Below are 71,540 nucleotides of genomic sequence, written 5' to 3'. Positions count from 1 at the left end.
AATAATTCATTGAGTGTCAGTCATTTGATATCTCTCCCGTGTTGAACGTGAGATCGGACCATAACCTTCTCCCGTAGTCGGGGCATGGTCGCCCGACCGCCCGATGATATCTAAGCATTGATCACCTTGACTTTGACCTCCACTGTGACAACTATCTTTCGTAGGGTGGGGATCCTCATCATCACCGCATCATTTGTCTCCCCCTCAAGTCTAGTCGAAAAGAGGTTGCAAGTCCGACTGACTGGACAATTGTCTGTGAAGCGTTCCATCAGATCGGCTTTGTCACTCCTTGACTTATGATCGGGCTAACGTAGCACAACGGTCGGCTGTGTGACCGCTTTCTGCCAGTCAACTTGTTGAAGCTTGTCGTTTGGTTGTAGGTATGCTCCCTTAAGCCGATTGGAACAACGAGCTGTTGGTGCGGGAAGCATCAGACGATCGAACTCGTGTTTTGATAACGGCAAAGAATTCAAAGTTAAGATGTTTTTTAGTCTAACAAGTCTACTTGAGGATTTCAGGAAAGTCCTAGCTGCGGTTAGGCAAAGGGAAAACCCTAGGGGGTGGTAACCCTATGCGTAAAGTCTTGGCAGGTTGATGGCTTCAGGCAAAAGTCCTAGGGGGTGGTAACCCTAGGTGAAAAGTCCTGGTGTCGCGAACCAGGTGAAAGACTGGACTAGCCGGGGAAGCGGATGTCCAGCAGAAAGTCCGGAAGCATCGAGTGCTGAGCAAAAGTCCAGTCGATCTGGAGGATCGACTGGCAACAGGTAAATCTCCTGAGTGGAGTAGGTGAGGACGTGTTCCCCGAAGAGGGAACAGTAGGCGTCGGGTCGACCTAGGGCTTCCGGCTGGAAATCCAAAGTCAGACTTATTACATACTGTGTTTTATCAGATTCTAACATTGTCTTGCAGGGTATTTTGCTCGGACTAACCTTTGTTTGCAGGTGAGGAACCTGCTGGAAAAAGGCTGTCCGGGCGCCCGGGACCAAATTCTATCCCCTGCGCGACTTCGCCACGTGGAGCATCCTGGTTGGTTGGCCACGTCACACTCCAGGCGCCCGGAACCGCATATAAAAGGAGGGTTGAGGTGCAACTTCAAAAGACAACGAATTCTAAGTGATCTTTCATCTACACGCTGCTCCAAAAGACGCTCCGAAGTGCTACTACAAGTGCCCGACGACCCGAAGCTTCAGAATTAGCATTTCTTGTTGTCGGTATAATTTTTGATAGCTTTTATTTGTACTCATAATTGTAATCTTTTAACGAGCTTATAGTTGTTGCCCACCGGAAGCGATCAAGGATCGCGGGCCTTCGAGTAGGAGTCGACTTAGGCTCCGAACGAAGTAAAATCGACCTGTCTCTTTGTGTTGTCTCTTTATTTTATTTCCGCTTATTCCGCTGCACGTTTTAACTCCGATAGTTTTCCGATAATTGAACGAAATAGCCACGAGCGCTATTCAGACCCCCCCTCTAGCGCTTCTCGATCCAACACGAGCATTCATACTTGCCAATCTTTTCTGGGGCTCCCTCAACGCCACTTCCATGTTGGTCGGTCAGAAGTATGACATTCACAAATTGTTATTGGAGGGTGTCCTCTACATCTTCGGCCTGATTCCAATCCTCACCCCGACTTCCGTCCAGCCTAGGTATGCAACTTCTTCAATCCTTCTTTTGATTCTAATTGATTTTTCTTCATCTTTTACAGTCAAAGGCATGCTACGTGCACGTCTGGCTGGCAAGGCGAATCTTGCGGATGTCGCGATCAATGTGACTACTATGGAAGAATTGGAGAGCCGCGGCTTGCAGCCAGTCGGCTCACAAGAAAAGCCGTAAGATGAGAGCGAATCGACTCCCATCTTGGAAAGTGGTGGAGTGATTAGTGTTAGGATCGATGTACTCGGCTAGAGAGGGGGGTGTGAATAGCCGCCCCAAATTTTTCGCGTTTCTTCCTACGATTAGGGTTAGCGCAGCGGAAATGAAACCGTAGAAACGAAAAGGAAGAAGGCAAACCTCAAACTCGATGGATGTAACGAGGTTCGGAGATGATACTCCTATTCCTCGGCGTGTCCGTAAGGTGGACGAGCCCTATCAATCCGTCGGTGGATGAGTCCCCGGAGAATCGGCTAATAAGTACTCCTTGTGGGTGGAGAAACCTCGCCACAATAACTTGCAACAGCAATATGGAAATACAAAGAAGAGCAAGAACAAAATACACAATGAATGTACAAATACTCGCTTGCCTTCTCGTCGACTGAAGTCCCGGATGAAGCACCAACTTCACGGACGAATGCCAACAAGCAACTCAGTCGAAGAAGCTCACCCGAAGCTTCGGAGCTCAGCAAAGCTCAAGAGCACAGCAGTGAAGAAGTAGAAGATTCGGACCAGACGAAGAGTGAGAGAGTTTCCGCACTGTAGAAGCCCTCAGCCCTCTTATACCTGCATCCACCTGCGAAGAAGAAGCCAGAAGACAGAAGACCGTTGGCTCACAACGGATAGTTCTGGACCGATCAGGCTTCATCCTGATCGGTCCACAGAGCTCCTGATCGGTCATGGGGACCGATCAGGCTAAGCCTTCTGTGCTTAGGTCTGGACCGATCAGGCATGCTCCTGATCGGTCCAGCTTCATCCTGATCGGTCCTGGGGACCAATCAGATCTTTCTCTAATCGGTCCAGGGACCGATCCTCTTCTTTTCTCCCGAGCTTCTTGTCTTCTGATCGTTGTTTCCTGATCGGTCTGCAGACCGATCAGATAACACTCAGTAGGCTACTGTTTGGTTACTGATCAGTCACCAGACCGATCCAGATACCCAGTGTATCACTGGATCGATCCACTGATCGATCCAGAGCTTGGTTTTTGCCCAAACCAAGTCCCAAGCATTCCAAACCAATATCCGGTCAACCTTGACCTATTGGTATCTCATGCTTAGCATCTGGTCACTCCCTTGACCTGCTAAGACTCCCTACCAAGTGTCCGGTCAATCCCTTTGATTCACTTGGTCTTTCCAACACCAGATGTCCGATCATCCTTGATCCATCTGGATTTTTCCCTTACCCAGCTTCACTCACCAGGACTTTCACCTAGCTTCACTCACTAGGACTTTTACCTGGCTTCACTCACCAGGGTTTTCCATCTGCCCGGCTTCACTCACCAGGACTTCCAAACTGCCTAGCTTCACTCACTAGGTCTTTCCCCTGCCTGGCTTCACTCACCAGGTCTTTCTCCAACTGCCTGGCTTCACTCACCAGGACTTTCACTTTCACCTAGCTTCACTCACTAGGATTTTCTATCTGCCTTCCTGGTCTAGAAAACGAGCTACCGAGCCCTCTCTGACCTAGTCCGGAGAACGAGCTACCGAGCCCTCTCCGATTTCGTCCGGTCCAGAGAACGAGCTACCAAGCCCTCTCTGACCTAGTCCGGAGAACGAGCTACCGAGCCCTCTCCGACTTCCACATCCGGTCCAGAGAACGAGCTACCGAGCCCTCTCTGACCTAGTCCGGAGAACGAGCTACCGAGCCCTCTCTGACCTAGTCCGGAGAACGAGCTGCCGAGCCCTCTCCGACTTCCACATGCCAAGCTTCCATACTTGGACTTCTCCGTGCCAAGTCCCTGCTTGGACTTTTCCCATGCCAAGCTCCCTGCTTGGACCTTTCCGTGCCAAGTCTCCATACTTGGACTTTTCCCGTGCCAAGCTCCCTGGTTGGACTTTTCCGTGCCAAGTCTCCATACTTGGACTTTTCCCGTGCCAAGCTCCCTGCTTGGACTTCTCGAAATAGATCAACTCAAGTCGGGTCAACCAGGTCAACCTTGACCAAGGGTTGCACCCACAACCTCCCAAGTTTCTGTTCTTGTTGTTGGTTGCTACTCGGAAAACCTAGAGGTTCCACTGTACAAAAATTTTGTACAAAGGTCTGAACCTTTTCCTAGCTACCATGTGTTCTTTTAAATTAAATTTTGGATCGCCTGCGGAACTTAACACGTTTGATCCAAAACTTAATCTATTCGTTCTTTTAGGTTTTGACTTGGGTCTCCTGCGGAACTTAACACGTTCGACCCAAATCACCTTAAGTTATTAATTCCATTAAATATTAATTTCCATAATTGGTTCCCAGTACTGACGTGGCGAGGCACATGACCTTCTTGGATACGGGAGCAACCACCACCGACTAGACAAAACCTTTTATGGAAAGCTAATATTTAATTTCCTAAAATAACTTTAGGTTAACCGAAAAGAACAATCAAATCACAAAGGAAAAAAAACAAAAGAACACTATATCGAAAACAAATTCGAAACTCTAGAATCGTATGCCTCTTGTATTTAGTATTATTTCCAAAAATAACTAGTATGATGCGGAAACAAAAATTACTAGTTATACCTTTTAGAAAGACCTCTTGATCTTCTACCGTATTCCTCTTCTAACCTCGGACGTTGTGTGGGCAACGATCTTCCGATATGAGAACCACCAAGCACCTTCTTCTTCCTTACAAGTTTCGGCCATCAAAACTTCTCCTAGAATGAAGAGGTTCGGCCACCACCACCATGCTCCAAGGGATGCTAGAAAAGAGGCTTCTCCTTCTTCTCCTTCTTAGATCCGCCACCAAAGCTATCTCCACCATGAGAAGGTTTCGCCACACAAAGGAGAGGAGAGGAAAGAAAGGGCCGGCCACACCCAAGGAGAAAAGAGAGGAAAAATAGAATAGAGTCGTTAGCATTGAAGCCTCCTCTACCCCTCTTTTATAATCCTTGATCTTGGTAAATAAGGAAAATTTAATAAAACTTCCTTAATTCTTTTGCCATTGAAAAGGAAAATTTATTTAATTAAAATAATTTTCTCTTTCAAATTATAATGGCCGCCACTCTTCTCCCCAAAACAAGGAGAGTTTTAATTAAAACAAAATTAAAACTTCCTAATTTGTTTCTAGAAATTTATAAAAATTTCTTCAATAATTTTAATCCTTCATGATTGGTTAATAAAAAGAAATTTTATAAATTAAAATCTTTCTTTTAAACATGTGGATAATTTCCAAAAGGAAAGTTATCTCTAAAATTAAAATCTCCTTTCAATCTACAAATAAGGAAAGATATTAAATCTTTTCTTAATCTTTTAGAAACTAATAAAAGAGAATTTTTAATTTTAAACTTTCTTTAAATCATGAATATAATTAAAAGGAAAGTTTTTACCAAAATTAAAATCAACCTTTTAATCTACAAATAAGGAAAGAGATTTTAACTCTTCTCTTAATCTTTTGTAGAATCTTATAAAAGGAAGGATTTAAATTTTTAAACTATCTTTTAAATTATATTATCCACATAAGAAAAATTTTAAAATTAAAATTCCTTTTTATTTTAATAGGGCCGGCCACATGAATTCACCCATGAACATACCCATGGCCGGCCCTAGCTTGGTCTCCAAGCTAGCTTGGCCAGCCCCTATAGGATGGGTAAGAAGGTGGGTATAGATGGGTATAGTACTCTATAATTAAGAGGCTACGATAGGGACCGAGAGGAGGAATTGGTTTTGGTCTCCCGATGAAATTAAGCATCCCGTGTTCGCCCCGAACACACAACTTAATTTCATCAATAATAATTCATTCCACTAAAGAACTATTATTGAACTACCGCACCAATCCCAAATTACATTTTGGGCTCCTTCTTATTATGAGTGTGTTAGTCTCCCTGTGTTTAAGATAACAAATGTCCACTAATTAAGTAAGTTACTGACAACTCACTTAATTAATATCTAGCTCCAAGAGTAGTACCACTCAACTTTATCGTCATGTCGGACTAAGTCCACCTGCAGGGTTTAACATGACAATCCTTATGAGCTCCTCTTGGGGACATTCTCAACCTAGATCACTAGGACACAGTTTCTTCTATAATCAACAACACACACTATAAGTGATATCATTTCCCAACTTATCGGGCTTATTGATTCATCGAACTAAATCTCACCCATTGATAAATTAAAGAAATAAATATCAAATATATGTGCTTGTTATTATATTAGGATTAAGAGCACACACTTCCATAATAACTGAGGTCTTTGTTCCTTCATAAAGTCAGTATAAAAGGAACGACCTCAAATGGTCCTACTCAATACACTCTAAGTGTACTAGTGTAATTATATAGTTAAGATAAACTAATACCTAATTACACTACGACCTTCCAATGGTTTGTTCCTTTCCATCTTGGTCGTGAGCTACTGTTTATAATTTATAAGGAACCGATAACATGATCTTCTGTGTGTGACACCACACACCATGTTATCTACAATATAAATTAATTGAACAACTACATTTATCATAAATGTAGACATTTGACCAATGTGATTCTTATTTCTAGATAAATGTTTATACCAAAAGCTAGGCTTTTAGTATACATCCTAACACTTGTCAAACATCAAGATACAACTTGAGTCAGGTCAACCAGGTCCACCTTGACCTAATGTTGCACCAATAATCTCCCATCAAAGTACAACTCTTCTGTTCTCGTCAAACATCAAAATACAACTCGAGTCAGGTCAACTCGAGTCGGGTCAACCAGGTCAACCTTGACCTAAGGTTGCACCAACAATTGGTGGCTCATAACCTCCTTCCGAACGGCTTCCGGTCGTTCAAGTTGAGGAGGTTTTGAGCTCAGCCGCCTTAGGTGAGCCACTGATCAGGGCATCAGGCGCAAGAGGCGGCGAGCGAAGCCTTCATCACGCTCCGCATCCTCCTTGGAAATGTCGACCCCCGCTCCAGTCCAAGAGATGGCAGCTTATACGTCATCTGATCAGACTCCCTCCCTATCTGGTTTGTCACAAGGAACCGTCTGCGCATCGCTAGTGGCCTTCATGCCACCAAAATCGAAGGCCAAGAAGTCTGGCATCCATTCACCGTCTTCGTCTCAGGCTCTCAGGCGAACAACCGCTGCCCAATCTGCCTCAAGCGGCCAGCGTCATATAACAGCGGTGTTGCATCTGCCGACCGAGGAGTGGCACGAGTCTAGCGCTGAATCTCGAGGTCCTGAGCACTAAATAATCATCCAAGGGTCGCTCGCCCAAATATGAGTTGATGCCTGGGGCTGTGCAGTGATGATGCCTCCAGGGGCATTTGCGGACAACCATACCCAGATGTCTACTGGGGTAAGTTTTGCATTTTCATAGTTTATTTTCGATCGATGCATATATTCTCTTTGTTGCTTGCAGTACTGGGTGGAGAGTCTGGTCATGTGTCAAAGACTCGTATTTTTGGAGGAGAAAGTGAAGAGAACTGAAAGTGTCGAGCAGCTAGTCATCCTCCTCTTAGCAGCAGACGAATGCTACAATGGCTAAGCTGAGGACTGACCTGGAGAAGAACAACCAGTTGCTAGAAGCCGAGCGAGGAAAAGGTGCAGAGCAGGCCACTCTGCTGGCTCGACTCAACAAACAGGTCAGCACCTTTGACAACAAGATCGAGTTGGCTAATGCGAGGAAGCTTTGAGCCATCGAAGACCTCGAACTGAAGAATAAGGAGGTCCGGGCTCTCGCCAAGAAACTCAAGGATGCTGAGGATTTTTTTGTCGTTGAGTGGATCAGCTAGTCGGCCATAGAAGCTGCCCTTTGCGGCCAATTCTCCGCCAAAGATAATGTGCTGGCCACCACGAAGGATGAGCTGGAGGCCTCCCGAGTGGCTTTAAAGACTTACCAAGATGTCGAGGCTGGCCGATTCGAGACTATGAAGTAAAACTACATCCACTCGGACGCTTTCAATGACAAAGTTGTCGGCCGGACACTTCGCCTGTTCGATCTAATGATCAACGAGACAATCGTCCAGCTCAAAGAGGGAGGCTATTTGTCGGCAGCTCTGACCAATAACATCATTAGCCGAGACAAGCTTACTGCGTCGCTGCCTGATGACGCCCTAGATTACCTTAAGTGAGGTTGCGAGCTCTTGTAAAAATTTTGAAGTTTTAATGAATGATTGTCCGTCTGGCCAAGCTTTATCTTCTTGTATTTATTTTTTCAACTCATCTTTTGAGCATTGCAAGAACTCGTGGCCTCGTGACTCCTCCGATCGTCCACGATTAGTCTATCCAGCCAATCGATTTTTTTTCTTCAGAGTTCCATTATGATTATGCGACCTTCCGATCGGCCCTGGGATTATTTTGAAGAATAGTCCAGAGCGGTCATTGTATTCTATAGACTTCGAGCTTTTGAGTAGCCCGGGTTTAAGGTCGCTCAATCGTTGGGGAAGATGAGGGTTTAAGATCGCCGCTTGACCGTTAGTGAAGACAAGGGTTTAAGGTCGTCGCTCAACTGTTGAGGAAGATGAGGGTTTAAGGTCGCTGCTCGACCGTTGGTGAAGACAAAGGTTTAAGGTTGTCGCTCGATCGTTGATGTGGTCCCGGGTTTAAGGTCACCACTCGACCGTTGATGTAGACTCGACTTTAATGTTGTCACTCGATCGTTGGGGAAGACGAGGGTTTAAGGTCGTCGCTCAACCGTTGGTGAAGATAAGGGTTTAAGGTCGCCACTCGACTGTTGAGGAAGACAAGGGTTTAAGGTCGTCGCTCGACCGTTGGTGAAGACAAGAGTTTAAGGTCGCCACTCGACCGTTGACGTAGACCCGGGTTTAAGGTCGTCGCTCGACGGCTGGGGAAGACGAGGGTTTAAGGTCGTCGCTCGACCGTTAAGGAAGACAAGGGTTTAAGGTCGTCGCTCAACCGTTGGTGAAGACAATAGTTTAAGGTCGCTGCTCAACCATTGACGTAGACCCGAGTTTAAGGTCGCCGCTCGACCGTTGGGGAAGACAAGGGTTTAAGGTCGTCGCTCGACCGTCGACGAAGACTAGAGTTTAAGGTCGTCGCTTGACCGTTGACGGAGACTAGAGTTTAAGGTCGCAGCTCGACCGTTGACGGAGATTAGAGTTTAAGATCGTCGCTCGACCGTTGACGGAGACGCATCTCAAGAGGCCTTCGCTTTTTATTCATATTTTGCCTTGCGTTCGGGATAAAAATACATGTATTCATTCGGGCACCTCTCATCCGTCCCTGTAGGGTTGGAGATGATTCGCGCTCCATGACCTCTCGAGCTGCCTTCCATCTTCATCCTTCAAGTAGTATATGCTCGAATGAAGCTTTTGCACGATCTTGAAAGGTCCTGTCCATGGGGCTTCGAGCTTGGTGACGTAGTCGACCGACTTCACTTTCTTCTAAACGAGATCGTCAACCTGGAAGGATCGTGGCATCACCCTCCGGTTGTAGTTCTATTTCATCCGTTGTCGGTACGTCGTTAGCCGAACAGCTGCTTTTGCCCGCGTTTCGTCCACTAAGTCGAGCTCCATGAGCCTCCGTTCAATGTTCCCTTCATCGTAGAACTGCACCAATCAGATTCTACTATGACCTTCACGGGGATGACTGCTTCACCACCGTATACCAAGTGGAAGGGGGTTATGTCGGTTGCCTCCTTCGGGGTCGTGCGAAGGGCCCACAATACACTGGGGAGCTCGTCGACCCAGCTGCCTCCAACATGGTCGAGCAGAGCGCATAAAACTCTGAAGATCTCTCGATTGACAACTTTGATTTGTCTACTGCCTTGGGGGTAGGCCACCAATGTGAAGGTCTGTTGAATGTCATGACCCTTGCACCACTTTCTGAGCCCCTGACCAGCGAATTGCCTCCCATTGTCTGATACGAGTCGGCGTGGGATGCTGAACTGACATATGATATTCTACAAAACGAACTTAATGATAATCTGCTCGGTTATTCTTACAAGCGGCTCGACTTCCAACCACTTCGAGAAGTAGTCCGCTACGACGAGCAAAAATTTCTACTGACCAGTCGCCATGAGGAATGTCCCAACGATATCCATGCCCCATTGGTCGAACGGGCAAGATACCATGGATGCCTTCATTTCTTCAGTCGGTCAGTGCGAAAGATTATGATACTTTTGACAAGACAAGCAGGTGGCCACCGTCCGAGCGGCGTCTTCTTGGAGGGTCATCCAAAAATATCCGGCCAAGAGTATCTTTCGAGCTAACCCACGGCCACCCGGGCGACCTCCACATGAACCTTGGTGCACCTCCCGCTAAATGTATTCAATATCTTCCGATCCGACACAATTGAGCAGGGGCCTAGAGAAGGCTCTCTTATAGAGCTGGTCCTCAATCAAGGTGAACTGTCTGATCCTCTTTTTCAGCAAGCGAGCTTCTTCTGGATCGACAGATACGGCTCCCGACCATAAGAACTCTAGCAAGGTCGTTCTCCAATCATTGGGGAAGGTTATTCCTTCCATTCGGTCAATATGCGCTATGAGCGAGACATGTTTGATTGGTTGTCCTATGATGATCGACGTCAATGAGCTAGCCAATTTTGCTAACTCATCTGTTGCCTGGTTCTCCGATCGAGAGATTTTTTGTATAATGACCTTCTGAAAGTTGGATTTCAGTTTCTCGAAGGTCTCCGTATAGAGCCCGAGTCGGACATTGTTTATCTCGAACGTCCTGGATAATTGTTGAGCGGCCAACTGAGAGTCTCAACATACATACAGATGAGCAATATGTCAATTCCGTTGCCTTGCCGAGGGGACGAGCCGTCAAAATATATCTTCCATGTTGCCTCCGGCTCGATATTCCGGACCTCTATGATAAAATCTGTAAGGCATGAGCCTTGATTGCCGCTCGGGGTTGATATTGTATATCAAATTTGCTTAGCTCGGTTGTCCATTTGATTAGACTTCCTGATGCCTCAGGGTTGAGAAGCACTTGTCCCAAGGCGCTGTTAGTTAGCACAATGATTGTGTGCGCTAGGAAGTACGAACGAAGCCTCCGAGCGGCGAGAATCAAAACATAAGCTAATTTTTGAAGACCGATGTAGCGAGATTCTGCATCTTTCAATATATGGCTTAAAAAGTATACATGTTGTTGCTTTTGGTCGTTCTGCCTAACCAGAGCTGACCCCGACCGCATGCTCGTTGGATGATAAATAGATCCAGAGTGGCTCACCAACAATTGACTTGGCTAATACAGGCAAAGAGTTAAGATATTCCTTAAGCTCTTCCAATGCCCGATCGCACTCGGCGTCCTACTGGAATGTTGTAGCTTGGCTAAACACTTTGAAGAATGGCAGACTCTGGTCGAATGACTTGGATATGAATCTGGACAGTGTCGTGATCCGACTAGTCAGCCGTTGAGCTTCCTTTTAGGTCTGAGGTGGCGGCATGTCTTGCAACGCTTTGAACTTGCTTGGATTGACTTTAATGCTCCGCTCGGTGACGATGTAACCTAGGAAGCGGCCACTTTTCACGCCGAACAGATACTTGTTTGGGTTTAACTTTATGTCATAAGCCCTCAGCGTTCGGCAGGTCTCCTCAATATCTGCGCAGAGGTCAGTAGCTCCGAGGGATTTTATTGATATGTCATCGATATATACCTCCATATTAAGACCGATTTGTCGTCGAAACACCTTGTTCATCAGCTTCTGGTAAGTGGCTCCAACATTCTTGAGTCCAAACGGAATAACATTGTAGCAGTACGTTCTGTCGGCCGTAATGAAGCTTACCTTCTCCTGGTCTTCACGGACGAGCGACACTTGGTGATACCCTTGGTATGCATCGAGCATGTAGATCAACTCACAACCCACTGTTGAGTCCACCATCTGGTCTATCCTCGATAATGGATAGAAGTCTTTTGGGCATGTCTTGTTCAAATCACGGAAGTCGATGCAGACTTGTCATTTATTGCCCGACTTGGAGATCAACATGACATTGGCTAGCCAGCTCGAGAATTGAACTTCCCTAATATGACCGGCCTCCAGCAACTTCTCTATCTTCGCCCGGATGATCAAATTTTTTTCTCCGCTGAAGTCTCTCTTTCTTTGTTTCACCGGCCGAGCGTCCGGTCGGACATAAAGCTCATGTTGAGCCACACTCGGGGAGATACCGAGAAGCTCGTGTGTCAACCATGCGAATCCATCATGATTTCGTCTAAGGCAGGCGATCAACTCTGCCTTCTTCTCCATCTCCGAGTCGGCGATAATAAAGGTGGTCACTTCTACTCGTCTAGGGTGGATTGAACCTCCTATTTTTTCTTTGTAACCTACTCGGCTAGGGCGAACACATCATGATTTGTAGGAGATTTCTCGGTGATTGCGTTCACTTCTAAGCATAGATTCTTTCGAGCGCTTCTTGCTTCGAACTTGACCATCTCGATATAGTATCATCGAGCGGCCAGCTGATCGCCTTTGACCTCGCCCACTTGGTCACCCACCGGGAACTTGATCTTTTGGAAATAGGTATATACCACCGCCCGGAATTTGTTGAGGGGCGGTCGACGATGATGTTGTAGGCCGACGGTGCATCCACCACGATGAAGTTTGTGGTCCTTGTTCTCCTTAGTGGTTCTTCTCCGAGCGAGATGACTAATCGGGTCTGTCCAAGCGGCATACTTCATTGCTCGTGAAACCGTACAGAGGGGTCGTCATAGGCAGTAACTCATTTCGATCAATTTGTAATTGATCGAATGCTTTCTTGAAGATGATATTCACCAAACTCCCTGTATCAATAAAAGTTTGGTAAATAGTGTAATTAGCGATTACCGCCTAAATGATCAGCGCGTCGTGGTGAGGGATCTCCACTCCCTCCAAATCGTTGGGGCCGAAGCTGGTCTCAGACCCTTCGACCTTCTCCTTGCTACCGCGTGGATCTCCGTCCGTCGATTATATGACTTCCTAGCCCTGTTGGAGTCACCGCCGGTCGGCCCTCCGGCGATCATGCCTATTTCTCCTTAGGACGCATTGCTTATGTTTTCTTCTATCTAAGCGGAGGGTCTATTTCACTCGGTTAGAACTTAGGAGGGGTCGGTGTCATCCCGCCGCTGATATTGATGGTCCCGCTCGGGCGCCCTTCGTTTGTCCTCTCACCACCCAATAGAGTGATGTCTTTGTCGTCGATCGAGAGAAGGAGATCGACGACGGTATCCTCTTGGAGCAGGTCAGCTGACGATTGGTGTTAGACCACGACAATCACGCATGTTGTGGGTCGCCAACTGGTGGAAAGAATAGAACATCGGTGTCCACACCTTGCCTTTTGTCGCATTCTACCGACCGGAAGTCACATGTTGCACGACATGTGTCCTGGTCTCCTGGTGCGGCCACACTCCTTCGGCTCTTGGCCCTTTGGACAGCTGATAGCTGCTTGACTGTCGGCACTCGGTCGTCGTCAAGGGTTCGGTTGGCGCCTCTTTTCTTCTTGTCACTTGAGCCTCTTCCACATTTATATATTCGTTGGCCTTCTTGAGCATGTGGTCGAAGTCTCTGGGCGGCTTCCTGATGAACGATCGGAAGAAGTCTCCCTCGACGAGCCCCTGAGTAAAGGCGTTCATCATTATCTTGGATGAGACCGAGGGGATGCCCATGACTATTTGATTGAATCGTTATATGTAGGCTCGGAGTATTTCTTTTGATCCTTGCTTCAAGGAGAAGAGGTTGACGCTCGTCTTTTGATAGTGATCCGGCAGTAGACCCAGGGTAGGCTAACTAAGCGAGCCGAGCAGCTGGGGTAGGTCCGAGCGGAGCTAGAGTTAACCCATCCAAGGGCTTGGGTTTCCGACGTCAAGGCTGGGAGATCGAAGGGCCGAGCGGTAGTCCGCTCGGCAGAAGCATAAGGGCCGAGCGGGAGTTCGCTCGGCAGAAATATGGGCGAGGGTAAAAGGTAGCCGAGCGGCTCATCCGCTCGGCCCTGGATCTAGGATGTTAGCAGGAGCATGTCTGATGATTAGGCCGTACACAAAATCGCACGATGGAGGATCTCGCCGTCACATCGTGAAATGGTCGGTACAGTAGCAGTATGGTCTCATGAACATCTTCCTGATAGATCCATATTTGGGCATGGCCCTTCTGACAGACCCATACTTGAGCATGGTCAAAGGCATGTTGTTGATTTGACCGGGGCATTCGGGTCTCCTCCAAAGGTCTATATAAGGCCTCCATTTCTTCACCGGAGGTATGAAAAATCTTGATTTGGGAACCACCTTTTTGTTATTCCTCGCCTGACTTGAGCGTCGGAGGGCCGTCGCCGGGACACCCCTCCCGGCCCGGTTTTGTTGCAGGTTCACCGGAGCATTCGAGGATTCCGCAGGAAACGCCACGTGCCCAGCGTCCCTTGACTCCTGATTCGGACAGGATCAAATTGGCGCCGTCTGTGGGAACGCTCCTGCTTCCGATCGGAAACAATGGACGAGGCTGGACGACAGCACACGGTGACGCTTTCAAGGGAGGAACTCGACGCTCTGGTCGAGATAAGGGCCGCCAAACTCGTGGAGCAAAAACAAAAAGCATCCGCCGAGCGAGCGGAACAACAAGCGACATCTGCGTCTGGTGGCCGAGCGGAAGCACCTCAAGCCACCATCGCATTCCATCGGGCCCTATTTCGCACCCCTGAAGCAGCACCAGCTCGAAGAGATAGAGGCTCTTCCTCAGACGAAATGCCAAGACGGGATGACAGAAAAGGGAAAGCCCCCCGGACGGACTCATCTCCCGAGCGGACCAACCGCCAATTTTCGGAAGCCATTCTGCGAGATCCTTTGCCCAAGCACTACGTGCCCCCTACGATCGGCGAGTATAATGGAACAACGGACCCGGATGATCATTTGGGTAAGTTTGATAATACCGCCACGCTCCACCAATACACTGATGGAGTGAAGTGCCGAGTCTTCCTTACCACGCTCTCGGGATCGGCTGGTTCCGGAGGTTGACGGACGGATCCATCACAAGCTTCAAGGACTTCCGAACGCCTTCCTCCACCACTTCGCCAAAGCATCGCTATCGTAAAACAAGCGTCAGCTTGTTCGCCATCAAACAAGAGCCAAAGGAATCGCTTCAACTTACATCCAATGATTCAACCAAGTGGCGATGGACATCCCAATGACCACATCGGAAACGATGATGAACGCCTTCACACAAGGCCTTGTTGATGGGGACTTCTTCAGATCGCTCATCCGAAAGCCGCCCCGCGACTATGATCACATGCTACATCGGGCTAACGAATACATAAACGTGGAAGAAGCGCAAGCCGCTCGGAAAAAAGAAGCTCCAACCGAGCGTGCACTTATTCATGCCGAGCGGAAGCAGCACTCCGCTCACCAAGAGGACCAAGGGTGAAGCAACGATCTCCCCACACCAGATCGCATGTACAAGAAGTGGATGCCGCTCGGCCCAAACCAAAGAAGAGGTGGACTCCTATGTTCTGCTCCTTCCACCAGTCAGATACGCACAACACGAGAGATTGCCGGAGTCTTCCCTTCGTGACTAATCCCGTTCCCAGGAGGGCTGAACGCCGGTCTCCCCCCCGTGACAGGAGGCAAAGGGCTCAGGAAGCCGACCGGACCCGCATGGAGAGGCAACATCACCGCACGCCCGACGGCACCGATCACCCGCATAAGAGAATCGCGCCTAGGAACGGTCCCGACCATCCACCGGGAGGAAGAAAACAGAGCAATATTTCCGGGCGAAATCAACGTTATTGTCAAGGGCCGACCGAGGAGACTCCAACCGAGCAAGAAAGGCGCGTCCGGCACCGCAGATCCACGCGGTCATCAGAGCCAAGAAGGGCGACCTGACCGTAAATCACTTCGCCCGGATTTAGAAGGAGTAGAAGTACCCCATGACGACGCTGCTCATTAAAGCGGTAATAGCAAATTACACCATTCATCGCGATATTTGTTGACACAGGAGCTCGGCCAACATCATATTCAAGAAGGCGTTGATCAGTTGCAAATTGATCGAACCGAGTCAGCCGCCATGATAACCCCGCCTACGGGTTTACGGCAATGAAGTTCACCGGACAGATTCTACCGCCATCTCACTCGAGAAGAACCGCTCCGGAGGACCAGGACAATAAACTTCGTGGTGGTCGACTCTCCATCATCTTACAATGTCATTCTGGGACGACCGGCGCTCGGCGAATTCCGAGCGGTTGTCTCAACCTTCCACCAGAAGATAAAGTTCCCCGTGGAGGACAAAGTTGGAGAAGTGCGGGGAGATCAACTAGCAGCTCGGCGTTGCTATATAGAGATGATCCGAGCAGAAGCTTCTTCCGCTCGGAAGGTCCCCCGAATTGAGGTGCACGCCATAACTGAGAAACCCCCTGCTTTAATTTATGATGAAAAGGAGGAAGTTCAGATCCATCCGACCCGATCGGAAGCCACCACTTTCATCGCTGCGGATCTGGGGGAAAAACAGAAGGAGAGGCTGATCCAATGCCTCCAGCAAAATCATGATGTCTTTGTCTGGTCGACACATGAGTTGCCCGGCATTTCGCCAAGCCTGATGCTGCATGAATTGCATGTCCGACCGGACGCTCGGCCAGTGAAACAGAGAAAAAGGGACTTCAGCGCCGAGCAGAATACCATTATCCGGGCGGAAGTAGAAAAACTTCTAAGGGCCGGCCACATACGCGAGGTACAGTTCCCGAGCTGGCTGGCCAACGTAGTCTTGGTCTCCAAGCCGGGCGGCAAGTGGAGGGTCTGCATCGACTTTCGAGACCTGAACAAAGCATGCCCCAAGGATTTTTATCCTCTGCCCCGGATAGATCAGCTGGTGGACTCTACGGCCGGCTGCGAATTAATTTGCATGCTTGATGCCTACCAAGGGTATCATCAAGTGCCGCTCGCCCGGGAAGATCAAGAAAAAGTAAGCTTTGTAACGAATGACGGCACATATTGCTACAACGTGATGCCGTTCGGATTAAAGAATGCCGGGGCCACTTATCAACGCCTGATGAACAAGGTGTTCAAGGAGCAGATCGGGCGGAATCTAGAAGTTTATGTGGACGACATCCTTATCAAATCCGTCCGAGCGGCTGATCTTTTCAAAGATATGGAAGAAACCTTCCAAACACTGCGCAAATATGGAGTCAAGCTAAATCCCCAAAAATGCCTGTTCGGAGCTAAAGGAGGGCGTTTCTTGGGGTATATAGTGACTGAGCGGGGAATCGAAGCAAATCCCAACAAGGTGAAAGCCCTGCAAGACATGCCGCCCCCAAGAAATACAAGAGAAGTGCAAAGGTTGACCGGTCGGATAATTGCTTTATCCAGATTCATCTCTAGAACCTCCGATCGGAGCCTGCCCTTCTTCAAGATCCTGCGAAAAGCTACAAAGTTCCAGTGGGATGAGGAGTGTGACCGAGCATTTGAAGAGTTGAAGACATACCTAAATTCCCTGCCTATACTTGCCAAGCCGATCGGCGGGGAATCACTGTATATGTATCTGTCATCAACTGAGCATGCTGTAGGCTCGGCACTTGTGAGGGCAAGTGATGAAGAGCAGCCGGTGTATTTTCTGAGCCATATTTTGAAAGATGCTGAACCTCGCTACATTGCTCTGGTTCTAGCCGCTCGGCGCCTTCGACCGTATTTCTTAGCCCACACAATCATTGTCCGGACGAACAGTCCACTCGGAAGAGTCCTGTTGAATCCAGAAGCGTCCGGACGACTTATCAAGTGGACAACAGAGTTAAGCGAATTTGATATCCAGTACCAGCCCCGCCCGGCGATTAAAGCCCAATCCTTGGCTGATTTTGTGACCGAGGTACAGAGGCCAGAATTGGAAGCTCTATGGAGGATATATGTGGATGGGTCTTCCACTCGGCTCGGAAGTGGGATTGGGATATTGCTCATCTCACCGCAAGAAGAAAAGATGCACCTATCAGTCCGGCTGGACTACAAGGCCACCAACAATGAAGCAGAGTACGAGGCCATTATAGCCGGATTACAGGCAGCACGGCATGTGGGTGCCGGTCGGGTGATCCTCTATTCCGATTCACAGTTGGCCGCTCAACAACTTTCTGGCACCTTTGAAATCAATAGCGTTCGGCTTAAGCTCTACGCTGAAGCCTTTGAAAAACTCAAGGCTACTTTTCGAGAAGTGCTTATTCAGAAGATTCCCCGAACGGAGAACCAGGCGGCCGATGAATTAGCCAAACTTGCGAGCTCAATAACACCGATCGCCATTCAACAGCCGATTGAAAAAACGCTGCTGGTGGCGCACGTCGATCGGATGGAGGGGCTCTCATTTCCAGACGACTGGAGGACATCCATCATAGAGTTCCTCCGCTCGGGAAAAACACCTGCCGATCGGGATGAAGCCCAACTTCTCAGGAGGAGGGCCGGTCGGTTTACACTCATCGGAGATCAACTGTACAAGAAAGCTTTCTCGCGCCCTTTGTTGAAATGTGTGAGCTCAGAAGACTCGGCGTACATCCTTCAGGAAGTACACCAAGGATCATGTGGCGGTCATCCGGGCGGGCGCTCGTTAGCCAAGAAGATCCTCTTGGCCGGGTACTTTTGGCCAACCTTACAAGCAGACGCCGCTCGGACAGTATCTACCTGCCTTTCATGCCAGAAGTATCACAACTTCTCCCACCGACCGGCAGAGGAGATGAAGGCATCAACCATCTCATGTCCGTTCGATCAGTGGGGAATGGATATTGTAGGTCCATTGCCGATGGCGACCGGGCAGAGGAAATTTTTACTAGTGGCGGTAGATTACTTCTCCAAGTGGGTGGAGGCCGAGCCGCTCGCAAAGATTACGGAACAAATGGTGAAAAAATTCATCTGGCAACACATCATTTGTCGGTTCGGCATCCCCCGCCGACTAGTGTCTGACAACGGGCGGCAGTTCACAGGGAAAATGTTAGAAGATTGGTGCAATAGCTACGGCATTGAGCAACATTTCACATCCGTGGCCTATCCTCAGAGCAATGGTCAAGCTGAAGTCGCCAACCGGGAAATCCTTCGTATTCTGCGCGCTCGGCTCGATCATTTGGGAGGAAGTTGGCCAGATGAAGTGCCGAGCGTCTTGTGGGCCATCCGGACGACGCCGAAAGAAGGGACGGGAGTCACACCGTTCCATTTGGTATATGGCGGTGAGGCCGTCATCCCGGTTGAAGTCGGCGTTGAATCCGCTCGGATACAATGCTACGATGAGGGCAACGCCGAGCGGAGAAACATGGAGCTAGATTTGGTCGAAGAGGAAAGGGCAAAGGCGTCAGTTCGGCTGATGGCATATCGTCAGCGGATGAAACAAAACTACAACCGACGCGTCATTCCCAGAGCATTCCAAGTCGGCGATCTTGTCTGGAAAAAGGCCAAGCCGGTCGGCGACGTCGGTAAGCTGGAGGCTCCATGGGCAGGTCCTTTCAAAATCATCGAAAAGCTCCGCTCGGGCGCGTATTATCTGGAAGATGAGGGCGGTCGACAACTAGATAGGCCGTGGAGCGCGAACCACCTCCAGCCTTACCGGGCGGGGTGAAAGGGGTATCACTGTAAACCACTACGTGTACATTTTTCGACTGATTATTGAAAATGCAGAAATGAAAAATCCGAGGAGCAGAAATAAGACCAGATCATCAGCACTAGAAGACCCCAGGCCGCTCGGCCGGGCTGCGTATAGAACATAAGCATCGTCGCCTAGAAGACCCCAGGCCGCTCGGCCGGGCTGCATACTATTATGGCAGGATGGGAAACTAAAACCCTGCGCTGTTCAGGGTGATAGAGGGAGGTTATTGCCTAGGAGCGAATGCCCGAGCCGCTCGGCCAGGTACATTATAGCCGAGACTACCTCAGGGAGGATTATATACGAGCCAAGCGCTCGATGTGAAGGCCCGAGCCGTTCGGCCGGGTATATAGTCTCACTTGAAGACCGACGAGCACCATCGTTAAAAATCGAGAGTCGGACCGGCGACTATAAACCGCCGGGCGACCGACCAAGAGTCGGGACGCACCGGCGACTATAAATCACGGGCGATCACCAAGAGTCGGACGCAATGGACCGCGACTATAAACCGCCGCGACCGACCAAGAGTCGGACGCAATGGACCGGCGACTATAAATCACGGGCGATCGACCAAGAGTCGGGACGCAGTCGGACCGGCGACAATCCCGGGCGACCGACCAAGAGTCGGGACGCAATCGGACCGGCGACTATAAATCACGGACCGACCAAGAGTCGGACGCAATGGAACGGCGACTATAAACCGCCGGGCGACCGACCAAGAGTCGGGACGCAGTCGGACCGGCGACTATAAACCGCCGGGCGACCGACCAAGAGTCGGGACGCAGTCGGAACGGCGACTATAAACCGCCGGGCGACCGACCAAGAGTCGGGACGCAGTCGGACCGGCGACTATAAACCGCCGGGCGACCGACCAAGAGTTGGGACGCAGTCGGACCGGCGAGGTCGCGTTCGAGGTCCAGCATATCATATATTCTCTCCCCCGTTCGAGGTCGCGTTATCACCGAAGGCCCTCGAGCCGTTCGGCCGGGAGGATTATGTCCGAGCCACGGGCTCGATGCCGAAGACCCTCGAGCCGATCGGCCGGGAGGATTATGTCCGAGCCACGGGCTCGATGCCGAAGACCCCCGAGCCGATCGGCCGGGAGGATTATGTCCGAGCCACGGGCTCGATGCCGAAGACCCCCGAGCTGTTCGGCCGGGAGGATGTGGACCGAGCCAAACGCTCGATGGGAAGACCCCGTGCCGTCGGGAGTGTAGTCTCGAGACCGACAAACTGTCGTTAGACATCGAGAGCCTCACCGACCGGTTTTCAGTTTGCCAACACTTGGCATTTGCTGAATACAAGCAGTGTGAATCCTCTAAGCGATTTAAACGAATAGAGCTTAACTGACTCTACGAACGAGCACCAAGAATACAAAGGCAATGAAGGGTAAACAATTTTAACAAAGGCCGTTGCGCCGAGCGGCAATTACAAAAATTTAACATCCGCCCAGCGGATGAAATACAAAGAGTGCTTAAATGACGCACATCACTCCGGGTCCTCGAAATTAAAGAAAGCATCGGGGATATCATCAAGCAGGGCCGTCAGGTCGGAGGCGGGAATATGCATGCCTTCAGGAAGGTGGCCGCTCTTCTTCAGATACGCCACGGTGACCTTAACCGCCTCGGCGAAAGTAGAAGAGATGTGGCCCCCAAACTTTACGCCGAACCTCTCTGACTGAAGGTATTCTTGGCGCGCTGCAGCCAGGCGACTCGGTTCTTCCTCCTTATATTTTTTGAGGACCGCCCGGGAGCCAGTTAAAGAATCTTGGAGGGCCTTCAAGTTTGCTTCAGCCTTTGTGCGTTCGGCCGAACGGGCCTCCTGTTCGGCGTTCAGCTGGGCCTCCAGATCCTTGGATTGTTGACCTAGCGCACGGACCTCCACTTTCATTTTGTCCAGGTCAGCGATCGCCTGCCTCTTCCGGCTACCAGCGCGCTTCACCTCTTTGTCGCGCTTCTTCACCAAGGCCTCTAGCCTGGCCACCTCATTAGCCAGGTCGGCAGCCTTTTTCTGTTCGGCCTCGAGGATTCGTTTCTCCCGCTCGGCCGTGGAACCTTCCGACACTTGAAGTTTTTCCAGAAGGCCCTCTAACTCGGCCAGCCGACGGCTAGTGGCAATTTGTTCAGCCCAGCGCTGTAAGGGAAATAATAATATCAGGAATCAAACAATAGCATGACACGGGAATGAAGATGGGTTTACCTGCGTCGCCTGCTGCATATTATTATCGCCGAGCTGCTTGGGCGTCATCAGGGCCGCCTGAATCTGGGCGTCCTCGAAGAGCTTGGCGAGCGGACCCGTCAAGGTTATTTCTCCTCCGATGGGAATCGGAGGGTGGTCTTGATGGTTGGATGGCCGGACGCCGCTTCGGCAGCTGCGGTAGCCTGGCCCGAAGACTCCCCTATAGTGGAAGTTTCGCCGAACCGTCGCAGGCGACGACGAGTCCGGGGAGGAGAACCAGAAGGCTGTGCCGGTGGCGACGCCATAGGGGTCCCGATCTGTGATGGCGTGCGGTCGGGCGAAGTCACGCCGATCGGCGCTTGTAGTCCCTCCTCCTGGGTCGGCGGAGGGTTCAGGTCTCTTCGACGTTTCCGCCGCATCTCCAATGGGGGATCCTCGACATGCGGAACGCCCAACTCGGCGGGAGCCGAGGAAACAGGATCGATTTCCGCCTCAACCGCCGCAGAATCGGAAGAGGCAGCTTCTGTTTCAGGGGCGGACTGTGCCCCTCCCTCTCCTGTACCTGCCGGGCGGCTAGGGATAAGACCCCGCTCGGCGAGCTCCTTTTTGGTGGCCGCTTCAATCTCATTGGACTTCAGTTTCAAATGAGCAGTAGCCTTAGAGCGCCACATGACTTCAGCTGCAGGGGAAAAAATTAAAATCAGTTAGACAAAAAAAGCGAAGGGAATGAAGAATCCTTACCCATGCGGTATGGGAGATTGGCCCGAACGGGAGACAACCCAAAAATGTACAAGACCCCTTTGAGCAGCAGCTGGTCAATTTTGTACCGCTGACCAGATAACCAGTTGGCCGCATGAAGGTAGGCCGGGTTGCTTCTGAATTTGCCGAGCTCCGGCTGGGTCGGCACAGCAGTTTGCCATTTAGTTCGGAATGCTGGCCGATCGGGGAGTCGAATGTAAAAGAAGAACTCCTTCCAATGCTTGTTGGAGGTCGGCATGTTATCAAAAAACTTGAAGCCTATTCTGCTTTGGAAGATAAAAGTGCCCGGTTCTGATTGTTTGGGGTAGAAGAAGAAATGGAATATCTTAGGGTCGAGAGGAATGCTGTGCAACTTAAAGAGGACGACCATCCCGCTCAGCAACCTAAAGGAATTCGGCACAAGCTGGCCGAGCGGGATGCGGAAGTAGTTGCAAACTTCCAAAATAAAAGAATGAGTGGGAAATCTGAGGCCGCCCTGGAATTGGTCTAAAAAGAGACAAATAGAGCCGGTCGGCGGGTCATGTGGCCGATCGGTCGCGTCGGCTAGGATTATTTCGTGGTCATCAGGAAGCTCATATGTCCGGATGAGGCGCCGGGCGTGCTCCTCATCGAATCGGCTCTCCATGGTCAAGTACCAAGGGCCCAGAGCGCTACCAGCGGGTGCGGAGGAGCTTGCCATCTCAGAAAAGCGGAAGAATGGCGAGAAATTGAAGAAAGGGGAAGGAAAGGGGCGAAAGGAGCAGGAAAAACCTAATAAGTGAAGGCAGAGGACTCACGGGGAAGGAAAGAGGTCGGAAGAATCACCGATGAGGGGATCGCCGCCTAAACCCAGACACTAGATCGCCGGAGGCCGCAGCAATGGAATGGAACAGAAGGCAACACGCAAACAAGCGTGCGGCGAAGGAAGGAGAGGAAGACTTTATACTGCAGAGGCAGGTCAGCCTCCACCGTCCGATCCAGGGCACGAGAAACAAGGACGCCATCGGGCCGTCCATTTCAAACGGGCGCATCCCCTCGTAAGTGACGTCGCCGCCACACCAGGATCGACACGTGGCGCTCTGTCACCGAGTGCAATTAATGCGCGTCATACCGCGCATGCTGTGATTTAATGAGAAAGATTTTGCGCGATTTTCGGGAAATGCAGGCGAATAAACATTTATCTGGAACGACAAGGCATCCCAATTGAATAGCCGAACGGCCTAACCTGATGTAAGGACCGAACGGCTCAAAGAATATTATAGGCGACGACTACCCGCTCGGACACGCAGTCCAGTCAGTCGGACTTACTGCCTCCTTCGACTAGACTTGAAGGGAAGGCAAGTGATCCGGCAGTAGACCCAGGGTAGGCTAACTAAGCGAGCCGAGCAGCTGGGGTAGGTCCGAGCGGAGCTAGAGTTAACCCATCCAAGGGCTTGGGTTTCCGACGTCAAGGCTGGGAGATCGAAGGGCCGAGCGGTAGTCCGCTCGGCAGAAGCATAAGGGCCGAGCGGGAGTTCGCTCGGCAGAAATATGGGCGAGGGTAAAAGGTAGCCGAGCGGCTCATCCGCTCGGCCCTGGATCTAGGATGTTAGCAGGAGCATGTCTGATGATTAGGCCGTACACAAAATCGCACGATGGAGGATCTCGCCGTCACATCGTGAAATGGTCGGTACAGTAGCAGTATGGTCTCATGAACATCTTCCTGATAGATCCATATTTGGGCATGGCCCTTCTGACAGACCCATACTTGAGCATGGTCAAAGGCATGTTGTTGATTTGACCGGGGCATTCGGGTCTCCTCCAAAGGTCTATATAAGGCCTCCATTTCTTCACCGGAGGTATGAAAAATCTTGATTTGGGAACCACCTTTTTGTTATTCCTCGCCTGACTTGAGCGTCGGAGGGCCGTCGCCGGGACACCCCTCCCGGCCCGGTTTTGTTGCAGGTTCACCGGAGCATTCGAGGATTCCGCAGGAAACGCCACGTGCCCAGCGTCCCTTGACTCCTGATTCGGACAGGATCAGATAGCATCGGCTATTGGTGAAATTGTGTAAGAATGCAGCTCGGAAGTCCTTGAAACTACGTATAGATCTGTCCGGTAATCGTCTGAACCAACGCTGCACCGATCTGGAAAGTATAGTGAGAAAGACTCGGCACTTCATCCCATCTGTATACTGGTGAATCGTGACTTCATTATCGAACCTATTCAGATGATCATATGGATCGGTTGATCCATCGTATGTCCCGATCGCCAGCGGGGTATAGTGTTTGGGCAGAGGGTCTTGTAAGATCTCCTTGGAGAATTATCGATTGATCTATTCGGACGGCACGTTGTTTCGGGGCGCCTTGCCTTTTCACGCATCCTAAACGAGCGCGTCGTCCGAAGATGATCCCCGTTCTTGATTCGCCTGGGCTATTTCTAAGGGGGTTTGGAATAAGGCACGATGGAAGAGGATTGGCGTGGGCGGCGCTTCCCCCTATATGCCAGTTGGCCTTCTATTCTGCCCCCATACGGATATTTGCTCCTCTCGGTCTTCTTGCCCCGCTCGTCTCCTGGCTGCCGATGTCGCAGGCTGCGGTGTTTGTCGATCAGCTAACGCTTGTTTTTTACTGCTCGATCATCTTTGCCGTTCGAGCTTGCACAAGCATGTCGAGCTCTTCCTGGGTGAGCGTTACGGTGGTGTGTCATCCAGTGTCCTCTATCTTCTTAGCTTGGATGCAGGTTAAGTTCCCACAGACGACGCCAAATGTGATCCTGTCCGAAAGTCGAAGAGATGGAAAGCCGGGGATGTGACGCTCCCATTGACCTCCTGTGGACTCCACTCCGACCTACAACAAAGATGACTTTAATGCCAAGCCAGGGAATGGGTCCTCGACGTTGGCCCTTTGACACTCAAGTCAGTCACCGACGATGAAGTATAATGCGGAGCAACAAGAAGACTGTAGCACAAATAGTAAATATCGCATGTATTACGTACCTAAGCCGATGCTTAGATCCCCCTTTATATAGAGCTTCTGTAGCGCGCGTGCACGCGCCCCAAGATAGACACACTTCCCCTAGTTCCTTTTGAAAAGACTTATCGATAAAATGCCCCTAACACAGTACCTTAACAAGCCAAACATATCTTTGAAGTGATAGTGAAAGCTTTTGCCGTATGATCTTCTGGCTATTCATGCCCGGTGTTGGCGACACCAACTCCCAAAAAGATGTCGATGCATATCAGAGGGAGTGTACTGCTAGGCCGAGCGGGTTGACCGCTCGATTGGAATTTCGTCGTTCTGGTGTCCCGTCTGGTCGACCATAACCTCGCTACTCCTGCGCGTGTGTCCGCTCGACTGAAGTTCCGAGCGGGGTAGCTGCTCGGTTGAAGTTGAACTCTGCCCATATCAGACTTTGCTGTCTGGGCGAGCGGGGTAGCCACTTGGCCCGGCTTCTGCGCCTCGTCTCCTCCTCCATTTGGCGTTCAATAATTTATTAAGCGTCGATCATTTGACACCTCCCCCGTGTTGAATGCGCGATCAGACCAGAACCTTCTCCCCCGGTCAGGGCATGGTCGCTCAACTGGTCGATGATATCTGAACATTGACCGTCTTGATTTTGACCTCTACCGTGATAGCTATCTTCCATATAGTGAGGCTCTTTATTATCATCGCATCAATTATAACAAAATGAATTTTAATGGGATGAATAGCTTTAAAAAACAATACATATGATTTCTTATGATTATAAAGTTTTATCAAAAATAATTATTTGATAAAGAATAATAATTCCTGGCTAAATCTATGCCACATTATTTCAATTCTACTACACAAACGTATTTGATGCCATTTACAATTTGTGGATGGAATCTTTACATAAGAAGCCAAAGGTAGGCTACTTGTTTTATCTCAAATGATGTAATCCACTAATTTATTCTCTCTCTGTTTTTTTTTTTTTCAAATTTATCCTCTTCCTCACTGGTCACCACTATTTTTTTTTTTTTTTCAAAAAGGGGAGGGAAATTGGATTTTGGAAATTGTGCTCTTGCAAGGTCACTTTCCTCTCTATCCAATTGAGAGTTTTCTAAAAATTAGAGGATTAAATTATGAGGTGTCAATTTTGTTTCAATTAATTTAATGAAATTTAAACTATCCAAATTGCTAGGGTAGAATGGTAATTTGAACCAATAATTAGGTTTTGTGTCTGTTGACTCAATTCCCCCAACAACAAAGGAGATGTTTAAATAGGAGGAAGGGCTGAGACGATTCGATCCCTTCTCGCTTGACCCCCCTCCTTCAGGTAGACAAGCGCCGCCGCCAAGTGGCCCGACGCCTTCCCAGACTACCAGTCCCAGCTGCTTCTGCCCTCCGCCATCATCGGCGTTTATAGAGATCGGAGTCGGCCGCAACCTGACCTCCCTCTTTGAATCCGAGCCTACTCTCTCGTCTGCTCGCTGTCAGGTCGAGGTTCCCAGTTGGCCAGGGTACGTTCTATGGCATCGGAGGATGTGGTTGGAAAGAGTACGGGGGAGTCGGCGGTCAATACGATCGTGAACCTGGCGGAGGAGGCAAAGTTCGCGAGGGAGGGCGTCAAGGCACCTGGCCACGCGATCCTTAGTATCTGCAAATCTCTTGTTGCAGGAGGTGTCGCCGGAGGAGTGTGAGTTGACTCATCTGCTGTCTCTTTAGGTTAATTGTTGCAAAAGCTACGTTTTATCCTTTACAAAAAGGTCATTTCCAAGCATTATCTGCAGCATTGTTTCTGTGTTTCTTTTTAATTTCCTTTGGTATTGTTGCGATTAATGATATTCTAGCTTTTATTTTTTTGGATAATACTTTCACGTATAGATTAATTCTTGCATGCTGTCCCCGGTAAAAATAATTTGGATTATACTATAGCTTGAGTATCTGTTAGTAGGAGTTTCTTTAAGGCTCGTTAGATCCCTAATCCTCATAGAGAAGTTGGAAGACAACCTTGAAGAACTAAGAATATATTGTCCGTAAATGATTCCGTATACATCAAAGATAAACAACTGTAATCAGTACAGCAGTAAATATTGCATGTTCTTTATGTGGGATTTTCCCGCTTGTTTGCGAAAGTATGGCGTGTAAGTGTTTCAGATTCCATGGATAGGGTGGTTTGAGAATATAATTTTCCTTTCCATTCTCATCTAATCTCGCATTTTCTCTCTTATGCATGACATAATTCCTGAGTAAATTTAAATTTCTTTGTACGCTCCATTTAGCTTTAGAACCTGTGTCCATAGTACCATTATTCACTGGTATTCTTGTTCAAAGTAGGCATTCAAAGGAATTACAACAAAGTGTTAATGCAACAGAGTCAATGGTTACTTGTATTTCACTTTTTCAGCTCTTCAAAAACATATATCTCAATGACTTTTCCATGCAGTAGTCCATGGAGAATAGACCAAAAATTCATGCCCTTAAATACTTGACTTAATATAAGTAAACAGAACAATTCAATCTAATAAAGACTGACCTTTATTTTTTCCTCGCTAATATGACTTGCAATTTTATTTTTTCAAGTTTTTTTCTTCTTCAGGAGTTGTTTTAGTAGATTTGATGGTATGCTATTATTTATTCTACTAATGTAAAGACGAATTGGCATCTGATAGCAAAATGTTTGCAGATCAAGGACTGCTGTCGCTCCACTGGAGAGGCTAAAAATTTTACTTCAGGTAAAGTTTCCTTTTCATCTGTTTTTTGTTGTTTTTTTCCTTTTATGGATGTTGAAAATATGACATGATTTAGATTATCTAGTCCTTTTTGGCTTTGTTTATGGTGAAGTTTCCGAACTTACTCTTTTTTTCGAGATCTTGTTTGAATATAGAAAATCGATTTTTTTCAACACATTTGATTATTTGGTACCTGAAAACTGAATCAATAATCTAAGTTTTAACACATTACAGCAGAAGCCAGAAAGTTAGAAGCGTGATGTATGAAGGACTGAGATTGAAGAAAGAAATAAATGATTCACTTTTTTTTAACAATTCAAATTCCAATTTATTGGAATGTAAATAATGCATGCCTCCTTGAATGTTTTTTTCCTCTTTGCCAACTTGATCGTAATTCATAAAAGTACCATTTGGTAACTTGGTTGCAAATTAGAACCATTAAACTGCTTTTTGAATTATACAATCAACATCATGATAATATAGGCATTGTTGGGCAGTTGAGAATATACCGTCCAAAACTCATGGGAGAAATATGATATATTAGGAATGCTTGACATAGTAAAACAGTGTCTTAGTACGGTTGTCAGAAGTCCAGGCCATCACTAAATTATTGGTCCTAATCCTATTATTATGTAAGTACTTAGAAGCAATATCTGGGGCAGTACCAGCCGTTTATTATTATTGAATCCAATGTACTTAGCTTCCTGCTCTCCTTATTAGTCATCAGATATGATTCAAATTAAGTATCACAACAAGAAGAACTTTGCTAGTTCTGATTGGTTTTGTGGAGTTTTATTTTGTCAGATGCATCAGCAGTTAAAAAATCTGTATGGAATATTAGGGGACTCGCAAGAGTTCCTATATGATAAAGAACTTGAACACATGGGCATAATGCAAGCATGTATGACCATTTCTTGAAATCTACACTGTGTGTAGCTGACATAGTGCAACCACATGTTGTAGTTGATGATCTCACAATGCAAAGGGTACGAGGAAGGAGAAAAGGATACCAAATATACATGTAAAAATAATAAAAAAGACTATTTCTGTTACCAAATACATCAAATTATATTTTATAATAATTTTCAGTGTATTTTCTTCTAATATAGTAAATAACTCTTGAATACACTTAATGAAACTCTCTAATGCTCGAATGGATTATCAATAAGCAAGGCAATCAGATCAATGATTGAGAGTCAATAATGATAAATAAAGAGTCTTGAATTTCTGGTTTTTTACCAACTAGTCACCCAAGTAAATTACTTGACTATGGCTGACATCCTTAATTTTACCTTCAATTGATTGATCAAATTTAGTTGGACGTTGAATACTTTCATATGGGTTTTCAAAAATACCAACAAATTGATATCCATATCACATACGATGGACATAGATAATCTGCATAATTTAACAATCTTCTTATAAACAGTCTGGCTATATGTGATTCATTGTTTTTTTTTCTACAATTAAATTTCATTTTGAAAATCAATCCATAAAAAAAAATTAGTCTAATTGAATAATTGATAATGTAAAATGGAATAATCTAATAATTAATCTGTAGATATCCTAGAAATGAAAATGGTCTGGACTTGAGAACAATCTTTGCTTTTGTTAGCTGGCCGCCTTTGTATTTATGTAAACTAGTGTGTTTAACTGAATAAAGCTGACTGCATGCAGGTGCAAAATCCTCACAATATTCAGTATAATGGAACGATTCAAGGGCTCAAGTTCATTTGGAAATCAGAGGGTTTCCGAGGGCTATTTAAAGGCAATGGAACCAACTGTGCACGTATCGTCCCAAATTCTGCTGTTAAATTCTTTAGCTATGAACAAGCTTCAAGGTATTTCTATATTTTTATCGTTCCCATATAATCAATACTTCAATGAGAAATTACATGATACTGTGCCATATGAAGATTCTAGATAACAAGTAGTTTACACCTTTTCCCTCAAGCTACTGTATATATATCAGCAAGGCTTATTATTATTGATGTTTTTGTTGTGTCCGGGAAGCTAGCTTTGTTTTGGTGTTGATGTTTTTGTCGTGTCTTTTTTTCAACTAAGCAGTGCTAATTGTTCTAATCCTGTACTTACACAAATTTTAATTCTATTGCAGTGGAATTCTGTGGTTTTATCGGCAGCAGTCTGGCAACGGTATCATTCTCTTTCCTGTTGTGCCATTCTTTGTTTTTTTTTTCTCTCCAATTTCTTTCACTGCTAATATTTCTCATTTGAGAATACCGCTTTAAGAAACAAACTGCTTTTGTTTGGATTCTCTGAGCTCGCATATTTCACACATGTTAAGGTGTTCACTTCGTTAGATTTAATCGAATTACCCATATTCCCCCGTCTGAAAAGCTTAAACTTTGGGAAAGGGCAAATTATACTGTGTTATTCTAATCACGTGCAAGTCAGATTGGCAACTGAAAGGCTTGCGCATGAAACCAAGTAAAGTGTGGTAAAAATCAAAGACGGAACACCAAGCCAAAAGTGTGAAATAAATTCTGTGACATAAAATCTCTTGATTACTCTTGCCTGAAGTTGAAGCTCTTAGGTAAGGATTGCTTAAGATGACACAACTTTATTTATACCTTTGATGATCTAAAATAAGTGTAACTTTTGGCCTTTTACCTCTGTGTTCTCTATTTTATTGATACTTTCATCCCGAGAACTCTGACTAACTTGATTGTGTTTGGAAATTATAATATGTAGAATCACTAAAGCTATTTCTACAGAAAGAGAAATAGGTATTTGGTTTGACAAGGACTTCTTGTTGATTCGCTATTATTTACTACAATTGGTAATAAAGAGAATGTTAATACAATTTGATAAAAGTATTGCATACCCACTCTAGGTCAATTATGTATGTGAACTTCAAAGACCAGTAGACAAATGTCTAACAAGAACTGACTTCTTTCAGTTTGGGTTGTACATCATTTATCTAGGATGGTATCCTATTATTGGAATCAAATAGTGCTACTGTTTAATTTACTTAATAAGGGAATGTCACACACATACAGATGTGCATCTATGTTTTCAGATCCAGATAATGGGTAGTATCTTTGAAGGAATAAGTCTCAACATTCTATTTCACACTGTTATCGTTGTTGTATCTCAGTTGCTTTCTCTTTTTTTTTTCCATTAAATAATTGCACTTTTATTCACTAAATGTGCTTTTAATTGCTGCCTGTACTTCTATATGCAATAGAAGATTACAACATGGTAATAGATTTGTATTTAAGGGTTGGTTGTGTTTGCTGAAGCTAACCAGATCAAGGAGGGAACAATATGGACACCTATTCATGCATCTTTGTAGTTGGATAGTATGATTTATATTGTATGGCAACATTGTACCTAATTGGTTCTGTTTACCAAAGCCAAACTGATTAAGGGGGAACTGTATGGATATCCATCCATATATTCTTCTGCATTGATGGTTGATGCCAATTTTCCAATGTGTCCCACATGTTTCACTGAAATTTGTATTTCACTCACTTGTCCAGTTATTCTTCAATAGTTATCAAGTTATCTTGAAACATTATTTACCTGCATACTTGCATTATTCCTTCAGTTGGTTGCCTATGTTTTAGGTTTTTAGGGCATGTTTAATTTTTCTCCCTTGCGAGTATACGATCCTCTCAGCTGAAGTTAATTCATTCACCTTGCTCACAAAAAATCCAAAAGATTCAAACTTTACTGTGTATCTTTTTTCCCTTGGACATTGTCTTTTGATGCTATTTTTCTGTTTGTGGGACAAATCCATTGACATATAAAACAAGATCAATTCTCTTTCAAAACTTTTTCCCCATTTCTTTGCGATGTTTTGGAACCAGTATAGGGTTGCGTCATCCACGACTATGTCAGTTTTTTTTGGTTCAACTGGTCAAAAATTGGGTTCAGCCAGGTATTTTCTATCATTTCAACTGGGTCGAATTGGCCTTTGTTTCCAAGATTATTTGATTGATTTGGCTGGTTGAGTCTGGTTTTAAAACACCACTAGTTGGAGTGGATACGTCTGGATGAAACAAAATCAAAAATAAAAGATGCTCTTCTCACAACCGTGGAAAAAAGAATATTTGAGTTTTCTATTATTCTGTTGTAATATTATTATTCTTCGTTATAATAAAACAGTAAATTATCAGTATGTTTCTTATAGTATGTGCAATTCTTGCAGAAGATGCTCAGCTTACGCCTGTTTTGCGGCTTGGAGCGGGTGCTTGTGCTGGAATTATTGCAATGTCTGCTACTTATCCTATGGACATGGTTCGTGGCAGAATCACTGTGCAGGTGCTCTTTATCTTCAACTAGTTACTCTTCTTTATTAAGATTTGCAATCAGCAATGAGTTTGATTGGTATTATTGCTCATCCTCTTGGCTTGTTAATTATGCAGAGTGAAAAATCCCCTTACCAGTACCGAGGAATGTTTCATGCTTTAGGATCTGTGTATAGGCAAGAAGGTTTTCGAGCTCTTTACAAAGGCTGGCTCCCATCAGTCATTGGAGTGGTATGTTTCTATTTACTATGCCACTAGTGATAACAAATACATATATGTGCCACATATACATGCGGCACAATTGACATGGCTTTAGCAAAGTCATTACAATAGTTTGATTATTTTGAAGGAAAAAAATTTGATCCTGTTTTCCTTTAATCTGGCTATTCCATGCTTTGCTTCTTCTGGATGTTTAATTTTTTATTTAAATATTGCGAACAACTTAAATTACTCTGTTACTGTCCTCTCCTAATGTTATCCGAAAGCCTATTCCTTGAGTTTTCACAAAATGTCCACATTTCGTGCTTTTTTTTAATAAATTTGAATGATCTCTATTTGAAGAAATTCCCTCCTGGTTCTAATATGGGAAAAGAACAATCCTGTACTCATTCCTAATTTAAACTGGTCAGTCCAATCGCATGTGCAAGAAGATAGCAAAAACAGTAAAAAATCTGCATCCTTTTTAATACAGTGATAACCTATGTTTATAAACACTGGCCATTCAGCATGGTTTCAAATCTGTTCCTCTTTATATGAAAAAGGTTACCTAAAACTTATTTTTCAATATCTAAGTTTTTTAATTTTCTTTTTTCTAACATCTCGTGATATATTTTTGGCTTGTAGGTTCCGTACGTGGGTCTCAACTTTGCTGTCTATGAATCTCTGAAGGACTGGTTGCTCAAAACCAACCCATATGGTATTGTCAAAGATTCTGAGTTGAGTGTCGTCACACGGCTTGCGTGCGGAGCAGTTGCTGGAACTGTTGGCCAGACTGTTGCCTACCCTCTTGATGTAATCAGGCGAAGAATGCAAATGGTGGGTTGGAAGGATGCTGCCCCTGTTGTCACAGGTCATGGGAAGATCAAAGCACCCTTGGAGTATAATGGAATGGTCGATGCCTTCAGGAAGACTGTCCACAATGAAGGCTTCGGTGCATTATACAAGGGTCTTGTTCCCAATTCCGTGAAGGTTTGTGCTTCCATGCTATATGCCAGTAGCTTTCTGAGATTGTTTATCTCAACAAACAAAGTGTCATCTTGAAACCAAATCCTCCAGCTTTGTTCTAAGGTAGTGTTCGTTTTTTTCCAGGTGGTGCCGTCTATTGCGATTGCATTTGTGACGTACGAGGTGGTGAAAGATGTTCTTGGAGTAGAAATGAGAATATCAGACTGATGTAGATCCAAATGCTATTGGAAGTAGGCTTGTTCCTTTTTTGTTGTTTTATGCATAGAATTATAAGATAGGGAAATGTTCCATCTTAATGGTATTCATCCCTAGTTGACACTGAAACATTCAACGCTTGTTTCTGGACTTGATCGTCTTGATGAATAAAATTGTTGTTAGCGGCAAAAGGCGAAACCCTCGCCCTCAGGGCCCCCGCCGCACCCTGCCCAGGGTCATCACGAGGGAGGTAAATCACGGTAGCTCGGTGGCAAGTACGCAGTGGGCCGAGACTTTTTGCACAGGGATAGGGAATAAATCCCCGTTGCCCTGCGGACTCGAACCCATGTTCTCAGTGGCAAACTTCCACGCCTTTACCAGCCGAGATAACCCCGTGGGGCATAAAATTGTTGTTAGCGAAGTGTAGTGTGGGTGTTTCTCACACTATCAAATCTTAATTATTGTGAAACTTTTACTGGTGATATATTAACAGTATGCAGACTTTATATTTCATCATGGTCTCTACATTTTTAAATTTTTAAACTTTTATCTTCTTTTTTTTGAAAAACAAACTATTTGAAAATGGACTATTTATAGTGGGTAACGTTAGCCTTTAGATGGCCCTTTAATTGTTTTTTTTTTATTTTAAAAGTTGGCTTAGTTTAATTTACTGAATTTACTTATTCAGCTCTGCTTGATACTTTTAGCTCATAAAATGCAAAGAATTTAATAGTTTTTAAAAGAAAACTATAAATTTGGTTCATAAAAATGTAAAGAAAAATAATCTAAAATTAAACTATTTGAAAGATCTTTGATTCTTTCAATTAAATTATTTTTATTTAATATTTTTATCTTGTTATCAAAGATCTTTGATTCTTTCAATCCACTAAATAAGAAAAATTATTCAGGCTTGTAAACACACTGGAAATTAATATCTGCGACTATTCTGCTAAATAAATGAGGTCCAAGAAAAAGGAAGAAAAGAATCGAAGATGTCGGCTTGCGGTACGCTTACCCCCACAATCGACACCTCATAGATTGCGCATGATCCAGTGGCATCCACCCAAGCGGGTACCAACCAATCGCAACATGTTTTAGGATTCGCATCCTTATCTTCCTTCGCCCCCCTGTGATTTTTATAACTCCTCTCCCTTTGCCACCAAAAGCAGAAGCTGCAGCAAAGCAACAGCAATTCGCAAGAGCAAGGAGAAATGGCGTCCACTGCCCTGCGGAGCTGCGCCGTGCTCTTCCCCAGCCTCCTCTCGTCTTCCAAGTCCAAGTTCGCCGCCGGCTCCCTCGCCCTCCCAGCCTCCCATGGTGCCTCCGCCGGGCGCTTCTCCATGACTGCCGACTGGATGCCCGGCCAGCCCCGGCCGCCCTACCTAGACGGCTCAGCCCCCGGGTGAGTCCCTCGTCTCGTCGAACATGTCGACGTTGAGTTCGCTTGTGCAACCACCACCAGCTGATTCGCTTTCTTCCCCAATCCAGTGACTTCGGGTTTGACCCGCTCCGTCTCGGAGAGGTTCCGGAGAACCTGGAACGGTACAAGGAGTCCGAGGTCTACCACTGCCGGTGGGCGATGGCCGCAGTGGTGATTAACTCAATCCATCCATTCTAATTCAATACCATTTTTTTTAAACACAATTGGTTTTGATCTCTGAGTTATGGGCCTTAATTCAGCCGGGGATCTTGATTCCGGAGGCGTTGGGACTGGGCAACTGGGTGAAGGCCCAGGAGTGGGCGGCCGTGCCCGGCGGCCAGGCCACCTACCTTGGCAACCCGGTGCCATGGGGTACGCTCCCGACCATCCTCGTCATCGAGTTCCTCGCGATCGCCTTCGTGGAGCACCAGCGCAGCATAGAGAAGGACACGGAGAAGAAGAAGTACCCCGGCGGGGCCTTCGACCCCTTGGGCTACTCCAAGGACCCTGTCAAGTTCGAAGAGTACAAGGTCAAGGAGATCAAAAATGGTACAACACTATCTCCTCCTCCTCAATCCTTAATTCGATAAGAATTTGCACACACACACATCATCTATTCCCCTCTTGTCAGGTCGGCTCGCTATGTTGGCATTCGTGGGATTTTGCGTGCAGCAATCTGCGTACCCGGGCACTGGACCTTTGGAGAACTTAGCCAGCCATTTGGCTGATCCATGGCACAACAACATCGGGAACATTGTGATCCCCAGATCCATTGTGCCATGAGTTAGAGGGGCTTGTAGTTTCCTTGCTACACCGTAATTAAAATTTCATGTCGAACATGCCTTGGCCCTGTTGGGTAGTTTGTTGTATTTAATCGGTGACACGATCGATATTAGTTGCATGATCTTGTTTCTAATCCAAAAAATTTGGAAAAGTGAATCACTGATCTCAAATTTACAAGTTTCCCATGTATAGTAAGTACATCAAAACACTAGATAAGAACACAAACTCTATTGCATGATCTAAATAAATGTATTGATTACATAGTTCGACAGAATTTCTAAACTATCGCGAGTTAGATTGAATATATGAATCTTGTTCAGTTATTTAACTTAAGCAATGTGATTTACTAAACGTTGGTTTTCTCCACTTTAAACAATTGCAAATGGAGAGAACTGGAGTAATGGCCTTTGTCGCTAAAGTGTGTTTTTCCTATAAACCATTCGCACATGCTATCTGATAATATCTCCTATAATTTTATAATTACGATGAAATCTAATAATATCTCCTATAATTTTAAACTTGAAAGTGGACTTCAATGACAAAACCTTAATGCTAGAACTGAATACGATGGCAAAGCAAAATGGGAGAGAGCAACTTGCTACAAAGATTGATCCAGCCGAAAACACCATCCACTCTACTCTCTCCTTATTAGAAACACCAATACAATTGTTCGATACAATCCTTCAGCCATGTGTGTTAACTGCCTCCCATACCAAATTCTTTTTAACTGGCTTGGCAAAATCCCTAGCTCACAAAGCGGCAGCTCTGAGAGTTCGAAGTGTCATCTTGTTTGCCTCCAAGAACGAGGCACTGAATCAGGGCAGCTTGTGGTTCTTGCGTAGCTCCTTCACAAAAGGCGAGATCTTCCTTAGGTGGGCATTGTGATTCCGCTTCCACCATGCAATGCTGATGCCGGTGAGGCAGTTTCCGGTGACGATCTGCACTAAGTGACTGAGGGGTGGATCGGACACCATCCAGTAGTGGCCGGAATTGTGGAGGAAACCCATCATCCGACCAACAAGGGCGTGGACGACAGTGCTACCGGAGAATACATGAGGGGAGCGATGAGACCCTTTCAGCCGAATAAGACAGCAGAGAGAACTAAGTGGCTTATCAAAAGGGTCAAATAAGACCCTTTTGGAAGGATCACACAAGAAACAACGCAATAGTTATTGACTTATGGCATAGACAGATATCTATTAATTTAAAGATGTATTAAACCTACACTAAAGCTTCTCTTTAGGACGCTACTTCGCAACGACGATAGCAGATTTCAGCTTCAATAAGTCACATGTCAGCATAAACAAACCAATTTTCACTTGAGGGAATTCAAAGATATGAACAATAGAATAACCCCGACCACATTTAATCCAGAAAGATCAGATATTGAAAACAGCAGATAAAATTTTTACATTTTAAAATGATTTCAGACAAATACTCAAGCTGCATATTACGAATTTATTTGTCCTATGCTAATCTGATTCTTTAATGGAGTTTCAAGGAAACTGAGAAGACTTAAAATAAGCCACTGATTGAAGGGTAAGTTTACTTTCGCAGAACAAACTGAATCACTAACAAATATCAGACAGAATTATCTAAGAGACATTCATAATGTCAGTATTACTTTATAGGCCTTGAAGAAAGTTGACATCAAAGTAACCCAAATGAAGGGAAGAATCCAGAGTCTTGCAAAAGTAGCATAATATTTTGATGTAGGGGGAGAAGTAAAAAAATAAAACAATAGAAATAGCAAAGAACACAAGCAACACACATGATATTTGAGTGTCTGGTTATGAAAAAACACTAGCAAAAACTAAGGAGCATAAGAGTATTGTTACTACAAATAGAGTTTTTTTTTTTTCATCAACACGCTTACAATTTTTTTCGTGAGGCTAATATATAATCTCCATGATCAATCTGTTTTTGTTCAGCATTGACTAATTTTCAGTTGTGCAGTCATCAAACCCAAATTGTCAGCACGATCAATTTCAACACAAGCATTACAAAAAAAACATCATTATGGTACAAATGACAAACAAAGATCAAATTCCAAAATTGCATGCCATGAATTTACCAGCGGCACAGTTGTAGATTGGAAATGTCGTTCTCTATTTTTAACCACAAGCATGATCAAATATTAATAATTATTAACTGGTTTGTAACAAAGCCCCTCGCTTGAAATTAAACAAATGCATCATCAGTATGACTAGAATTTGAGTGTAAAAGTGGCTGAGATAATGCAAACTGGAAATTGACTAAAGAAGCACCCTTTGTATGGATTTATATTCTTAACAAAAAAAAAAAAAAACTTATTCTCTTTGTTCAAGTATTTGATCCTTTTGGAAGCCGATCAAAATTGAGTGATATAAATATCAACCATTCTACAAAATATATTCTGGATCCGTTAATGAGGCTTGACTATTCAAGAATATCAATCACATTAACAAAGGAAACTAGATCCACATCTCCAGATGGATTAGCACAAACAATTATGCATGACAACATCCAAGTGATCAGATGCAAGTGTAATATGGTTGAAAAATTAATAATATTCGAAGTAATAATCCTACGCAGGAAAGATAGCGAACACGAATTACTAGCACCGTCTGATCCAGGAGCGCGGCCGAGGAATCAACCCCTAAATCAAGCAGCTAAGAAATTCCCATTGTGAGACTGTGATCAAACCGGGCTGAGGAGCTGATAGATATGGGGTTTGGGCTCGGAGTTCATGCCGATGACGATTACGAGGGGGATGAAGCCGTAGTGGGCGATCACCTTCGCCTTCTTCATCGCCCAGTTGCTCCACTCCTTCACACACTTCTCGGCCGATCGCTCCTCCGTCCCCTTGGCGGCCTTCCCCTTGGCCTTGAGAGAGATCTTCGAAGCCATGGATCGCGTCTTCTTCTTTTCCTCTCGACTCCGATTTGCAACCCTAGATATTCTGAGGCTAAGTCAATTTGTAGCGGATCCAATTATAGAAATATGACTTGGGCCAAGGGCCCATGGCCTACTCATGATGAACGGGTCGGATTCGCGTAATGGTGTTGGATTATATAACAATGGCTACACTCGCGCATCAGATGGGCGCCGGCAGAAGCGAAAGAGAGGCGAATCGGGGAGAGGAGAGAGAGAGATCGGAGACGAGTCGAAATGGGGAGCGGCATGGAGGTGAACAAGAACAAGTTCATTGAAGACTGGAGAACGGCCAGGGAGAACCTCGAGCTCAATTTTCGCTGGACGCGCCGCAACATCGCCATCGCCGGCTTATTCGGCATCGCCGTCCCTATCCTCCTTTACAAGGGCATCGTCCGTGAATTTGTATGACCTAGATTTAGATCCCTCGATTCCCGTATATTTCTCTTTAGATATGACCTTGTTTCTTCTTGTTGATCTGCGTCACTTGAAACCTCCGATTATCCGCATCGTCCCTGACACTCTTCCTTGTTTTGGTTTTGATCGCAGCACATGCAAGACGAGGATTGGGGAAGGCCCCCGAGGAAGTTCATGTGACAAGGTCCTTTAGCGGTTGTGCGTTTTCCCCTTTTGCAATCACAATAATGGCAATGTCGTGAAATTGGCTGCTAGGGTTTTATATGACTTACAAACACGATGGCTTGATTCTCCTATATTTCGGGTTTATTTTTATTTGTCTGGACTTCGACTCTGGTGAAATCATGCTTTGCTTGTCATCATAAAATTAATTGTATGATATGCATCGGCTGCTACTTATGTTTGTGCGTAAATCTCTCGAAGTAAATTTTCTCTTTTTTCCATGTTTATGGAATCTATCTCTTTGGCTTGTTGTTAGATGATCAGCTGTAACCATGAAATACCTGATTAACTGTCAAACAATAATAGATAAGTTCCTGTGTTTATTACGATCCATTCTCGGAATTTAGGTATTCACTGCAAGATAAATTGCTCAATAGCTCCCTACAGGTGGAAGGGGACATATTATTTATGTGAGATGGAACCAGGAAACAGGGCGGATTGTAGTCTGTTCTTGTACTAGATGTACCTACTTTATTTCACACAAAAATCCCTTTTGTGGTTACTCTTTTTCTTCTCATAGACCTTGCAAACCTTCTGCTTGAATGGATAACCAAGTGACTAGTGGATCTTATGACATCATATTAGTGAATTAATTATCATGAATGTGTTCTCCACAACCAGGGAACATCCATGATTAAGATTGCCATTCTCCCTTGGAAAATGGTCCCTCTCACAATTTAGGCGTATGAACTTGGTTATGATTATTTACTAATTAGTGCACATGTGAAAATATGAGCCACACTGGAATCTAACGTTGTATAATATGGTACAGTGGTTGGTGATTTGAACATTTGGAGGAACTGATAGTTGTATTGAACTGATCTGTGAGGGAGTGGAATATTGGATAATGTATTTCCGCAAAGTTCATATGTGAAGTCATTTCTTGGGAGGATTCAAAATTTCAGCAACATATAATTCTTATGCTTGCAACTCTTTGTGTAAATGTTTTCCTGCCAATATTTTGTTTTTTTCCTTAAACACATAGCTTTTCAAAAATAAAAAACATCCTTGTATACTTTGTATGCCTTCTTTGAAGGGGCTTCTTGGCGTAACTTGGGTTTGAATCTTGGAAACAGCCTTTTGCAAAGTATAGTAAGACTGCGTACAATAGCCCTTTCTCGGGACCCATATTGGTGGGAATTTCATACACCGGGCTGGTTTTTTTTAAAAATTATTAATGTGTATACCATGCTTTGTTATTTAGCTGCCCATCAAGGTGAACGAAATCACCTACTTGTAGCAGTGATCTTGTTTTAACATGTTAATGAAAATTTTAACACTTGAAACTCTCTGATGATAGCTCGATTCAAAAGGTCAGTCTGTTAATAGAAAGGTTAGTGATATGTTTATTTACTTGTCGCAGTCAATGATGCTTTTGATAAGTATAAATGGTGTTTGATGTGTTTATTTACTGTTAAATAAGAGAAAATGGAGCTTTATGTGGTCTGAAAAGGTTTAGACTCTAGATTCTTACAGCATATTCACTCAGGTTTCTTACTTCAAGATACCATTTTCAGAATTGTTGGTCAAACTCTTGAAAAAAACATTTATGCCTATGTTTTTTAAGATAAAAGCTAGTGGTTGATTTGCTTTATCAACTTAGTTGTCATTACTCTGCGAAATTTCTTTGCGTGATTGCCATGAGCTCATGAGGAGCCTGTGGCCTAAAGCTAATGATGTGGAGTAGACAATAACATTGAACTGGAGATATCATTGCATATTGGTCATTACAACTATCATGTTGGCCTGCTGAAATGACTTCCATCTTTCGAATTAGATAAGCCCCAAATGACTAATAATGCAAATATTGACAATCATTATCATATTTGTAATTATTTTATTGTTGCAAATTCATTCTTTCATGCAGCCACACTTTTCCATCATTTGAGATTAATGTTTTATTCAAATGGCATAAAAAAATAATTTATTTTTAAAAAATCATAAAAATTATTTTTCATAAAAAAATTATTTTGCTACAAATACACGAACTCTTATTGCGGTCATATTATTTTTCATAGTTTTAGTAGTTAATGTATCACTTTAGCGTGCAGTTTTTATAGCACTTCAATAATTTTGTGTCCTTGCATTGTCCTAAGTTCGTAAAAATCAAATTTGCAACCCTATCCAGCCTCTTCTTGTTTTTGTATTAGTCTAATGTGAATACTCGTATCAGTTGTCCTTTGTATCATGTTTATAACTTAATACAATATTGAGTTGCATGGAAGTTTTGTTCTAGGATTCATGCATCTCTTTGAGCACGACGAGCGCGTAGAACATTTTCATCATCTGGCCAAGTTTGCCAGAATCGGCCGCTGAAAAATACTAACTATAACAAATTTATTTATGAAACAAATGCTTTAAATGACTTCTTATTTTATTACTGAACTTCAACCCTAATTCTTTCTCGTATATGCTCTCCGATTTGAAAAATGAAAAAAATCTTGCTAGGTTTAATGTCACCATCAAGAATTCCTTTTAGTTTTCTTCTTGATAAACCCGGAAATTTATTTGTGATTGGGTTGCTTTAGATTTTATTTTTAGGAAGCATTGTATACTTTGTTTTTTTAAACTATAACTTTACCACTATGCCTGGGTAAGTTTTTCCCCTTTTCGAAATTGGAAATTATTGAATTTCTTCCTTAAAAAAATGCAACATTAAATAAGTTGCCTCCATTTCGCAATTCTTAGCCTTATAGCAGTTTCTAAGGAGCCAATCACGAAAACTTGCTCAAATCCAATCACTGAAATCCTCGCAATGAGTTTTACTGCCTTCTAAGTGCGCCAACGTAGTTGCCACAGTAGATCATTAACTTCATCAAACCCCAAATTCCATTTTCGTCATATGACGTCACTGCCTCCCTCCCTCTCCCACCATAAATCCAGTCAACCCTCCCCCGCTCCGCTTTCTCATCCATGACCATGGAAGAGGACTTCAACGAAGCTGACGTTCTCTGGCCGGACACTGCCACCCGCGACGCCGCCGAACGCAACGAGTCTCCAGACTCTCCACCACCATCCAGGGCACGGAGGACCCCGCCACCCCCGGGCCCGCGCGTAATGGTGTCGTCGTGCCCTGTCAACATCCCCGCTCCGAGCCGGAGATCTTCCGAACTCGGCCATGCCTCTGACGACGACGATTATCCTCCGCACGTGATGGTGGAGATGAGGGATGCGGCGACGTCGCTGACGACGCCGGGGTCGACCGTCAGGAGGGAGAAGGGGCGACGGCTTTGCCGTGTGAGGAACCTGGTGCTGCAGATGACCGGATTCATCGAGAGATGACGGCGCGACACTGTCGCTCCCATACTTTCCTTTTGGGTCAATAAGGCAGAATTTTTCATGACTTGGCTTTTTCCCCCCTTTTTCATGATATATATATATATATATATATATATATATATATATATATATATCTGCCAGAACTTTGAACATTTGATACTCTCTGTAAAGTAGAGCGGAGAACAAAAATTTTATATTGCCGTTCTCTTTTCATGTCGATGCAATTTCTTTACGGAAATCAGATCAAAGTCGTCATTTCATTGTGAAAATGGGCTATCTTCTTCTTGCATTTAAGGGGGTTTAATTGGAAACAAATGGCTTCTGTGGAAATAAATTGATTAGCCGGTGCAAACATTAACTTCCTTCCACTTATGGCCGGATGAATGGGGCGATTCAGGACTGTTAGTGTAAATGGAGCAATTGGACCGGTTTAGTTTCAAAATCGAAAGGATTAGAAGAAAGAGGGAAAAAACGTTAGAAGTGGCCGGAGATGGGAGAATTTGATGATTTTAAGAATTTCTTATTGTTATCTTTTTTAAAGAAAATAAGAAATTAATTGTGGAACATAAATTGGAAGCTTCACTGGCCAAACATATCTTGCAACGTACGTTAATTCAAACCGTACTACTAGCTCCGCGTCATCTTATTAAGTAATGGAATAATTAATTATAATTTAATATTGTCATTATATTTTGGCATTTTATGTCACAATTTCGCTATATATATATAAATGAATTGTGATATGCGCGTCATGTGTTCGGATTATTGAGCAACACGTGATCAAGTTAATTCTTTTGAAAATCTATACGCATAGCTAAATGAGTTGTGATATGCGCGTCATGTGTTCCGATTATTGAGCAACACGTGATCAAGTTAATTCTTTTGAAAATCTATAGATCTTTTAGTATATATTTTAATATATTTCATAAGCATCATTTATATTTATACATTTTATTTCTATTTAATTTCATTATTTTTATTTTTTTAATTTAGATAAGTGTTCTTTTCATATTTTAATTGACATGATATATTTTTTAAAAAAATAATAAAAATGAAGTATATTGATAAAAAAGAAGCCAAGGTTATGTCTTAATTTATCAGATAACATTTTCTTTCACTAAGGTCACGCCTTATTTTACCAGGGTTATGCTTACTTCACCAGGAGGCACAACTGTACTTTTGAAATGGATGTGCTCCTCACTCGGAAGGTTCCATAGCAGGGTCATACTTCTCAAACATAGTCGTGCTAATTTTGAAGTGGTCATAATAGCTTTCATGATAGGGTCATGTCTCACAGGTACAACCGTATCAATTTTGGAGAAGGATAGTGAATACAATCATGGTAAGGTCGTGCCTTTTGACACGGCCATGCCATTAAAAAAAAGGGAGAAAATGAAGTTGGTCACAAATTGTTTCATGGTATGGCGGTGTCTTTTGACATGGTCATGTCTAAAGAATCACGATCTGATTGTGTCCCGTGACACAACTGTGTTCCTCGGACGAAATTGGAGCCAAAATGATGTTAAAACAAAGCCAAAAACCTCCCACACGGCTAGGCAATGCTAAAAAGCATGTCCATGTAAAATTCAAGGCAGCCAAGAATGTTTCATAACACGACCATATCAAATTCAGGACAACATTGTAGCGCAAAAATAAAATGACTATAACTTTCTACTTGGTTGGAGCCATGGGTCAAGCCATTTATCAAAAATTAGATAATTTCAAGATCTAAACTTTGATCTAAAGTACAAATTGAGAAAACTAGATTTAAAGGTCGAAAAAGCCATTTTAGCGGAGCCCAACAAAAGAGGTAGATCTAAAAAGTTTGGGGAGGTATAAAACAATCAAGCAAACCCTTACTTAATTATCCTAGGACTAGGGGCTCCGTCCCTTTCCTTGGGAGAGAGTTTTGCCCCCTAAGGAAAACCCTAGAACAATCATCTTCTTTCATCAAGACTATCCGTCCAGCTCCGAAGTAAGGTTTTCATCTGAGATGACCGACAACACATTGATAAGTATTCTCTTTTCTCTATTTTGTATATTGAGTTGTATATTGCTATTTTTCTTTGTCTCTTGGTTGTATTTCCTTTGCTATGGAGTAGATTCTCCAGATTCTAGGAGTAGAGAGTAACTATGATGTGATATAGATATATGAACTATGTATTTGATCATTTTCCTACTCTATAATATATTTATGCCTTATTTTTGTTTGATTAAATGTGTGTGTGGTGAATGATTACATGTATGAGATGTTTGATTGTGTTGGTGCGGGAAGCATCCGACGATCAAACTCGTGTTTTGATAATGGCAAAGGATTCAAAGTTAAGGTGTTTTGTATTCTAACAAGTTTACTTGAGGATTTCAGGAAAGTCCTAGCTGCGGTTAGGAAAAGGGAAAAACCCTAGGGGGCGGTAACCCTAGGTCATAGGGAGTGGTAACCCTATGCGGAAAGTCTTGGCAGGTCGATGACTTCAGGCAAAAGTCGTAGGGGGTGGTAACCCTAGGTGGAAAGTCCTGGTGTCGCGAACCAGGTGAAAGTCTGGACTAGCCGGGAAGCGGATGTCCAGCAGAAAGTCCGGAAGCGTCGAGTGCTGAGCAAAAGTCCAGTCGATCTGGAGGATCGACTGGCAATAGGTAAATCTCCTGAGTGGAGTAGGTGATGACGTGTTCCCCGTAGAGGGAACAGTAGGCGTCGGGTCGACCTAAGATTTCCGGTTGGAAATCCGAAGTCAGACCCGGACAGTCCGGAGACTGTCATAAATATTCTTTAATATTCATACTGTTATTTTGTGCTAACTTTGTGTTGCAGGATGTTGTTTGGGACTAACATGTCTTGCAGGTACAAAATAACGAAGATTTGCCTCGGATGAACAGTGTCCGAGGCGCCTCCATGGAGCTTGGAGGCGCCTCGGGTGCAAAAGCTGACCTGGCTGCGAAACTTCATTGGAGGCGCCTTCATGAGGGTATAAGGCGCCTTGGAAGGCGCCTTGAGCAGGGCTTAAGGCGCCTTAAACAGATGAAATTCGACCAGATCAAGTTTGATCCACGCGGAAGACTCGGCAGCATGGAGGCGCCTTGAACAGCCTTCAAGGCTCCTTGAACATCCTTTATAAGGGGGTTTCGACCAGCACTTCAGAACATCAAGTTTCAAGTGATTCCAGTGCTACGTGCTGCTCCAAACAACGTTTCGAAGTGCTGCTACTTGTGCCCGACGACCAGGAGCTCCGAATATTCATTTCTTTGTCGTCGGTATAATTAATTATTGTCATTTATTGTACTTCAATTTGTAATTCTTATCGAGCTTATAGTTGTTGGCCACCGGAAGCGATCAAGGATCGCGGGCCTTCGAGTAGGAGTCGCCTTAGGCTCCGAACGAAGTAAATCCTTCGTGTTCTTCTGTGTGTGTTTCTCTACTTTATTTCCGCTGCATTAATTTCTGAACGAGGTTTTTAATACTCCGATAGTTTTACGATTCCGATAAATGAACAATTTAGCCGTGAGCGCTATTCACCCCCCTCTAGCGCGATCTCGATCCAATAATTGGTATCAGAGCGGGGTTGTTTTGAATTGGTGCAACCACCATTCGAAACAGTTTTTTTTCGTGGTATTTTGTTCCGGAGTTAATTAGAAATTAGCTAATTAGCTAAAATTCTAATTCTTGTCAAATCGGTGTTGCTCAAAGTTGGTCAATACCACTTGGGCTCATTATTTTTTTTTCCTCTTCTTCCCGCACTACTAATCCAAGACTCAGTCTTGGAATAGATCTTCTTGTTTGTGTTTTTCTTAGATCTAAAATGGCCCAACAAGAAGGATATAGCATTGTTCGTCCCCCATTATTTTCTGGAGAAGACTTCAAATATTGGAAGGGGCGAATGGAGATATATTTGAAGATCCAGTTCGACACCTGGATGATAGTCAAGACAGGACTGCAACTACCAACTGATACAGACGGTAAACCTACATCCTGTGAGAACTGGGAGCCAGCCTTTATAAAAAAGGTGGAAGCCGACGCCAAAGCTACTTGCACCATCCAGTGCGATCTTACCAAGGAAGAGCTCAACAGGGTCGGTCCGTTCTCTTCCGCAAAGGAGTTGTGGGAGAAACTGATCGAACTTCATGAGGGCACCTCGGAAACCAAGGTAAGTAAGCGTGATTTGTTACTTAATAAACTATACAATTTAAAAATGCAGGAAGGCGAGACGGCAAGTTCGTTACACGCTAGAATTCAAGATATTCTGAATTCCCTTCATGGAATCGGGCAGAAGGTAGAAAACAGAGACATTATAAGGTATGCTCTTAACTCATTTCCTAGGAGTACATTGTGGGCATCGATGGTAGATGCCTACAAAGTCTCTAAGGATTTGTCTTCCTTAAGATTAGATGAATTATTTAGTGAATTTGAACTGCATGAACAAACTAATGCACATCCATCCGAGAAGGGTATTGCTTTGGTTGCAGGTACGAGTCGAACACGAGAATCAAGAGTACGACAAAAAATTGAATCAGAATCAGAAGACGAACCCGACTCAGAAGATTCAGAAGATGAACTGACCAGCGAACTAGTGAATCTCGTGAAGAAGCTCTACAAGAAGAAGAAGGGCTTCAACAAGAAAGATCTGAAGAAGGCAGTTCAATCCAAGGAGGCCCAACCGAACTCAAAGGTAAAGTTCGAAGTCACTTGCTACGGGTGCAACCAGAAGGGGCATATCAAAGCCAACTGCCCCAACCAAAAGGAAGCCAAGAAGCAAAGAAGAAAGAAGGCCTTGAAGGCAACGTGGGACAAATCTTCCTCGGAGGACGACGACGACGAACTCGATCAGACGAGTCTACTCGCACTGATGGCCCGGGACCAGATCGTCGAGAGCGAGTCAGAGGCCGAGTCCGAGCAAAGCCACGGATCCGCATCCGTTTCAGAAGGGCCATACTCCACTGTAAGTATTCCGAGGCTCAATAATTTAGTTAATTACTTATTACGCAAGTTAGCTAAGTCAAATATTAGGATTAAATCACTTCTAAAGGAAGTAGCTGTCCTTAAAGAAGTGACTACCACTATTTCCTTACCTGATCAAGTTCAGACTGGAAATTCAATTCAAGTTCAAAAACTTGAGGAAGAAAATTCTAGTTTGAAAAATCAGGTAAAAGATTTAAAAAATACCTTAGAACGGTTTTCTCTGGGCTCCAAGAACTTGGACCTAATTCTTGGGACACAAAGAGCCGTCTACAACAGAACTGGGCTTGGATATAAAAGGAAATTTAAATCTTATTTATCCTTAATAAACAAACAAAGTAGTAAATCAATCCAAGCATGGGTCCCCATGTCCAAATTGATCAATCAAGTTGGACTTGGCCAATACTGGGTTCCGAAGGATCAAATACACTACCTCGATAGACCATATCGAGGCTATGATCCAGGGAAAGCTAAAAGGAAAACGATCTTAAAAATTTAAAATTCAAAAAATTCGAAATTAAATTATAAATTCAAAATTCAAAATTCAAAATCAAAATTCAAAATTAAATTCTAAATTCTAAATTCAAAATCAAATTAAAAATTAAATTCAAAATTCTAAATTCAAAATTCAAAATCAAATTAAAAATTCAATTCTAAATTAAAAATCAAATTAAAAATTCGAAATTAAATTATAAATTATAAATTCAAAATTCAAAAATAGATGAAGGATCCAAACTAGCTGGCACCTCAAACTGAACTACCCGACAAGGTACCTGAACCTAATTTACCCGAAATGGGTAAAACAAGAATAGATTACGCGACAGGGTAATTAAGGTTAGATCATAACAGGATAAGTTTAACTTGAACCACAGTACTGGTGAAGTTTTTGGATGATAGTACGTTAGGGAAGCTTGGGCATTGCATGTCTAGGAAGATATGACTTCGACCTGGTGCATTTGGCCAAGTGGAACTGATCGAAGCTACTCTTAAATAGATCCTAACTAGTTAGACCAAGGATTAGTATTAAGTTCAATGGGTAGGACTATTTGGGAAACCTCGAAGGCATGGTTACTTTAATGAGCTCCTTGTGACTCACCATAGCCCAGAAGTTTATTCAAAGAATGCTTACTTGTTGAATCCAATACTAAACCTGAATCTAACACAAAGTTAAACCAGACCCTTAAACTAAACAATAAATCATCTCACAGCAATTATAGGATTCCCTGATTGAAAACTTAGATCGGGTGAAATGATTAAGAAATTAAATTATGAAAATTGACTTGAAGTTAAATCAAGTTAATTAACAATTAAATTGAATTGTTTTAAAAACTTAAATTTCAAAATTATTTTAAAAATTTAAATTTTAAAATTGTTTTAAAAACTTAAATTTCAAAATTTATTTTAAAAACTTAAATTTCAAAATTGTTTTAAAAACTTAAATTTCAAAATTATTTTAAAAACTTAAATTTCAAAATTATTTTAAAAACTTAAATTTCAAAATTTCAAAATTATTTTTTTTAAAAAAAACTTTAATTTCAAAATTATTAAAAACTCAATTTCAAAATTATCTTTAAAAACTTTAATTTCAAAATTATTAAAAACTCAATTTCAAAATTATCTTTAAAAACTTTAATTTCAAAATTATTTTTAAAAAACTTTAATTTCAAAATTATTAAAAACTCAATTTCAAAATTATCTTTAAAAACTTTAATTTCAAAATTATTTTTTAAAAAAAAACTTTAATTTCAAAATTATTTTTTAAAAACTCAAATTTCAAAATTATTAAAAAACTCAATTATTAAAAAACTCAATTTCAAAATTATTAAAAACTCAATTTCAAAATTATCTTTAAAAACTTTAATTTCAAAATCATTTTTTAAAAAACTCAAATTTCAAAATTATCTTTAAAAACTTTAATTTCAAAATTATTTTTTAAAAAACTTTAATTTCAAAATTATTTTTTGTTAAAAAAACTCAAATTACAAAATTATTTTAAAAATTTCAATTTCAAAATTATGTTTTATGTGTTGAAACTAATTCAATAAAATTATATATATATATATAAAATTTGGGACACGTGGCACTTGAAGGCGCCTCCCTCAAGGAGGAGGCGCCCTCAAGCGGCGGGGGGAAATGTCCCGCCGCCTACTTAAGGCGCCTCCAAAGGCGCCCTAAAGAGTACTTAAGGTGCCTTAAGCCTTCCTTTTGCCACGAACAGAAGCGTTTCTTCTGTTCGTTTCTGTTCGTGTTCCGCCGCAAGCCAACATCTTCTTGCGATTCTTCCCAACCAAGGCGCCTTCTACCCGTCTCCTTCCCCTTCATTCCTAGCTATGCCTCCTAGGTATAATCTAAACCCTCTTCAATCATTTATTTCCTACATTCCTTGCTAGTTTTGCAATTTTTTTCTTGTATAATGTCAAAAATAGGAAGCGTCATATTGTGGATACCACACCAGCTAGGGCCCCTTCCACGGACCCGAGATTCCCCTCGGAACAGCATAGGATAGATTTCTCTAGGTTCACCTTTGAGTCGATCAAACCTAGATATATTGGTCGGGAATTTTTGTCCCAACACTGTCAACCCACTATTCAGATGATAAACCACTATCAGCTAGATAAACTAGTTGACTGTACCACTACAGTCAACCAAGATTTGTGTGCCCAATTCTATCACAACCTTGAAAAGGTTGATGATAAAACCTACTCCACCAGAGTTGGTGGTACTGATCTTCAGTTTACACCCTCCCTACTTCGCACCAGCCTAGAGCTTAGAGAGTCCGAGTGTATATTCTTATGTTACCCGAGTAGGACCCTACCCTTTGGTGATCCCTATTCACACATTACATTAGACGACATCTACATGCATTTCTTTGGTGAGGAGAGACCCTTGGGACTGACCGAGTTCAGATCCACTCTTCTTCGAGTTCAGGATTATGCTATATACAGAGTCCTGATAGCTTGTATACTACCCTTATCATCTCGAGACGTCTCGAAGATGCGACCGTCCCACTCGTTCTTTTTGTACACCCTCACCCAGCGCCTTGACATAGACATAGCCCTCCATATGTTTCATAACATTATCCTTGCATCTAGCACAGTTACATCTGGAGTGGTTCATATGCCTTATTGTCATATCCTGACCCAGATATTCTCCATCTCTAGGATAGACATCACTAGAGGGGTACTCATCCCACTTACCATTTATGATGAGGTCGGTCAGCGTAGCCTTAGATTAGCAGGGGTAGAGGTCACTACCGAGGGGATTCCGGCCTGGAAGGGCCGACCACCACCAGTTGCTGCCCCTGGTGCTCCAGAGGCCGAGGACGCACTAGATGAAGATGAGGAGTGGCCCGATTTTCTGGCAGAGGACTTTTTCACAGATCCTTCCACCTCTGCCGGACCCTCCACTTCCGCCGGGCCTTCATCTTCAGCACCACTCTCTGTCGAGGACAGACTCACTCGCCTCGAGGTCCAGACCACTCAGACGCGACGGGCTGTGCTAGATAGCCATCGCTTTCTTCGATCTATGCGATCCAAGATGGTTGCTGGTTTCGCATCTCTCTGAGGCGAGCTTCGGCGTCAGGGACAGCCTCAGCCACCACCTGAGCAGCCTCTAGCCAATCCTCCAGCTGATGATCCACCAGCTTGATTCTGTTTCTTAGATATTTGGGCTATGTCATTCACATCTTGGATCCGCCTATCTTACTCATCTTTTTGACTTGTATCCTGGATCTTTTAGACTGTTTGGACATGTTATTGAGTACTTATGTGTTTTGTTTGAGAGTAGGTGTCTTATCTTGTTTTTATGATTGTCTTTCAAATTCTAGGAAAAACAGTTTTCAAAATTCCATTTTTTTTTAGATTGTTCAAAAAATGGAATTAGTCTAGGCTTTCTCCCTAGAAATCATGTTCCCCTAGAATTAAGCAGAGCATCTCACAAACACCTAGGTATACCTTGATTGTGATTGAAAAACATAGAACGGCATGAGATGCATAGAGTATAGCCTGGACTCAAGAATGCTTATATCTGTGCATCGATATGAGTCTGGGCGTTAAATACGCAATATACATTAATCAAGTTAAGTCTTCCAGCTCTAGTCAAGTCTATCTGGACCAAAGCAACTTAACTTGACTAACCATGTGAAAGCTATTGCTCTATAGGCAGTCAGCAAGTAGCTAAAGGTTAGACAGTTGGTAAAGGACACTCAGTTTTCTGATTAAGCATGTTTTGATCTTTAGGGCTCTGATACCTCTTAAAAATCAATCTATTAAACTTGACCCATGCTTGGACTTAAGGACCACCTGACTTCTTAAAACCAAATTTTAGCTACTTTGCTCCCTCCTTGTCCTAAAATTTAAATATTGTTTAAACTTAAGCTAAGTTCTCAAAATTCAATACTTGTAAAAAAAATAAAATAAACTAAGCTAAGTTCCAATCTTATTTTTCAAAACTTTGTTGAACTCAGCTAACTTTTTAAATTAGTGCACAGTCTCCAAATAGTTTTATAATATTAACTAAGTTTCTAAAGAGCTAACATCATCATTTCACTTAGCTAAAAATAAGAAATGACTGTTGAGTGGTTTCAAAATCTAGTTATTCAAATGTCTATTGTTGCTTATTTTTGATATATGGCAAAGGGGGAGAGTAGCAAATATGTAAATGTAAAATTCAAATTTAAATTAATATAAAAGGGGGAGCAACAGTTAAGGGGGAGCATATAGTTTACTTTAGCAAATTTGCTTTGGTAAATGTGTTCATCTATTCTTAGCAAATTTGCCTATGTTAAAAATGTTTATCTATTCGTTTGTTTACTTAACTTTGAATTTGAGTTGCCATAATTAAAAAGGGGGAGATTGTTGGTGCGGGAAGCATCCGACGATCGAACTCGTGTTTTGATAATGGCAAAGGATTCAAAGTTAAGGTGTTTTGTATTCTAACAAGTCTACTTGATGATTTCAGGAAAGTCCTAGCTGCGGTTAGGCAAAGGGAAAAACCCTAGGGGGCGGTAACCCTAGGTCATAGGGAGTGGTAACCCTATGCGGAAAGTCTTGGCAGGTCGATGACTTCAGGCAAAAGTCGTAGGGGGTGGTAACCCTAGGTGGAAAGTCCTGGTGTCGCGAACCAGGTGAAAGACTGGACTAGCCGGGAAACGAATGTCCAGCAGAAAGTCCGGAAGCGTCGAGTGCTGAGCAAAAGTCCAGTCGATCTGGAGGATCGACTGGCAAAAGGTAAATCTCCTGAGTGGAGTAGGTGAGGACGCGTTCCCCATAGAGGAAACAGTAGGTGTCGGGTCGACATAGGATTTTCGGTTGGAAATTCGAAATCAGACCTGGACAGTCCGGAGACTGTCATAAATATTCTTTAATATTCATACTGTTATTTTGTGCTAACTTTGTGTTGCAGGATGTTGTTTGGGACTAACATGTCTTGCAGGTACAAAATAACGAAGATTTGCCTCGGATGAACAGTGTCCGAGGCGGCTCCATGGAGCTTGGAGGCGCCTCGGGTGCAAAAGCTGACCTGGCTGCGAAACTTCATTGGAGGCGCCTTCATGAGGGTATAAGGCGCCTTGGAAGGCGCCTTGAGCAGGGCTTAAGGCGCCTTAAACAGATGAAGTTCGACCAGATCAAGTTTGATCCACGCGGAAGACTCGGCAGCATGGAGGTGCCTTGAATAGCCTTCAAGGCGCCTTGAACAGCCTTCAAGGCGCCTTGAACAGCCTTCAAGGCGCCTTGAACAGCCTTTATAAGGGGGTTTCAACCAGCACTTCAGAACATCAAGTTTCAAGTGATTCCAGTGCTACGTGCTGCTCCAAACAACGTTTCGAAGTGCTGCTACTTGTGCCCGACGACCAGGAGCTCCGGATCTTCATTTCTTTGTCGTCGGTATAATTAATTATTGTCATTTATTATACTTCAATTTGTAATTCTTATCGAGCTTATAGTTGTTGCCCACCGGAAGCGATCAAGGATCGCGGGCCTTCGAGTAGGAGTCGCCTTAGGCTCCGAACGAAGTAAATCCTCCGTGTTCTTCTGTGTGTGTTTCTCTACTTTATTTCCGCTGCATTAATTTCTGAACGAGGTTTTTAATACGCCGATAGTTTTACGATTCCGATAAACGAACAATTTAGCTGCGAACGCTATTCACCCCCCCTCTAGCGCGATCTCGATCCAACAGATTGAATGGATGTGAATGATTGGCCACCATGTATGAGAGATGTTCCAAACTGTATGGCCGCGAGACTCTCATATGACAGGGGTATCCCTTTAATTAAACTTTGTATGTTATCTCTTTACTTAATAGTATTGAAATTCAATAGGGTAAACACTCTGGTGTAACCTTCATAGGTTTATACCGGTAATTTCGCTTGAATCCCTATAAGAGCGTAAACATGGAGATAAGGAGATGGATAATACATAAAATATTAACTAAAATCATAATGAAACTAAAATCCTAAAACCGTTCCCCCCAATCTAACTTCTTCCTTCGATTGTTTGTCTTCCCTGTTAGTATGTATACTAAAAGCCTAGCTTTTGGTATAAACATTTATCTAGAAATAAGAATCACATTGGTCAAATGTCTACATTTATGATAAATGTAGTTGTTCAATTAATTTATATTGTAGATAACATGGTGTGTGGTGTCACACACAGAGGATCATGTTATCAGCACCTTATAAATTATAAACAGTAGCTCACGACCAAGATGGAAAGGAACAAACCATTGGAAGGTCGTAGTGTAATTAGGTATTAGTTTATCTTAACTATATAATTACACTAGTACACTTAGAGTGTATTGAGTAGGACCATTAGAGGTCGTTTCTTTTATACTGACTTTATAAAGAAACAAAGACCTCAGTTATTATGGAAGTGTGTGCTCTTAATCCTAATATAATAACAAGCACATATATTTGATATTTATTTCTTTAATTTATCAATGAGTGAGATTTAGTAATCAATAAGTCTGATAAGTTGGAAAATGATATCACTTATAGTGTGTGTTGTTGATTATAGAAGGAAACTGTGTCCTAGAAATCTAGGTTGAGAATGTCCCCAAGAGGAGCTCATAAGGATTGTCATGTTAAACCCTGGAGGTGGACTTAGTCTGACATGATGATAAGGTTGAGTGGTACTACTCTTGGACTAAGATATTAATTAAGTGAGTTGTCAGTAACTCATTTAATTAGTGGACATTTGTTATCTTAAACACAGGGAGACTAACATACTCATAATAAGAAGGAGCCCAAAAATGTAATTTGGAATTGGTGCGGTAGTTCAATAATAATTCTTTAGTGGAATGAATTATTATTGATGAAATTAAGTTGTGTGTTCGGGGCGAACACAGGATGCTTAATTTCATCGGGAGACCAAAACCAATTCCTCCTCTCGGTCCCTATCATAGCCTCTTAATTATAGAGTACTATACCCACCTATACCCACCTTCTTACCCATCCTATAGGGGTCGGCCAAGCTAGCTTGGAGACCAAGCTAGAGCCGGCCACGGCTTGGTTCATGGGTGAATTCATGTGGCCGACCCTAGCTTGAACTCAAGCTTAGGTGGCCGGCCCTATTAAAATAAAAAGGAATTTTAATTTTAAAAAATTTTCTTATGTGGATAACATGATTTAAAAGAGAGTTTAAAAATTTAAATATTTCCTTTTATAAGATTCTACAAAAGATTAAGAGAAGAGCTAAATCTCTTTACTTATTTGTAGATTAAAAGGTTGATTTTAATTTTGGTAAAAACTTTCCTTTTTAATCATGTTCATGATTTAAAAGAAAGTTTAAAAATTAAAAAAATTCTCTTTTATTAGTTTCTATAAAAGATTAAGAAAAGATTTGATATCTTTCCTTATTTGTAGATTGAAAGGAGATTTTAATTTTTAGAGATAACTTTCCTTTTTGGAAATTATCCACATGTTTAAAAGAAAGATTTTAATTTATAAAATTTCCTTTTTATTAACCAATCATGAAGGGATAAAAATTATTGGAGAAATTTTTATAAATTTCCGGAAACAAATTAGGAAGTTTTAATTCTTGTTTTAATTAAAACTTTCCTTGTTTTGGGGAGAAAGTGGCCGGCCAAGAAAATTGGAAAAAGAAAATTGTTTTTTAATTAATTAATTTTTCTTTTTCATGGCAAAAGAATTAAGAAAGTTTTTATTAAAATTTCCTTATTTGCCAAGACCAAGGATTATAAAAGAGGGGGTAGAGGTGCCTTAATGGCGAACGACTCTATTCTTTTTCTTCCTCTCTTTTCTTCCTAGGTGTGGCCGACCCCTAGAGGTTCCCCTTCCCCTTCTCTCTTCTCCTTCTTGTGGCCGAGACTTCATCACCTTTTGGAGATATAAAAGTGGCCGGATCTAGCTTGAAGAAAAGCAGAGAAAGGAGGCTTGTTTCTTGCATCCCTTGGAGCTTGGTTGGTGGAAAATGTTCTTCATCCTTTGGAAGTTTTTGCTTGGCCGAAACTTGAAGGAAGGAAGAAGAAGGTGCCTTGGTGGTTCTCATCTTGGAAGATTATTGCCCACACAATGTCCGAGGTTAGAAGAGGAATACGGTAGAAGATCAAGAGATCATTAAAAGTTCACAAAGAAAGGTATAACTAGTAATTGTTTTCTGCATCATACTAGTTTTATTTCTTTGTAAAAATACCAAATACAAGAGGCATGTGATTCTAGGTTTCGAATTAGTTTCGATGTTTTGTTCTTTTATTTTCTTTTCAAACTTGTGTTTCGATTGTTCTTTTTGGTTAACCTAGAGTTATTTAAGGAAATTAAATATTAACTTTCCTTAAGAGGCTTTGTCTAGGCGGTGGTGGTTGCTCCCATATCCAAGAAGGCCATGTGCCTCGCCATGCAGTCCTGGAAGCCAAATTTAGAAATTAATATTTAATCAACTTTGTGACCTAGGTGATTTGGATCGAACGTGTTAAGTTCCGTAGGAGATCCAAATCTAAACCTAAAAGAACATATAAGTTAAACTTGGGATCAAACGTGTTAAGTTCCGCAGGCGATCCAAGTTTAATTTAAAAGAACACATGTTAACTAAGAAAAGGTTCAGACCTTTGTACAAAATTTTTGTACAGTGAAACCGTTAGACTTTCCGAATAGCAACCAACATTCCCTTGACTTACTTTGCTCTAAGCAATCTCTCAAACCTTTCCTCTCGCTCTCTCAACTCTCTCTCTCTCTCTCATTCCCTTATTCTTGTGACCACATATATGTTGGTTGCTACTCGGAAAACCTATAGGTTCCACTGTACAAAAATTTTGTACAAAGGTCTGAACCTTTTCCTAGCTACCATGTGTTCTTTTAAATTAAATTTTGGATCGCCTGCGGAACTTAACACGTTTGATCCAAAACTTAATCTATTTGTTCTTTTAGGTTTTGACTTGGATCTCCTGCGGAACTTAACACGTTCGACCCAAGTCTCCTTAAGTTATTAATTCCATTAAATATTAATTTTCATAAAAGGTTCCCAGTACTGACGTGGCGAGGCACATGGCCTTCTTGGATATGGGAGCAACCACCACCGACTAGACAAAACCTTTAATAGAAAGCTAATATTTAATTTCCTAAAATAACTTTAGGTTAACCAAAGAGAACAATCAAATCACAATGAAAAGAAAGAAACAAAAGAACACAACTTCGAAAAACATATTCAAATACTAGAACGTAAGCCTCTTGTATTTGGTATTATTTCCATAAATAACTAGCATGATGCGAAATAGAAATTACTAGTTATACCTTGTAGAAAAAACTCTTGATCTTCTACCGTATTCCTCTTCTAACCTCGGACGTTGTGTGGGCAACGATCTTCCAAGATGAGAAACCACCAACCACCTTCTTCTCCTCCAAGCAAGGTTCGCCACAAAAGAAAAACTTTACCAAGGAGAAAACCAAAATACTAACCAAGCTCCAAGAGATGCTAGCTTTCTCCTTCTTCTTCTTCTTCCCCGAGTAATATACAGCCACCACAAGAACTACCAGGAAGAGGGAGAGGTTCGGCCACCACAAGAGGAAGAGAAGGAGATGATGGCCGGCCACACCAAGGAACAAAAGAGGGAGAGGAATAATAGATGTTGTGTCTTGTGAAGGCAACCTCACCCCTTCTTTTATATTCCTTGGCCTAGGTAAATTAGGAAATTTAATTACAATAAATTTTCCTTAATTTCCTTGACATGATTTAATTGAGAAAATAAAATAATATTTCCCAATTAAACAATGATGGTCGGCCAAATCAATAGGAAGCAAATTGGACAAGTTTCAATCAACAATTAAAACTTTCCTTATTTGTTTCCGGAAATTTTAAAAAATAAAATTTCTCTTTAAAATCTCTTCATGGTTAATAAAAGGAAATATCTATAATTTTAATTTTATTAACATGTGAATAATTTTAAAGAGAAAATAAAACATCTCTCCAATCTACAAATAAGGAAAGAGATCTAATCTCTTTCTTTAATCTTTTGTAAATCTTTTACAAGAGAGATATTTTAATTTTAATTCTCTTTTAAATTAAATCTTCCACATAATAATAAACATTAAAATTAAATTTTCTTTTTAATTAATTATGATCGGCCCTACTAGCTTGGGTTCAAGCTAGGGCCGGCCACCTTAACCCAAGCTTAGGCCGGCCCTAGCTTGGTTCCCAAGCTAGCTTGGCCGGCCCCCTTTAGGTGGGTATAGAAGGTGGGTATATGTGGGTATAGTACTCTATAAATAAGAGGCTACGATAGGGACCGAGAGGAAGAATTGGTTTTGGTCTCCCGATAAAATTAAGCATCCCATGTTCGCCCCGAACACACAACTTAATTTTATCAATGATAATTCATTCCACTAGAGAACTATCATTGAACTACCGCACCAATCCCAAATTACATTTTTGGGCTCCTTCTTATTATGAGTGTGTTAGTCTCCCTGTGTTTAAGATATCGAATGTCCACTAATTAAGTGAGTTACTGACAACTCATTTAATTAATATCTAAGTCCAAGAGTAGTACCACTCAACCTTATTATCATGTCGGACTAAGTCCACCTGCAGGGTTTAACATGACAATCTTTATGAGCTCCTCTTGAGGACATTATCAACCTAGTATCACTAGGATACAGTTTCCTTCTATAATCAACAACACACACTATGAGTGATACCATTTCCCAATTTATCGGGTTTATTGATTTATCGAACTAAATCTCACCCATTGATAAATTAAAGAAATAAATATCAAACATATGTGCTTGTTATTATATTAGGATTAAGAGCACACACTTCCATAATAACCGAGGTCTTTGTTCCTTTATAAAGTCAGTATAAAAGAAACGACCTCAAATGGTCCTACTCAATACACTCTGAGTGTACTAGTGTAATTATATAGTCAAGATAAACTAATACCTAATTACACTATGACCTTCTAATGGTTTGTTCCTTTCCATTCTGGTCGTGAGCTACTGTTTATAATTTATAAGGTACTGATAACATCATCTTCTGTATGTGACACCACATACTATGTTATCTACAATATAAATTAAATGAACAACTACAAACAAATGTAGATAATTAGACCAAATGTGATTCTTTATTCATAATGAATGTTTACAAAGCTTAGGCTTTCAGTATACACTCCAACAATCTCCCACTTATACTAATGACTAAGCTGTCATATCTTCTACCATACATCTGATTCCCATTCCCTCCACATGCCGATCAAAAGCTTTCGCCGGAAGGGCCTTAGTGAAAGGATCTGCCAGGTTATCCGCTGATGCAATCTTGGCGATGACAACTTCTCCTCGCTTCACGATATCTCGTATCAGGTGGTACTTGCGCTCTATATGTTTACTTGCCTTATGAGCTCGTGGTTCCTTCGAGTTTGCAACTGCACCGCTATTATCACAATAAATTGTGATAATTTTGGGCAAACCAGGAATCACATCTAAGTCCATTAGAAAGTTCCTGAGCCATACTGCTTCTTTAGCTGCCTCAGAGGCTGCTACATACTCAGCTTCCATGGTTGAGTCCGAAACGCATTTCTGCTTAACACTCCTCCATGAAATGACTCCACCTCCTAAAGTAAACACATAGCCTGATGTAGACTTACTACTGTCCCTATCTGATTGAAACTCAAAATCCGTGTAACCCACAGGGAGCAAATCATCCGCTTGGTAAACTAGCATATAATCCCTAATCCTTCTCGTGTACTTTAATATATGCTTTACCGCAGTCCAATGTCCTTGTCCAGGGTTACTCGATATCTGCTAACCATGCCTACGGCAAAACAGATACGGTCTCGTACATAGCATTGCATACATTAGGCTTTCCACAGTCGAGGCATAAGGAACTGCCTTCATGTCCTCTATCTCCTTTGATGTCTTTGGAGACATCTCTTTAGATAAAGCTACTCCATGCCAAAAAGATAAGAAACCTTTCTTGGAATTCTGCATGCTAAAACGAGCAAGGATTGTATATATATATGAAGCTTGAGATAGGCACAACATCCTTTTCTTGCGATCCTTATGACTTTGATCCCAAGAATGTGTGCACTTTCTCCTAAGTCCTTCATATCGAATTGTTTGGACAATCATACCCTCACGTCCGATAACACTTTGACATTGTTACCAATTAACAAAATATCATCTACGTATAGTACAAGAAATACCACCACATTTCTGTTACAGTACTTCTTGTATACACAAGACTCATCCGGACACTAAATAAATCCATATGACTGGATTACTTCATTAAATCGGATGTTCCAAGATCTTGAAGCTTGCTTCAGTCCATAAATGGACCAATTGAGTTTGCACACTAGATGTTCTTTGTCTTTTTCAATGAACCCTTCTGGTTGCTTCATATGGATGTTTTCTTCAAGACTTCCGTTAAGGAAACCTGTCTTGACATCTATTTGTCAAATCTTATAATCCATATGAGCGGCTATGGATAAGAGTATCCGAATAGACTTAAACATAGCTACCGGTGAAAATGTCTCCTCATAATCGATTCCTCTTTTGAGTGTACCCTTTGCAACAAGCCTAGCTTTGAAGGTTTCTACCTTCCCGTCCGTCCTCTTTTCCTTTTGTAGATCCACTTGCATCCAACGGCTTTTACACCATCGTGTGGTTCTACAAGCTCCCAAACCTTATTAGAGTACATGGACTCTATTTCGAATTCATTGCCTTTTGCCAAGATGTCGATCTATATCTTGGAGTGCTTCATTATATGACTGGGATCAGTTCATGTTTACCCGGATCAAGTCCAAGACTCTCCCAAAACATGAATCTTTCAGTCGCCTCACAACCTCCCACTACGACGAGGCACTGTCTGTGGTTGTGTATCATGTGTGACACGTGTTGTAGTCTCTTGTGGTACTTCATCTTGTCGTTAGGTAGAGCACAGGTATTCTAAAACAACTTCTACTCCCACAATATAGTACTCTTCTAAAAAATCAGGATAAAAAGCTGACAATACGCTTGTCGTTTGATCTAAACTACCTAATCACTTTCTCTATATCTTTGGCAGAACAATCCAACTTCTCGGAAAAACTCATGTACAGTGCGTTTGAAGCCTGACTACCCCAAATCCGAATATGTCTTAGACTGGGTTTTCGCCCATTCCACAATTCTATGGGAGTAGAAGAAACCGATTTAGAAGGTACTAAGTTCAGAACGTATACTGCTGTTTCCAGAGCATATCCCCAAAACGAATTTGGTAATTCTGAATAACTCATCATCGATCTAACCATCTCCATAAGAGTCCTATTCCTTCGCTCTACTACACCATTCTGTTGGGGTGTTCCAGGTGCGCATAATTGGGATTGAATCCCACCCGATAAGTAATTCCTAAACTCTCCTAAGAGGTATTCGCCACCACGATCGATCGTAGTGTCTTGATACTTTACCTAATCGCTTCTCCACATCACCTTGTATTCTTTGAACTTGTCAAAGCACTCTGACTTACGGCGCATTAGGTAAATGTATCCATATCTTGAATAATCGCCCATGAAAGAGACAAAATATTCAAAACCTCCTCTTGCCCGGACAGACATAGGACCACACAAATCGAGTGAACCAACTCTAACACTTCTTTGGCTCTATACCCCTTGGCCTTGAACGGCCTCTTGGTCATTTTACCTTCTAAGCAAGATTCACAAGTTGGAAAATTTTCCAACTCTAATGAACTCAAAAGTCCATCGGCTATTAGCCTCTGAATCCTACTTAAATTAACATGACCAAGTCTTAGATGCCAAAGATATGCTTGGTTCATTTCTGAAGGTTCTTTTCTCTTATTAGAATTAGAAGATGAGTTATAAATTTCCATGTTTTGCTTTGTGGAAGAAATTGGATTTAAAATATACAAATTGCCAACTAATGCACCAGAACAGATAATCACTTTATTTCTTTTAATAACTACATCGTTACTGAAAGAAACTGAATATCCATCTAAAAACAGTTTAGAAACTGAAATTAAATTCTTTCTAAAACTGGGTACATAAAGACAATTTCTTAAAACCAAATTCCTATTTCTACTAAAAGATAAGTAGACGTCTCCCACTGCAACAGCTGCCACCTTAGTAGCATTGCCCATGTAGACGGTAATTTCTCCTTCAGATAGTCGTCGGGTTTCCTGGAACCCCTGCAAGGAATTGCAGACATGATCAGTGGCTCCCGTATCTACACACCAGGTGCTGGTAGATAACACCGCTAAACATGTTTCAACAACTAGAGTATGAGATATACCTTTGTTTTGGTTCCTACGAGGACAGTCCGCCTTCCAATGTCCTGCCTGCTTACAGATGAAGCACTTGCCCTTCCAGCTTTAAATCCCGTACTCTGAGATTTATTCACTTTCTTTGTTGAACCAGCTTGTTTCTTCTTCTTCTTTCCTTTCGGTTTAGAAGTAGAACCATTTTCAGCATAGTGAATTTGAGCATTGTGACGAAATAATCCTTCTGCTGCTTGAAGTTCTGTCAGTAGTTCCGCTAATGAATAAACCCTCTTATTCATATTATAGTTCAGGCGAAACTGCTCAAAACTTCTAGGTAGCATTTGGAGGATCATATCGATCTGGGTTTCCCCATCAATTTCTCCTCCAAGGATCTGTATCTCGTTCAGATAAGCCATCATCTTTAGGATATGATCCCTTACAGGAGTACCCTCTTGCATGGTGGCTGTCATTATCTTTCTCATGGCTTCTTGCCTAGAAGCCCTATCTTGATGACCAAAGAGTTCCTTGAGATTGTTCATAATATCATAGGCTGTTGGTAAATCTTGATGCTGATGTTGCAATACATTTGACATTGAAGCCAAAATGTAACACCGCGCCATCTCATCTGCTTTTACCCATTTCCGATGATATTCAATCTCCTCTTGGGTAGATTCACCAGTAGGTGCATCAGGGCACTGCTCAGTCAGTACATATTTATAGCTTTCAGCAGTAAGAACAATGTCCAAGTTTCTTTTCCAATCTATGTAGTTTGGTCCAGTAAGTCTATTCTGTTGAAGTATGATGGACAGTGGGTTGAAAGACATCCTAAGAATCACAAATAACTTTTGGTCAGAACTCTAAATTTAGAATAATATTGATTCCTCAAATAATACTATTTTAAATTAACCAACACCTCATCACACCGTGAATTTTGTATGCCACGTTAGTGTGGACGTATACAAATTCAACATTTGTAAAAGGAGGGTTTTAACCCATTAATTTTATTATCTTGTCAACCTAACTTTTTGACAAATAAAATTAATAGTTGGTATTATTTGGTCACACAAATAATAATAGTGACTCCGTTGGGGAGGATACTATTAGATGTGTCTAAGTGTATACCATTACTTGACACTAAGTCCATTAATAAGATTATGCCCCTTCCGTTGGGGAAGATCACACGCCTTTAATTAATTCCTATAGTCATCCAAAATGGAAGTCTTGTTTAGTGATCCACAAACAAGCTCATCCGTTATGGAGGAAGGCACTCAGAGCCAACGCGCAAGCTTGTTTGCATCACTTACAAACCAGTAATGGAGACCATGGGATTTATTTAAAAATCCCTCTCCCACTTAGTTATTTATAAATGAGGAATTTTAACTATGCTAGCCTACTAAACTTGTAAACTAACATGCACACACAGCATAATATAAAAGCAATAAATAGAAAAACTAATTTTCAACTATTATGGCTTTTATCTTTAATTGTCCTCCGTGTGTTGTCATCCGAAGCTGCTGCCATATTTGGCTACCGCCACCGGGTCTAACTGTCGCATCCATCTTGCTCCGAGTTCCGCTGCACCTCTGGTCCTTAGAAGGTTCTACGCTTTGCAAGATTCGATCCGCGACATAAATAGAATTTTACATTTTGATCCTATATTCCATAAAAGGAATGTACATGTATCTAGATCAAAAATAAAATCCTAATAAAACTAAATACAGCTCCTGCTGTATTTTAATACAATCATGCACACACATATAAATTGCCCTTGACATGTCCAAGGGTCCAATCACACACATAATTAACTAAAAACCATAATAGTTGGATCCTGCATCCACAAAGTTAGCACATCCTACTATTATCCTGCCTAAATTATGTATGACATGTGCATAATTAAACTAAATACCAAATACACAGAGGCAAAACCCTAGCTCTGATACCAATTGTTGGTTGCTACTCGGAAAACCTATAGGTTCCACTGTACAAAAATTTTGTACAAAGGTCTGAACCTTTTCCTAGCTACCATGTGTTCTTTTAAATTAAATTTTGGATCGCTCGTGGAACTTAACACGTTTGATCCAAAACTTAATCTATTTGTTCTTTTAGGTTTTGACTTGGATCTCCTGCGGAACTTAACACGTTCGACCCAAGTCTCCTTAAGTTATTAATTCCATTAAATATTAATTTTCATAAAAGGTTCCCAGTACTGACGTGGCGAGGCACATGGCCTTCTTGGATATGGGAGCAACCACCACCGACTAGACAAAGCCTTTAATAGAAAGCTAATATTTAATTTCCTAAAATAACTTTAGGTTAACCAAAGAGAACAATCAAATCACAATGAAAAGAAAGAAACAAAAGAACACAACTTCGAAAAAACATATTCGAAATACTAGAACGTAAGCCTCTTGTATTTGGTATTATTTCCGTAAATAACTAGCATGATGCGGAAATAGAAATTACTAGTTATACCTTGTAGAAAAAAACTCTTGATCTTCTACCGTATTCCTCTTCTAACCTCGGACGTTGTGTGGGCAACGATCTTCCAAGATGAGAAACCACCAACCACCTTCTTCTCCTCCAAGCAAGGTTCGGCCACAAAAGAAAAACTTTACCAAGGAGAAAAACCAAAATACTAACCAAGCTCCAAGAGATGCTAGCTTTCTCTCCTTCTTCTTCTTCTTCTCCGAGTAGTATCCGGCCACCACAAGAACTCCAAGGAAGAGGGAGAGGTTCGGCCACCACAAGAGGAAAAGAAGGAGATGATGGCCGGCCACACCAAGGAACAAAAGAGGGAGAGGAATAATAGATGTTGTGTCTTGTGAAGGCACCCTCACCCCTTCTTTTATATTCCTTGGCCTAGGTAAATTAGGAAATTTAATTACAATAAATTTTCCTTAATTTCCTTGACATGATTTAATTGAGAAAAATAAAATAATATTTCCCCAATTAAACAATGATGGCCGGCCAAATCAATAGGAAGCAAATTGGACAAGTTTCAATCAACAATTAAAACTTTCCTTATTTGTTTCCGGAAATTTTAAAAATAAAATTTCTCTTTAAAATCTCTTCATGGTTAATAAAAAGGAATATCGATAATTTTAATTTTATGAACATGTGAATAATTTGAAAGAGAAAATAAAACATCTCTCCAATCTACTATTATGGGAAGAGATCTAATCTCTTTCTTTAATCTTTGTAAATCTTTACAAGAGAGATATTTTAATTTTAATTCTCTTCAAATTAAATCTTCCACATAATAATAAACATTAAAATTAAATTTTCTTTTTAATTAATTATGGTCGGCCCTACTAGCTTGGGTTCAGCTAGGGCCGCCACCTTAAACCCAAGCTTAGGCCGGCCCTAGCTGGTTCCCAAGCTAGCTTGGCCGCCCCTTTAGGTGGGTATGAAGGTGGGTATATGTGGGTATAGTACTCTATAAATAAGAGGCTACGATAGGGACCGAGAGGAGGAATTGGTTTTGGTCTCCGATAAAATTAAGCATCCCAGGTTCGCCGCTAACACACAACTTAATTTTATCAATGATAATTCATTCCACTAGAGAACTATCATTGAACTACCGCACCAATCCCAAATTACATTTTTGGGCTCCTTCTTATTATGAGTGTGTTAGTCTCCCTGTGTTTAAGATATCGAATGTCCACTAATTAAGTGAGTTACTGACAACTCATTTAATTAATATCTAAGTCCAAGAGTAGTACCACTCAACCTTATTATCATGTCGGACTAAGTCCACCTGCAGGGTTTAACATGACAATCTTTATGAGCTCCTCTTGAGGACATTATCAACCTAGTATCACTAGGATACAGTTTCCTTCTATAATCAACAACACACACTATGAGTGATACCATTTCTCAATTTATCGGGTTTATTGATTTATCGAACTAAATCTCACCCATTGATAAATTAAAGAAATAAATATCAAACATATGTGCTTGTTATTATATTAGGATTAAGAGCACACACTTCCATAATAACTGAGGTCTTTGTTCCTTTATAAAGTCAGTATAAAAGGAACGACCTCAAATTGTCCTACTCAATACACTCTGAGTGTACTAGTGTAATTATATAGTCAAGATAAACTAATACCTAATTACACTATGACCTTCTAATGGTTTGTTCCTTTCCATTCTGGTCGTGAGCTACTGTTTATAATTTATAAGGTACTGATAACATCATCTTCTGTATGTGACACCACATACTATGTTTTCTACAATATAAATTAAATGAACAACTACAAACAAATGTAGATAATTAGACCAAATGTGATTCTTTATTCATAATGAATGTTTACAAATCTTAGGCTTTCAGTATACACTCCAACAATATAAACTTGACTTTCTATATAAATTATTTTACGAACTCAACTAGTACTTAATTAGTAGTATATATGAATCGATATTTTATTGCTTGAATACTCAACTGTGCATTTATAATTTCGACATCCGTCATTGAGGTGGACATACATGGACAGTCTATTACCTAGACTGAAAGAGGCAAAACATGTATATAACCTTTTCTAAGAAATTTACTCTATATTTACCAACATGGATGGACAATTTTTTATTCTATCATGCCATCTGTTTGTTTCAGAAACATGTCATTCTAGCGATTCTGCTTAAATAGTTAGTGGAGCTAACTTCCAAGTCTTAATTTTCGAATATTTTTGTTCTATCTGTCAGTGTCAATTCATGATGAGAGAAACGAGAATTCCTTTGTTCTTACGCTTGCCTTTCGTTTTTCGTTTTTTTTTTTGTTTTTTGTTTTTCGTTTTGTTCTATCTGTCAGGTTGAGGTATGCAGTGCCCAGCTTCCTATGCGTAGTCTACTAAATTTGAAACTTTGAAGCTAATAGTTTTCTATGTTTTATTTTAACATCTATCAATGGAGTTAGAGGCGGTTAATTCCCTGATGAACACCAAGCATTGAATTATTCCCTCCTAAAGATGTAAGTTGAGTTACAATCTGAACTAGTTATCTCTTACAACTCCTTAGATAGTGAGGCTTAACCTGACTCCAGGCTTTTATCATTGAAAGTCCACTTAAAAATCAGTTTGTTCTAAAATCCTTCCTTTTTATCTTCTTTGTTCATTTACTTGTATTGCAGTTAGGTTTATGGTAAGGATTGGTCCTTTATTATACAGATGGATTCATTACATGGACTCTTACACTTATAGATTCTATACTAATGTCATTCAAAGCACAAGTGCTGCATCCGTGATGTTTACTTCCTTGGCTAATTTGGCTCGTATCATATTTCCATGGACCAACATTTTTTTTTTAAAAAACAAACAAAAGAAATAATTTCCTGTCTAAAATTGATGGAGATGGCGTGATGAAAACGTGACTTTGATGTTGACTAGGTGAAGATCTATTGGGATACTTTGGAGTTAGAGGGGAGGTGAATAGTTTCTCACACTTCGATGATAATGATTTGTAACGAAATACTCGAAGCAAGCTCTCCAATGCTAATAATATGAATTTATTTGGTATCCACTTCAAGAAGAGGAGACTAATCCAAGGATCCGGTCCTTACTCACACATCTATTAATAATACACTCCTTCTCGAAAACACTCCGGAGGTGGAGAAACCTCGTACAAAACTTTCAATATAATAAGAAAGAAGCAAATACAAGAAAAATCATACAAGATTTACACAAATAAAACCCTAGTTAGCTTCTTCTTCTTGTTTGGGAACGTCTTTTGACCTTAAAAGTGCATCAACACTTGTCTCCAAGAAGCTTTAAGAATTGGCGAGCTCGGTGAAGAGAGTAGAGAAGAAAATCTATGAGCGATGCTGAGAACCATGCTCGAAAAATCCTTTTCTAGGGTTACCGTTGGCGTATTAATCGATTAAGAATTCCCTTAATTGATTATCATGTTAGCAACTTGGATAAACGACTATATTTTCAGTCTTAATCGACTACCCTAGTCGATTAGGCATTACTGAATCGATTAACCAAATCGATTTAGCAACATTCTGTCCAATCGTGAGAAATAGCTTAAGCGATCAACCTGATCGCTTAAACTTCGAATAGAAACATTCTGTTCGAACCAAAAGGCACCGTAAGCAATTACCCTAATCGCTTATGGTGTCCTAATTGATTACACCAATCGATTACGCATGTTGTCTCGCAATTCCGAGCTTAAGCGATTAGCGTAATTGCTTAAGCTATGGTAATCGATTAGCCTAATCGATTACCGAATCCTAACTACCAAACCTAGGTCCAGGGTTTCCTTACCCAACATCCGGTCAACCTTGACCTATTGAGACTTCTCATTGCCTAGCATCCGATCAACCTTGACCTGCTGAGACTTCTTCACCAAGTGTCTGGTCAATCCTTTGACCCACTTAGACTTTTCTCCTTGCGCCAAGTGTCTGGTCAACCTTGATCCACTTGGACTTACCAACGGTAGATGTCCAGTCAACCTCGACCCACCTGGAGCTCCACATGTTGGGATATGCCTGATGAGGTGTGTGCTAAAATACGTTTCGTAAACATGCACAACAAAAAATAAAACAATAATAATTCCTAAATTATTACATCACATGCACCATACGCATACAAGGATACAACATGTCAAACATGATCGCATAATTAAATTTTTACAGAAGGTAAATTTACGCTAGGTGTACCCTACGGATGACCTGTAATGAGAAGGGCATTAACCGTAGTGACGTTGTCGAACCTCACCTCTATTCGTATCCACGCCGAGCTCCTCAAGACAACTCCTTGAGTACAATCATCTCCTTCGGAAGTTACTAGCCATAAACAAAGAAGAGGGATCAAGAGGAAGAGGAAGAGGAAGAGGAAAAGAAGCACACAAGAGAGAGTTTTCTCCCTTGTGGTGGTCACGGAAACAAGGGGACATGCTTCCCCTTGTTGGTGGCGACATAGAGAGAGGGTAGAGGGAGAGGAGAAGAGAAATTGGGTTAAGATTTTTCAAAAATCTTACAAGCCAATTAATGATCTTATGTGTATAATTTTCTCTCAACCATATCTATATATAGCCCTTATTAATTAGTTGGATTAGAAAACCCAAATCCAACCCCTTATCCCTTAACCAAAAATTAGCCCATTAACCCCTTGGTTTAGTTTACAACTAAATCAAGTTGGGTCATGACTAATTCATGACTAAACCAAATATAGTCCAACTCTTCCATAAGAGATGTGGTTCATCCGCGCTTCCATTGCGACAAATATTTTCATATTTGTTTTATGTATGGTCCAATCAAATATTTATCTCTTGATCTAATACCTATTTTTTTTTAACTTGTTTTACGTCTTTTAGAGACTCGTTCGTGCGTGTGTCCCAATAGGTTCCCGATTTATCCTAACTGTCGATAATTAACTACTTAATTATAGAATGATCATGAGTGACACCTAGTAGCACATCATGGTCCCCAATTAGCCAAAAAATTAGAGTTGATCTTAAAATTAATTCTAAACCCTTCAGCAGCTATAGTGAGTCATATCTTGTTCCTTTCACTCGTCTTATACCCACTTAGTCCAGGACATGGTCTATGTGTCTTGTCCCCACTAGGCTGACTATCTCACACCTAGCCCAAGTAATACTTCCTCACTTTGCGGATTCAAATTACTCGTACATGTGTACAAGAGTCTTGCACTCTTAACATGTGATGCTTTGACTAATGATTTTAAGTAATAATCCTAACGAGTGGCCATAGGGTATACATCTCCTCGTAAGGAGCGGTGAATCTTCTGTGGGATATCCAAACACCTTCAGACACTTCAACTTATACCCAATCATCCTGGGTTCACACTTCAATAAGATGCTTGCTTAATATGTCAAAGTATAAGTCTCCATGACCACGATGATTTGTATACCTCAAGTCGAAGGAAACTTGCACTCATGCTGCAGTAAGAACTTCACAGACATATCTATATATATGTAGAGAATCATATGAAGTCATACAACGAGTCACTCTAATGAACTAGTTACCATAACCAGCATCCACGTTTAACTATCGGCATCCCAATGTCTCCAGCTAGTGAGAAACCAACTACTTGGCCGAACCAAGGAGTATAACCCGTGCTAGTCTTACAGAATTGATGGTGTCCGAATATATCAATTTGACGACTAGGAAAATTTTAATATATTCATAATTGCACATGAAGAGATAATCACTAGTTGTGATCCAATCATAAATTCTCTGATGCTAAGAATTTTATTACGGGCGTTCAGTAAATGAGTTTAAGACAATCAAACATATAATATGCACTCAAATATTGAATCTATACTTATCAAACAAATAAATAAAATATAAGGAAATTGCCTTAGGACATCCCTCAAATTCTAACACTCCCACTTGGCTTAAAGCCAATTGCCATGGTGTCCTAAACCGTAAGCACAGACATGACTCTCAAACTTACTTTGTAGTAGAGCCTTTGTCAAAGGATCCTCTAGATTCCTTTCAATAGGAATTTTCTCTAGTTGTATTTCTTTTCTACTAACGATCTCCCTGATCAGATGATTACAACGAAGCACATGTTTTGATCGCTGATGAGATCTTGGTTCCTTTGCTTGCACAATGGCTCCAGTGTTGTCGCAGTAAACAGGTAATGCTTCAACAATGGATGGAACCATTCCAAGTTCAGTAACGAACTTCTTGATCCAAATTGCTTCCTTTGCTGCTTTCGAAGCAGCAATGTATTTCGCCTCACAGGTAGAATCTGCAACAGTGTCTTGCTTTAAAATTTTCCAACTAACTGTGCCTCCATTTAATATGAATATGAATCCAGACTGGGACTAGGTGTCATCGTTGTCCGTCTGAAAACTTGTATTTGTATATCCGGGTATGGTCATATCACCATCTCCATAAACTAAGAACATATCCTTAGTTCTTCTTAAGTACTTAAGGATCATTTTGACAGTCATCCAATGATCCATTCCTGGATCAGACTGGTATTTGCTCGTAACACTCAGAGCATATGATACATCAGGTCTTGTATATAACATAACATACATGATAGATTCATTACAGATACATAAGGTATCTTATCCATGCAAATCTTCTCATCTTCTGTGCGTGGGCACATAGACTTTGAAAGTTAAATTCCATGCTTCATAGGTATGAAACCTTTCTTGGATTTAGACATGCTAAACCATTTTAGTACTCTATTTATATATGTCGACTGTGAAAGACCAAGCAACCTTTTCGATTTATCTCTATAGATTTTCACCCCGAGGATGTAAGTTACTTCTCTCATATCTTTCATGGAGAATATATTGGATAACCAAAGTTTAATTGACTGTAGAACAAGTACATCGTTTCCTATAAGAAATATATC

The 71,540-nt window shown here is 42.2% G+C and overlaps 5 protein-coding genes across 5 annotated transcripts; 4 read left to right on the top strand and 1 right to left on the bottom strand.

The window, feature by feature from the left end:
- Positions 1-26,413: 26,413 nt before the first annotated feature.
- On the top strand, positions 26,414-33,988 carry LOC122012170 (mitochondrial adenine nucleotide transporter ADNT1-like). The gene is made up of 8 exons (XM_042568622.1): positions 26,414-26,840; positions 27,831-27,879; positions 29,554-29,717; positions 29,993-30,030; positions 32,051-32,163; positions 32,268-32,381; positions 32,994-33,338; positions 33,459-33,988. The coding sequence occupies exons 1-8, from the start codon at positions 26,674-26,676 to the stop codon at positions 33,540-33,542; spliced, it is 1,074 nt and encodes a 357-aa protein (XP_042424556.1). The 5' UTR covers positions 26,414-26,673; the 3' UTR covers positions 33,543-33,988.
- Positions 33,989-34,684: 696 nt separating this feature from the next.
- Positions 34,685-35,851, top strand: LOC122008028 (chlorophyll a-b binding protein 6, chloroplastic-like). Its single transcript, XM_042563602.1, has 4 exons — positions 34,685-34,932; positions 35,019-35,121; positions 35,211-35,499; positions 35,582-35,851. Exons 1-4 carry the CDS (start codon positions 34,742-34,744, stop codon positions 35,731-35,733), a joined length of 735 nt encoding a protein of 244 aa, XP_042419536.1. The 5' UTR covers positions 34,685-34,741; the 3' UTR covers positions 35,734-35,851.
- A 2,303-nt stretch (positions 35,852-38,154) lies between these two features.
- LOC122012169 (mitochondrial import receptor subunit TOM7-1-like) lies at positions 38,155-38,685 on the bottom strand. Its single transcript, XM_042568621.1, has one exon. It carries the CDS (start codon positions 38,620-38,622, stop codon positions 38,413-38,415), a length of 210 nt encoding a protein of 69 aa, XP_042424555.1. The 5' UTR covers positions 38,623-38,685; the 3' UTR covers positions 38,155-38,412.
- A 106-nt stretch (positions 38,686-38,791) lies between these two features.
- Positions 38,792-39,506, top strand: LOC122012168. The gene is made up of 2 exons (XM_042568620.1): positions 38,792-39,051; positions 39,196-39,506. The coding sequence occupies exons 1-2, from the start codon at positions 38,884-38,886 to the stop codon at positions 39,241-39,243; spliced, it is 216 nt and encodes a 71-aa protein (XP_042424554.1). The 5' UTR covers positions 38,792-38,883; the 3' UTR covers positions 39,244-39,506.
- A 2,698-nt stretch (positions 39,507-42,204) lies between these two features.
- LOC122010469 lies at positions 42,205-42,567 on the top strand. Its single transcript, XM_042567011.1, has one exon. The coding sequence runs from the start codon at positions 42,205-42,207 to the stop codon at positions 42,565-42,567; it is 363 nt and encodes a 120-aa protein (XP_042422945.1).
- The last annotated feature ends 28,973 nt before the right edge of the window (positions 42,568-71,540 follow it).

This window comes from Zingiber officinale, chromosome 8A (genome assembly GCF_018446385.1).
Source record: "Zingiber officinale cultivar Zhangliang chromosome 8A, Zo_v1.1, whole genome shotgun sequence".
In the NCBI taxonomy this organism is placed as follows: domain Eukaryota; kingdom Viridiplantae; phylum Streptophyta; class Magnoliopsida; order Zingiberales; family Zingiberaceae; genus Zingiber; species Zingiber officinale.
Note: the sequence above shows the minus strand (reverse complement) of the source record. Positions and strands in the feature narration are given on the sequence as shown.

What these genes read in the sequence shown, in the direction of transcription:
- LOC122012170 (XM_042568622.1), top strand. Translation starts at nt 26,674, where the DNA reads ATGGCATCGGAGGATGTGGTTGGAAAGAGTACGGGGGAGTCGGCGGTC. An exon ending in GGCTAAAAATTTTACTTCAG is followed by an intron (nt 27,880 to 29,553) that starts GTAAAGTTTCCT and finishes GACTGCATGCAG; the next exon opens with GTGCAAAATCCTCACAATAT. An exon ending in GTGGCAGAATCACTGTGCAG is followed by an intron (nt 32,164 to 32,267) that starts GTGCTCTTTATC and finishes TTAATTATGCAG; the next exon opens with AGTGAAAAATCCCCTTACCA.
- LOC122010469 (XM_042567011.1), top strand. Translation starts at nt 42,205, where the DNA reads ATGGAAGAGGACTTCAACGAAGCTGACGTTCTCTGGCCGGACACTGCC.
- LOC122008028 (XM_042563602.1), top strand. Translation starts at nt 34,742, where the DNA reads ATGGCGTCCACTGCCCTGCGGAGCTGCGCCGTGCTCTTCCCCAGCCTC. An exon ending in GGTGGGCGATGGCCGCAGTG is followed by an intron (nt 35,122 to 35,210) that starts GTGATTAACTCA and finishes GCCTTAATTCAG; the next exon opens with CCGGGGATCTTGATTCCGGA. An exon ending in GGTCAAGGAGATCAAAAATG is followed by an intron (nt 35,500 to 35,581) that starts GTACAACACTAT and finishes CCCTCTTGTCAG; the next exon opens with GTCGGCTCGCTATGTTGGCA.
- LOC122012169 (XM_042568621.1), bottom strand. Translation starts at nt 38,622, where the DNA reads ATGGCTTCGAAGATCTCTCTCAAGGCCAAGGGGAAGGCCGCCAAGGGG.
- LOC122012168 (XM_042568620.1), top strand. Translation starts at nt 38,884, where the DNA reads ATGGGGAGCGGCATGGAGGTGAACAAGAACAAGTTCATTGAAGACTGG. An exon ending in AGGGCATCGTCCGTGAATTT is followed by an intron (nt 39,052 to 39,195) that starts GTATGACCTAGA and finishes TTTTGATCGCAG; the next exon opens with CACATGCAAGACGAGGATTG.